At 43.1% G+C, this 72,089-nt stretch overlaps 2 protein-coding genes across 2 annotated transcripts; one reads left to right on the top strand and one right to left on the bottom strand.

The window, feature by feature from the left end:
- Nucleotides 1-15,638: 15,638 nt before the first annotated feature.
- Nucleotides 15,639-20,115, bottom strand: LOC121983344 (CBS domain-containing protein CBSCBSPB5-like). The gene is made up of 14 exons (XM_042536278.1): nt 19,847-20,115; nt 19,540-19,708; nt 19,324-19,456; nt 19,069-19,239; nt 18,833-18,917; nt 18,640-18,753; nt 18,472-18,538; nt 18,076-18,181; nt 17,886-17,944; nt 16,777-16,886; nt 16,577-16,707; nt 16,412-16,497; nt 16,230-16,319; nt 15,639-16,116 (listed from the first exon to the last, which is right to left on the bottom strand). The coding sequence occupies exons 1-14, from the start codon at nt 19,981-19,983 to the stop codon at nt 15,952-15,954; spliced, it is 1,623 nt and encodes a 540-aa protein (XP_042392212.1). The 5' UTR covers nt 19,984-20,115; the 3' UTR covers nt 15,639-15,951.
- A 21,020-nt stretch (nt 20,116-41,135) lies between these two features.
- LOC121980119 (translation initiation factor IF-2-like) lies at nt 41,136-41,981 on the top strand. Its single transcript, XM_042532085.1, has one exon. The coding sequence runs from the start codon at nt 41,136-41,138 to the stop codon at nt 41,979-41,981; it is 846 nt and encodes a 281-aa protein (XP_042388019.1).
- Nucleotides 41,982-72,089: the final 30,108 nt, after the last annotated feature.

Raw genomic sequence — 72,089 nt, 5'->3', positions numbered from 1 at the left:
TCTTAGTACTCGGGCAACTTGACACTCAGAGTACTCAGCTGACTTGTCACTCGATGATTCAACACTTAGTCGACTTGGTAGTCAGGCGGCGACGTATCTTCTCTACTGCACTCGTCCTCCGACTCGGACTCAAAAAGCATCAAAGAAGCAGCATAGTGACTTCCACTCGGACAAACTCCGAAATCGCTCAGAGCAACTCCTCTGAACCATGAGCCTACCTAATAGTTTGAGATTATCTGTTCATATTACTTAACAGGTAAAACCGATTTTGATTCTACAATTTTAAAATCAGATTTTTTTTTTCCCATATCTCCTGCGACAAGAATGTCTAACATTGGGCAAAAGGCGATAACGCTCGCCCCCAGCGCCCCCGTGGACCTTGCCCAAGGCTATCACGAGGGGGGTTATGTTGGTTGCTACTCGGAAAGCCTAGAGGTTCCACTGTACAAAAATTTTGTACAAATGTCTGAACCTTTTCCTAGCTACCATGTGTTCTTTTAAATTAAATTTTGGATCGCCTGCGGAACTTAACACGTTTGATCCAAAACTTAATCTAGTTGTTCTTTTAGGTTTTGACTTGGATCTCCTGCGGAACTTAACACGTTCGACCCAAGTCACCTTAAGTTATTAATTCCATTAAATATTAATTTCCATAATCGGTTCCCAGTACTGACGTGGCGAGGCACATGGCCTTCTTGGATATGGGAGCAACCACCACCGACTAGACAAAACCTTTTATAGAAAGCTAATATTTAATTTCCTAAAATAACTTTAGGTTAACCGAAAAGAACAATCAAATCACAAGGAAAAGAAAAACAAAAGAACACAGCATCGAAAAAACATATTCGAAATTCTAGAACGTAAGCCTCTTGTATTTGGTATTATTTCCATAAATAACTAGCATGATGCAGAAAGAAAAAATTACTAGTTATACCTTCTAAAAGACCTCTTGATCTTCTACCGTATTCCTCTTCTAACCTCGAACGTTGTGTGGGCAACGATCTTCCGAGATGAGAACCACCAAACACCTTCTTCTTCCTTCTAGGTTTCGGCCACCAAAATTCTCCAAGAGAAGTAGAGGTCCGGCCACCACCACCAAGCTCCAAGGGATGCAAGAAACAAAACCTCCTTTCTCTCTTTCTTCTCCTAGCTAGAACCGGCCACCATCAAGAGCTCCAAGAGAGGTTGCCGCCGGCCTTAAGAAGAAGAGAAGAGGAAGAAGCTAGGGCCGGCCACCAAGGAGGAAAAGAGAGGAGAAGAATAATAGAGTTGTTCACTATGAAGCCTTCTCTACCCCCTCTTTTATAATCCTTGGTCTTGGCAAATAAGGAAATTTAATTAAAAACTTCCTTAATTATTTTGCCATGAAAAAGAAAATTTTATTTAATTAAAAATAATTTCCTTTTTACAAATACAATGGCCGGCCACACCATTCCACAAATCAAGGAAATTTTAATTCACACAAGAATTAAAACTTCCTAATTTGCTTTCGAAAATTTATAAAAATTTCTCAAATAATTTTTCCCTTCATGGTGGTTAATAAAAAGGAAATTTTATAAATTAAAATATTTCTTTTAAACATGTGGATAAAAAGAAAGTTATCTCTAAAAATTAAAATCTCTTTTAATCTACAAATAAGGAAAGATATCAAATCTTTTCTTAATCTTTTGTAGAAACTTATAAAAGAGATGATTTACAAATAAGGAAAGTTTTTACCAAAAATTAAAACCATCCTTTTAATCTACAAATAAGGAAAGAGATTAATCTCTTCTCTTAATCTTTTGTAGAAAGTTATAAAAGGAAATTTTTAATTTTTTTAAACTCTCTTTTAAAATCATGATATCCACATAAGAAATAATTTTAATAAAAAACCTTTTTAATATTCTAGTAGCCGGCCACCTAAGCTTGGGACCCAAGCTTTGGCCGGCCACTTACATGGCTCATCCACTTGGACTTGGCCGGCCCTAGCTTGGGTTCCAAGCTAGCTTGGCCGGCCCCATTGGATGGGTAAGAAGGTGGGTATGCGGTGGGTATAAATCTCTATATACTAGAGGCTACGATAGGGACCGAGAGGAGGAATTGGTTTTGGTCTCCCGATGAAATTAAGCATCCCGTGTTCGCCTCGAACACACAACTTAATTTCATCAATAATAATTCATTCCACTAAAGAACTATTATTGAACTACCGCACCAATCCCAAATTACATTTTTGGGCTCCTTCTTATTATGAGTGTGTTAGTCTCCCTGTGTTTAAGATAACAAATGTCCATTAATTAAGTGAGTTACTGACAACTCATTTAATTAATATCTTAGTCCAAGAGTAGTACCACTCAACCTTATCGTCATGTCGGACTAAGTCCACCTGCAGGGTTTAACATGACAATCCTTATGAGCTCCTCTTGAGGACATTCTCAACCTAGATCACTAGGACACAGTTTCCTTCTATAATCAACAATACACACTATAAGTGATATCATTTCCCAACTTATCGGGCTTATTGATTCATCGAACTAAATCTCACCCATTGATAAATTAAAGAAATAAATATCAAATATATGTGCTTATTATTATATTAGGATTAAGAGCACACACTTCCATAATAACCGAGGTCTTTGTTTCTTTATAAAATCAGTATAAAAGAAACGACCTCAAATGGTCCTACTCAATACACTCTAAGTGTACTAGTGTAATTATACAGTCAAGATAAACTGATACCTAATTACACTACGACCTTCTAATGGTTTGTTCCTTTCCATTTTGGTCGTGAGCTACTGTTTATAATTTATAAGGTACTGATAACATGATCTTTTGTGTGTGACACCACACACCATGTTATCTACAATATAAATTAATTGAACAACTACATTTATCATAAATGTAGACATTTGACCAATGTGATTCTTATTACTAGATAAATGTTTATACCAAAAGCTAGGCTTTTAGTATACACCCTAACAGGTTAATCACGGTAACCGAAGGGATTAAGGGCGTAGTGGGCTGAGGGACATGGGGATAAGGGATTTACGCCCTTGCTGCCGCCGCGATTCGAACCCACGTTCTCATTGGGCAAACTTCTATGCCCCAACCACTTCGGATAACCCCGTGGGGCGAGAAGAATATCTAACATGATCTTCTGCGTAAGGGTCACATAAGACAAATCCCACTAGTGTCTATGGAAGATATATTGTTGTTTTTGTGTCTCCCATTACTGCTGCAGGGAACTAACTTAGTGAATCATTTTTACCTCCTGTGAATAACAAACGTTGTTTTATTTGGGGTAGCTTTCTATAAAACAATTAGTAACCCATTTTTGGAGCTCAGTTCTGGAATCATAATTATTTGTTTTCCTTTCTACCATTCTACTCATCCTGCATGATTTGTAGCACTGACTATAAATGTCTTTCAGCTTGCTCAAGTGCTGCAATGCAAGCAAATAAGGAGTTTGTTTTTTTCAATTAAATTTATTTTTATGCATATTGGCTTCTTTGCTGCCCTGCCTCTGCAATGTGCATGCTTGGGTTTGCTCCCATAAAGGAAATTCATGAAGCTGGTATTTGTGTTTCTCTTGGAACAGATGGAGCACCATCCAACAATAGGATGAGCATTGGCATGCTTTGAGATCCTTGTATGTGAAGTAATTAACTATTAGTTTAAAGTTTAGCTATTACATAATCTGATAAAACTTGGAAATCTACCAGCACAATAATCGGTAACTTGTGTCTGAAATTTCATTTCCTAGATAGAAGTTTGAATAAAAGTCCGGTGAGCTTCAGAATTTGATTAAACTATTAACATGGCTCTGAAAATGTTTCTGACAACGCATGAAAAAAGCTAATGAGACCATTATTAGTCTTAATGTATTACCTCCTGTCATTCCCCATCAATAATGTGCTTAACCTTTTAGATAGACTTAACTAGGGTTGAGCCATAGCCACATTTGCCCACTAAGCTAAATAATAACAAAATGATTACATAAATACAAATACTTCATTGTTGACGACTTCACATGAGCTTAGTCTGTGCTTAAAAAATATGCATGTAACTTGAACAATGTCAGTAATTCTCATAAGATTGTGATAGAAACCTTTTTCTTTACCTTTTCCTGTAATAATGTTTAACTGCAATATTTGGTGGATGTATTACACTCTCCATTCAGTTGATGAGATGTATCTAGCTTCACTCGTAAACAAAGGAAGAGAAGCTTGTACTAATGGGACAACCAGCCCAACTGTTGTGCCTGCAATAACAGTATTAAAGATGGCCACAATAGATGGTGTAAAATTAGTGCCATGGGACAATGAGATTGGTTCAATTGATAAACACAGTCGTTGCTAATAAACTCAGCGATCAGAAGACGCAATTTATTACTCAGATTTGAATTATCATCCCTCACAATTATTTTATAATTCCTTTATTGTATTGATTAATTTATCAGCTAGCAGTGTATTTGACTGCTGACCAAGGGAAAATCCTGCGGCGTCTTCCACGCATACTTAAACTTGACGGGTGCCCCCTGTGTGAGCGGCCGGCCGCCGAGAACGCTGCAATTATCGCCGTTGCCTATGGGTCTGATGACGCTGGGATCGACCGGCTCGACGCTGCTGATGCCAAAGCACCGGACGACTACCTTCGACTGCGGGCACGAGCAGCTGTTGCTAACGGTCACCTCGAACTCTGTCTGCCCCTCGACCGACGCCCCCGTCCTCCTCTGCGTCACAACGATATTCGATAGCCCACATGTGGCCGCCTCCACCCCTACAGTCAGTGATCGGTTAACAAACACAACAAGAGTAGTCTAGAGATGAATAAGACATGGCAATTCTTATAGTTAATCTTTTCTTGAAAGTTAAAGAAAATATAAAGCTTATTGATCCTAGAGATGAATATGTACCTTCATGGATGAAGCAAACGAGAAGAAGAAGAGAGAGGAAGGATTTCAAATTGTTGGATGCCATTGAATTGAATTGAATTGCTCTTGGATGTATAGTTTTTGTGAAGGCGACCGTTTAATTTATAGCGGATAACAAATTATGAATTTTAGGAAGGGAATAATTTTTTAAATTTTCTTTTATGATGAAATAATAAATGCATGTGGATTTAGAAAACCTATTTAGGTATTTTTTTTTTAATTATTGTTTTTGATTTGTTTGGGAAAATGAAGCATGAGACAATAAGTTTTAATTTATTTCCTAGTTCATACTTTTCACTGCCTTTTTAATAATATCAATTCGTTCAACTTACTGAATCCTTTTTCTACATATTACCAATTTATTCAAGATTCTAAAGAATCATGGACTAGAGTTTGGAAATCTTGATTGCCAAAAATAAAAATACTTCTATGAGTTTGGTAACTATGGGTATGAGTTTAATAATAAAATGGAATGAAAATAAAAATAAAATTTATAAATATGAAAATTATTTTTAAATTGTCATTTCTAAACTCATAATTTAAATATTATCTTTTACTATCATTTCATTCCTTCGTCCTCAAACTCATCACAAACACCCCCTTAATATCTAAATTAAAAGTTTCCTAAAGGTATAGATATTGGTAAATAAATAATTTATATTGTCTAAAAATAATAATTTGTTAGTATATTATATAAATATTTTCCAAGAATTAAAAAATGGAGAAGATTATTCAAATTTTGACCGTTGTAGGTGGGATAATCTTATTTGAAATTATAACAAAATGTTTTTCTAACATTTTGAGTTTATAATATTAGTCATATTCAAATGCTCATATAAGGCATTAATTATTAATGATTTAAAATATTAGCAAAACTATTTATAATGATTTATTTTTATAATTAGTTATTGATCTCAAAATGTCATAAAATATTTTGTTATAATTTTAAATAAGATTATTCAACATACAATATCGTCAAAATTTGAATAATCTTCTCCAATTATTTATTTTTAAAAATTCTTAGAAAATATTTATATAATATACTAATAAATTATTGTTTTTAGACAATATAAAAACGATTTTTTTTTACGAATATCTATACTTTTAGGAAAATGTTAATTTAGATTTTAAGTTATGGCGTTCGTAGATATTTTTAAAAGTTGTTTGTTACATTAGCATTAGAGTAAAAAAACAAATTGGTAATAAAAAAAGAAAGAAACTAGTGACTTGGATGAATTGATTATTAAAAAGGGAAGTGAAAAAATATAATTATGAATTAGGAAGTAAATTAAAATTTATTTTTTCATGCTTCATTTTTTCCAACCAAATCAAAAATAATAATAAAATAATTTTAAAAACCTAAATAGTTTTGCTAAATCCAAATGCATTTATTATTTCATCATAAAAAAATTAAAAATTATTTCCTTCCTCTAATTCATAATTTCCTATAGTTAAAGTTAAAGAAAAACAATGATAGAGGAGAAGAACTTCCTAGGATTTTCATTATATCAATTATGTAAGTTACAATCTTTATTTATACATAAGGTTATGCTAATTAAGTATTTAGAAAATTATACTAAAATTAGAGAATAATTATGTATTTATGGAATCACAATCAAATATTAATGTTTGACTGATTTAGTGGAGCTGATGTGATTCTCCTAATCTGATTGCAATTGTAGTTGATCTTGGAGCATTGAATTATTACCTCTAACATGATTCTCTTGATCTGATTATTATTGTGATTGATATTGGAGCATTGAATTATTATGTTTATGTCTAACATCCCCCCTCAAACGAAACGAGGAGGCACACATCGTGAGCTTGTCCCAGAGAAGAGCAAATCGATGTGATGAGAGACCCTTTGTGAAGATATTAGCAATCTAGTCTTGGGTAGAAATATAATGTATCTGAAGTAGCTTGCGAGTGACTCGTTCACGAACAAAGTGAAAGTCAATCTCAATATGTTTGGTTCGTGCGTGAAACATCGGATTAGCAGTTAAGAATGTCGCACTAATATTGTCACACCAAAGGATCAGTGGGTCTGGTAAAGGAACTCGGAGTTCTGTTAAGGGCTTGGCATGGTCGATTTGAGCCCGAGATAGAAGATCTGCTATATACTTGGATTGACAGAGAAAAAGCCTTTAAGGTGTGCAAGTAGCTTCAATGCCGAGGAAATAGGGAAGTTGGCCTAGGTTTTTCAGAGCAAACCTCTCACACAGTTGAGCAAGCGTAGCAGAGATATGAGAGGAGGAATTTCCAGTGAATATAATATCATCAACATAAACCAACAAATAGAAAATTATCTGAGTTGAGTGATAAAGGAATAGTGACTAGTGAGGTGTCAGACCTGGTTCCTTAAAACCCAAGGAGAGGAGAGATTCTCGTAGTGTGGCATGTCATTCCCGAGGAGCTTGTTTGAGACCATAGATAGCCTTGCGAAGTTTACATACATGATTAGGAAAGTCGGGATGTGTGAAGTCAGGTGGTTGAGACATATAAACCTCCTCACGAAGAGTCTCATGGAGAAATGTATTACTAACATCAAGTTGATGGATGGGCCAACCTTGAGTGACAATAAGAGTAAGAACTGTATGTAATGTGGTGGGTTTAATGATAGAACTAAAAGTCTCAACATAGTCTGTAAGTATCCCGAGTAATTTTGATATGGTCAACCAAGTTCAGTTAAATTCTGTTGTGTTTAATCCTTGTGTCTAAGTGTGCAGGAGCTTAGGAACACAAGAAGTCGAACAAAAGATGTAGCTAGCGAGAAGGATGGCACGGGAAAGGAGCTGATGGGTTCGGTGCATCTGAGGGACGATGTGCTGTGGAAGAGTACCCCGATGGATGAGAAGGACGTACGCGACGTTCAAGGGATGAGAAATCGGGGAGGAAGTCTGCTCGAGGAGAAGGTCAGAAAATGCGTTCGGGTGAGCCTTATTCCGGATGGTTGAAATCACCCAAGCGAGTGGAGCAGCGGAAGAGCTAAAGGAGAAGTTTGAAGCTCGGTAGCAATTGCTGAAGGCGCCCTTGCGCCTTTCGGGAGGAAGGCACCTTTAAGGGTTAAGGGCGCAGTCGAGCCTCTATGAAAGGCGCCTTCAACCCCCTTGAAGGCGCCTTCAAATAGTGACCGTTTGCAAAGATAAACTTTATCTTTGTACAGATAGGATTTGCTAAACTGGAGACGCCTTCCACCATATTGAAGACGTCTTCCAGCCTCGGCTAAGTTTTTCCAGGGGCTATAAAAAAATCCCCGGACCTAGGAAAAATACAACAATTGAATTACAAGTCTTGTATTTACTTCCTAGTCATTCTGTGAGCTGTAAATATCTGTAAGAGGCTACTCCGTCTTCAACAAAGAAGTTTTTCTAGTGGAGTCTTCTTTAACGCCTTAGATTAACAACCACCTAGATTATAACCAAGTAAATAGATTGTCCTCTTACTTTTTGTTGAGTTTTATTATTCTGTTTAGTATACTTGTGCAACTAATTAGAGTTGAAAGAACGAGAAAGGTTCGCTTTGTTTTTAACAGACAATTCATCCCCCTCTTGTCAGCCCTGCTGTACCAACATAGTCAATACCAGGTTGTTGGTGAAAACCTTTGGCAACAAGACGAGTTTTGTGATGCTCGATGGTGCCATCAGATCGACACTTGAGTTTGAAAATCCACTTGCAACCAACAATATTCTGAGTAGATGTACAGGGAACAAGTGACCAAGTGCCATTCTGAATGAGGGCATTGAATTCAGAAGTCATGGCATCCCGCTAAGCAGGATCTTTGTTGGCGATGGTAAAGCAGGTTGGTTCATAATACTCCATAGTGGCAATATGTGCAACAACTTTTGATTTGGCACGAATAACCATAGGATGCAAGGAGCAAGCCGGTGCTTTGAGATATCCTTTGGTAGATGCAGTAGATGGAGGTGTAGGGGATGGAGAGTCAATAGTATCTGAACTGGAGTTAGGTGAAGTAGCCAAAAGATCAAAAGGTGGAGGCGAAGAGTCCTCTGGAGCAGTAGAAGACCAAATAGAGACTTCTGAAGGAAGCAATGCAGTCGATGCTGATGGCATAGAGTTAGAGGGCATCGAGGATTGGGATGCAACAAATGGAAACGAGGTCTCATCAAAGTGAACATGGCAAGAGATAAAAATTAGAACTGTAGGTGGATAAAGACACCAATATCCTTTGTAAGTATCACTACATCTAAGGAATACACACTTGACATACCGGAAATTTAGTTTATGACGATTGTAAGGCCGAGTCAAAGGATAGCTAGCACAACCAAAGGTGTGAAGAAAACCATAGTCAGGAGGTCGATGGAATAAGACCTCAAAAGGCGACCGACGATGCAACGTAGGAGTTGGGAGTCGATTGATTAGATAAGCTGCAGTGAGAAATGCCTCATCCCAGTAGTAGAGTGGCATAGTCGCATGAGCAAGTAAGATGAGACTCATTTCTGTAATACGTCTGATCTTACGTTCAACGACTTCCATTTTGTTTACACGTGTAAGGGCACGAGAGACGATGATAAATTTTGTGTAAGTGGATGACAGTAGTAAGATTGCGATATTCATCACCCCAGTCAAATTGAATGACTTTAATTTTCTTGTCAAATTGGTTCTCAACAAATGTTTTAAATTTTATAAATACCAATAAGATATTAGATTTTTACTTGAGAGGATAAATCCAAGTATAACGGCTATAATCATCCACAAAAGGCACAAAATAACGACATCCATTAGAGGAGAAAATCGGTGATGGACCCAAACATCTGAATGTATTAATTCTAAAGGACTTATTGCTCGAGATTGCGAATTTGGAAATGGTTGTTTGTGAGCTTTCCCATGTTGACAAGCATCACAAAAAGAAACTGTCTTATTTCATGAGATAGATAACTGGAAAGTAGAGATAACAGAAGATACTACTGTTGAAGACGGATATCCAAGTCAGGTGCCATGTAGTAATTGGGAGTACTCTCCGAGAAAAGTAGCTTGTTTGGTGTTGAATTCCTCAGATCGATTTAGCTGATATAAGCCCCCATCAAGTGTTTCGTGAAGAAGTTCCTTCTTCGTGACCCGGTCCTTAACAACACAGAATGTCGGATAAAATTCAAAGAAGACGTTATTATCGATTGTAAAGTGAGCAACACTTAATAGATTTTTAGTTATAGTAGGCACATGCAATATATTACGCAAGTGTAGTGACCTGTTGTACTCTTAACAACAGAATGACCAATATTTGAGATTGGGAGATTATTATCGTTTCCGACCATAATTTTCTCTGTACCTTGGTATGGAGAGTGTAGATGGAGATTGTCCATATCAGTAGAAAGGTGATCAGTAGCACCCGAATTTGGATACCATGCAGGATCAACAATAGTAGATGGTGCAACAACCATTGCAATCGGGTTGTTATTGGAGTCGTAATTGTGATCAAATCGACGTTGGCAGGAGACAACGGAATGCCCTATACCATTACAAATTTGGCACGAGAGATTAGATCGACAATTAGCTGCAATATGACCAAACATCCCACATAATTGGTATTTGGGTCGTCGATTTCCGTTGTGTCTTCCTTTATTATTCTAGCCACTGCGAGAATGAGATGTTGGGTTGACGGGCCTTGATGGGCCATAATATGAAGAGGGTCTGCTTGGTCTATATGAAAAAGGCCCACTTCTAGAAGCATCAGCGCTGGATGGTCCTCCTATCGAAGAGAAACTCTGGACAATTCCAAAAGTTGAAGAAGAAGTCCTACCAAGGCTAGAAAAGGGATGACGACGCATGCGGCCAGAGGTGTCTATCACAATGTTGCCCGTTGGTGTCGAATTGAAGTCCATCTGGTGGAGTTCCTCAAAACGGTATTCATGAGTTAACAGAAGCCCAATAAGATCATCAATACCCACCATATCTGACCTCATTGAGATCAACCCAATTAAATTTTTGTACTCAGGGCCCAAGCCACCGAAAATATAGAGGATGAGGTCTGCTTCGGGAACTTTTTGACCTGCAACCGCAAGGTTATCTGATATCGACTTCATATGTTGCAAGTAATCGGTGATGGAAGTTTCTCCTTTTCTAGCAGTTTGAAGTTGCATACGGAGCTGCATCACTCGTGCCTTCGATTGGGAGGAGAACATTTTCTCTAAGGAGAGCCAAAGACTCCGTGATGAGGTGCACGAAACCCCGACAACCTGTGCCAAGATGGTTTCAAAAATAGTGGAGAGAAGCCAACTAAGGAGACGCTGATCTTGTTGCTCCCAGATGAGATGATTAAGGTTGGAAGCACTGATAGAATCTCCATTTTCATTGGTAGAAGAAACTATTTTAGGAGAGATTGTTGCATCTTCACTTGCATATTGAAATAATTCATGCCCTTTTAACACGGGCAAAACTTGAGACCTCCAAAGTATATAGTTTCTTTGATTGAGTTTGATTGACACTGGATGTGCATGTTGGAACCCCAAGGTTGTTTTGGTGTGATCAACAAGTTAAGTTAGGTCCTGCGTTGTTTCTAACCTTGTGTCTAAGTGTGCAGGAGCTTAGGAGCACAGGTACTCGAGCGGAAGACGCAGCTAGCGAGAAGGATGGCACGCTATGCGTCCGAGGGACGAGGTGCTGCGGAAGAGTACACCGGCGGACGAGAAGGAAGTGCGCGCGGTGGTTCCGAGGTACGAAAGCTGGAGCGAAAGATTGCTCGGGGAGCAAGAGACGCAGCTAGCGCGAAGGTCGGCACGGGGTGCGACCGAGGGACGAAGTCTGCGGATGAGTACGCTGGTGGACGAGAAGGGACACGCGGCAATTCCGAGGGACGAGAAGCCGGAGGGAAGCACGCTCGAGAAGACCGGAAGATGGGTTCGGGTGAGCCCTATTCCGGATGTCAGAGATCACCCAAGCAAGCGGAGCCGGAGCAGAAAGACCCGGACCAGAGGCGAGCTGAACCGGAGAAGAGAGCACGGACCAAAAGTCAACTGGGTTGACTTTTGGCTCCGGGGCGCCCGGAACTGTCCGGGGCGCCCGGAGCTGTCCGGGGCGCCCGGAACCATCCGGGGCGCCCGGAATTGACTTTTCAACAGGATCGAGTTTTGACTCGATCCGACCGTTGGGGGATAAAATTTATCCCCCCCAGGGCGCCTGGAACCCTTCCAGGTGCCCAGACCAAGACTATAAATATAGCCTTGGTCCAGAAGCTTAAACAGAACTCACTGATTGTAAATCCAGTGCTTGCACACTCTCTTTTAGTCTAAGCTTCTGTTTTCTGCACTTCAACGCTGTACGAGGCTTCTCCGCCAGAAGGAGTTTTATTGAGCTTAATCCTCCTTGGATTAACAACCACATCGGTTGTAACCAAGTAAATCTTTTGTGCCTCGCTTTTTCTTTATGCTTTTAATTTACTGCTTAGTTTATTTATGCAAGTGTTAGCCTAAAGAGTTCGAGGAAGGGTTGTCTGTTCTTAATTGACAGGTTATTTACCAACCCCCCCTTCTAGCCGGCCCAACGGTCCTACAAGTGGTATCAGAGCCAAGTACGCCTCAGAAGGACTAACCGCCGTCTGAAGCAACAAAACGATGGCCGAAGCTAGCGAATATCCACCAGCATTCAAGGGGGAGTTTTCTTCATGGAAGAAACAAATGGAGGTATACCTTAATTCTGATGTTGGTATTTCTTTCATATTAAAATCTGGCTATGAAGCACCAAAGACAACGAATGGAGAAGAACTCGATCTACGCCTCTGGAACAAGAAGCAATGCGACGAGTTTGTGGCAAACGGGCGAGCTGAATTCCATCTTCTAACTGTAATACGAAAAGAAGATCTCGACAGAGTCGGAGAGTACAAAAATGCAAAAGAACTTTGGGAAAAGTTCTTGAAGATCTACGAAGAATCAGCCAATGTCGAGGATGAATCCAACACCGATTCAACGCCAGAACAGTCCGAGAATGAGGAAACTGTCGAGATAGTCGATCTCCATCCCGAGGACACAGAAAGCTCATCCCAAGTGAGCATCAATGAAGGGGGAAAGATATTGGAAGAAAGCAACTCAACAGGAGGAGAATCAACGACCGACGAGGTAAGTAAGGTATGGTCTCTACCTTCTGAACAACCGGTTAATTCAATAGAAAAATTGCCTGAAGATTTTTGTGATTTAAAAATTGAATTACCGAAAAAGTTTTTTGAATTAGAAAATCAATTGTCAAATTTGTCTTGCAAATTAGAAATATTATCAAAAGAAATTTGTAAATTTAAAAATATTTTGACAAAAGAATTATGCAAATTAGAAGAATTTTTCGAATTACAAATTTCTCTCTCGAAAGAATTTTACGATTTAGAAATTGAGTCACCGAAAAGGTGTTTCGGATTAAGAAATCTGTTAATAAATTCCTGTAAATTAGAATTTTTGTTGTTAAAAAATTCTTGCAAATTACAAAATATTCTTTCGAACGAATTTTGCACATTGCCGAAAAAAATTTTTATATTGTCGAAAATTTTTATCAAGTTAGAATCTATGCTATCGAAATATTTTTGTGAACTTGAAATTCAAAAAATAATAGAAATTAACATGATACAAATTGTTGCATGTTTAATATTTTTTGCTTTAAATCTGAAAAAGTGTGACTTAAGAATTTCTGATAAATTAAAATGGAAATTTAAACCTTCTGATTAAAGCATAAAATATATAAATAAATAAATGCATAGAAAATTTCTATTTATGTTATTAATTCTCTGAAATTTTCTTGCATAAAGTTTTATGTTTAGAAACTTCTTAATCTTGATGTCGAATGACTTAGAAATTTGTCTTGACTTAGAAATATTTCCCTGAAAATTATTGAAATATAGTTTCAAAAATTTTTTTTGTCAACCCTTAGATTTCGTTTGTACCCCATTTTTATTGTGATCAAAGGGGGAGAAGGGAAAGTATAAGTCTAGGGGGAGGTAGAAAACATTGAAAATTAAAATTTGGAATGTTTGAAATTTAATTTTTTCTATCATGTTGCATGTTATTGCAATAAACTGTTTAATTTCATATCTATTGTTGACCCTAGCTTAACTTGGGTTGATCACACCAAAAAGAGGGAGATTGTTGGAACCCCAAGGTTGTTTTGGTGTGATCAACAAGTTAAGTTAGGTCTCGCGTGTTTCTAACCTTGTGTCTAAGTGTGCAGGAGCTTAGGAGCACAGGTACTCGAGCGGAAGACGCAGTTAGCGAGAAGGACGACACACAGTGCGTCCGAGGGACGAGGTGTTACGGAAGAGTACACCGACGGACGAGAAGGAAGCTGCAGTGGTTCCGAGGTACGAAAGTCGGAGCGGAAGATTGCTCGGGGAGCAAGAGACGCAGCGCGAAGGTCGGCACGGGGTGCGACCGAGGGACGAAGTCTGCGGATGAGTACGCTGGTGGACGAGAAGGGACACGCGGTAATTCCGAGGGACGAGAAGCCGGAGGGAAGCACGCTCGAGAAGACCGGAAGATGGGTTCGGGTGAGCCCTATTCCGGATGTCAGAGATCACCCAAGCAAGCGGAGCCGGAGCAGAAAGACCCGGACCAGAGGCGAGCTGAACTGGAGAAGATAGCACGGACCAAAAGTCAACAGGTTGACTTTTGGCTCCGGGGTGCCCAAAACTGTCTGGGGCGCCCGGAGCCGGCCGGGGCGCCCGGAATTGACTTTTCAACAGGATCGAGTTTTGACTCGATCCGACCGTTGGGGGATAAAATTTATCCCCCCCAGGGCGCCCGGAACCCTTCCAGGCGCCCAGACCAAGACTATAAATATAGCCTTGGTCCAGAAGCTTAAACAGAACTCACTGATTGTAAATCCAGTGCTTGCACACTCTCTTTTAGTCTAAGCTTCTGTTTTCTGCACTTCAACGCTGTACGAGACTTCTCCGCCAGAAGGAGTTTTATTGAGCTTAATCCTCCTTGGATTAACAACCACATCGGTTGTAACCAAGTAAATCTTTTGTGCCTCGCTTTTTCTTTATGCTTTTAATTTACTGCTTAGTTTATTTATGCAAGTGTTAGCCTAAAGAGTTCGAGGAAGGGTTGTCTGTTCTTAATTGACAGGTTATTTACCAACCCCCCCTTCTAGCCGGCCCAACGGTCCTACAGTGCAAACGAATAGATCGATGTAGTCGAAACTAGGGGAAGATGCGTCATATCAGCTTCTGGGGGTTTTCCCTTTACAGTACTCTGATACCAAGTTAAAGTTAAAGAAAAACAATGATTGTGGAGAAGAACTTCGTAGAATTTTTACTATATCAATTGTGTAGGTTACAACATCTATTTATACACAAGGCTATGCTAATTGAATATCTAGGAAACTCGGCTAAAATTAGATAATAATAACATATTTATGGAATCACAATCAAATATTAATGCTTGACTAATTTTATGGAGCTGATGTGATTCTCCTTATTTCATTGTAATTATTGTTGATCTTGGAGTATTAAATTCGTGATCTGATTATGATTGATCTTTTGAGCATTGAATTATTATGTTTATGCCTAACACCTATCCACTGAAAATTAAGCGTACGGTTGCCTTCACCCGAAAAAAAAAAAACAAGTCGACACAGTTAATAGTAAGTTCATTATCATTGCTTCATCCATGAAGGTAAACCCTAAACTCTAAACTCGTCTTATTCAATTCAATAAATTCTACATTTTCTTTCATTTCCACCAAGCAGGAACAAAGTCGACACAGTTAATAGTAAGCTCATTATCATTGCCAAAGATGATGCCCACTTTGTAAAAAATGACAGTGGATAGACATTACAAGAGATTAACAGATACCTAACAACACAGATAATATCCTCCAATTTACCATGATAAAGATGGCATGTACAAGGATTGAACTTACGTACAGAGCGTGTGAGATGATTCGACCACACACTCAGCATCCTAGTCCATGTTTTTGCTTAGTTTGGTGGATTCCACACCGGAAAGGCGGAAAGTGTCAAACATGCATCGAAGAGCAAGAATCTGTTGTTTGTCCTCTTGCATGAGTCTTCTTTCTAGATGAAACATTTTAGAAGATAGAATTTGACTAGGAGAATCTCTTTACATAGACCATGACACCAAGGCCAGCTATAAGTGCAACTGCAGCAGCCATGTTGTATGCTGTTATCCATGAATCGATGCTTGCCATATCCGTACTTAGTCCGTCCTTCCAACCATGCGAGCCCGTGTAGTCCAGGTATAATCTCAATCCCTGCGCAAAGTACAGGAAACATTATTGAATGTAGCGAAGAGACTTACAAAGTCAGAATATGATCTCTAATTTGTATTTGAAGGAAGAATCTGCTAGTTAGCAATTAGTCATGCCTTCCAACCAGCAACCCTGGCATGATCAACAGCTGCAATCAGATCACCATCACACGCAAGGACGACCTTATCACCATCCTCATCTTCATACTGAAGATTTAATGTTTGCAAGAAAGGAATCAAGTTAACCAAACTGTAGCACAGAGATTGTGTCCATGGCAGGCTAAGCATTGTGGGAATACCAGAATCTGTGGTAGTTGATTCCTGTCGATGACACCTCCTACCCTTTGGAGGATGGAAGTGATGAGGTATGCCAAACTCCTCGTTTCTGAAGTGGGCAGATAGTTTACCGAATCTTTATTTATCCGAAAATAAACATGACAAAAGCTAAAGGGACAGTTAAGTACCACAATGGAACCTATGGATTCTGCCCCCCTTATCCTGGAGCTTAAAAGAAAAGGTGTCTGGTAAATTTGAAGAAGGGAATGAGTAAGTCACTGTTTCTGTCCCCTCAGATGCCATTTTCACAGACCCTTCACTGAAGCACAAGTTGGTAATGAGATTTTAAAGATAATAGCATTTACCAACTTAAAATATAGCTGCTTACCTCCTTGTCTCATCATCTTCCTCTAGAGATCCAGTGGTCAGTGCAGAATCCCAAAACTTCTGCATCAATGAACTCATAGCTTCATTTCCTACACCACCATTGCTTTCAAACTGGTTGATGATGAACCAAAGGATTCCAAGATTAAATCAGTGAATTAATGAAGGCACAAGAATATAGCATGAAATGACACACAAATGATGGAAGTTAACATGATACTTTTGATCATGACAAAGGAAACTTAGTTTGATATAAATACTAGAGAACTCAAGCTCAAATGCTTTGTTGTTGATAATCAACAAGGAGATTCATGAATCTTTCTGAAATTGAATGCATCACAGATTCATATTTCCAGAATAATCAGTTACTTTTTGGGTAATATATAGATACACACCCTCAACGTGGATCTATGTTAAAATTTAGCAATGTAACTAAGCCAAGAGTATCATCAGTAAATCAATAAGGTCATTATACAGCAATCCCTGTGGTTACAGATTGCTCCGAGCTTGATGCCAACAATTAGTAAGGAAACCTTATCAATGAAAAAACTTTTGCTTAACTGCAAGATGAATTCCTCTTGCATACAACTGCCTGATTTCCTTTTCTACAAAACAGGGCAAACTAAAGTATTCTCAGTTTTTCCCCCCTAAATTTCCCTAAAAACATTATCTCTTGATACTTAAGCATGCACTAGAAGCTTTATTTATGAAAGTAAAACTAAGGGGTGGAGCTTCTACCTTTTGGCGTGTCCTCTTTCATTATGACCCCTTAGGCCAACATCACTGGAGATGAGAGACTGACTTGATACCATATCGAAGCCCAAAGGGAAACAATCCAACTCAACAATGCCAAGGGACGTCAGATAAGGGACTTTTTGATATTTAACCATGATACAATAAACGGTGACAAAAGTTTACTACTAACTCATGCACATCCACAGAGAGGTCTCATAAACTTATTAGGTCTAGTGCTTTCAGGTGCATTTAGTAAAACAATGCATAAGGTTTACAAGTAGAGAATTTATCTGTACTTCTATGTGTTGAGGTAGTCAATGAATGAAATTTCATAAGAAACAACCATCCACTTGGTGAAAATTTAAAGTTCTAACTTACCGTGGCTAAGGCTGCATGCGTGATATGAAGTACATCCAAGACTGACACAATTTTACCACCTGCAATGGATGTTCTTTGATGAAGAAATAACTATTGAAAGGAAACACCACATATATATGAAAGACTAAGTTTCAAAAGGATCTTTAGCCATTGTGTAGGAGGAAAAATACTAAAAAATGAAAAATCTTACTTTTGTCTGTAAGTGGAAGATGCAAAAATTTTCCAGCTCTCAATGTCTGAAGAGCATCAAGGATCGATGCATCAATGGTTCGGCAATCAGGATTGGGAGTCATGGCCTAAAGATGAAAATCATACACATCAGGCACATTGTATATTTTCTAGCTCAATTGCCAGCATAAGGCTTACAGGTAAATATCCATACTCTGATAACAAGCATTATAAATTTTGTCAATGTAGTAGTAATACATGATGAACCTTTTGATCTAATCAACAATCTATTATACAAATATTCCACAATACAACTGTTGATCCAATCAACTATCTGTCACTGAGTTCTACAGATGACATCGATGAAAGTAACATGAAACTTTTATTGACAATGAAAATAACCACAGGAGAAACATACCCTCTCCACAGATGTAGTGTCTGGTTGAAGATTTTTCGCGACAACACGCATCAAAATATCTCTTGAACTGATCAGTAAACAACATCAAAAAGGAAGGAAAAGGAACTCTCAGCAAAGCTATGCAGGTAAGTATTCAAGAAAAGTGAAGATTTTAAGTTAAAGATTTACGTCAGTATTCCAAGTAGCTTATTCCCTGAAGTTATGATTGCTGAGCTTGAATGATATTCGAGCATTTTCTTAGTCGCAGCTAAAACTGACTCAGCTGGTGAGACTGTGACAACCCTGTCATACAAATTTGATAATCATGAAGCGTTGTCCCTAAATACTGATAGACTTTATTCCAAAGGAAGAAATTACCTACTTTGGATATGAGTTGCTTGGGATAACTGTGGCCAAGGATGGTTGATATACCCTCTGACGAAGAGCTTCAAGGAATGAATTAGCCCCTGGTAAGAGTGAAATCGAATTGATTCAAAGTCAATAACCCCCTTGAGCATCCAATCCAATTTAAGATACAATTGTTTTCGTGAAAAAGTTGGGAGAAAAACATAAGTTTTTCATGAAGCATTTGTTTTCTTTATATCAGTTAAGAGAGACCAGAAATAGATGTTCCCCAGTTTTTCTCCACTCCTTCAACAGCTAATTGAATAGCTTTTCCTTTCTCGGCGATCCTCTCCACTCGTGCTATGGCATTGTATAAACACTTTGTGATGTCAAGCAAAGCAATAACTTCACCATTCTCCACAACAGGCAGATGTCTGAATTTACCTGAAGGTATAAGAAAAAAAGAAAGAAGTAAATTTACAGCTATTGTGAACATGGCAAAGCCACATATTTAATGCCGACACAAACCAAGGACCATCTTCTGCAATGCTTCCTCTGCGAGTGTATCAGAAAGAACAAAAATAGGGTTCCTTGTCATCGCTTTTGAAACAGGTGTATCCTGAGGTGACAACTCACAAGCAACGACTCTCATTGCTACATCCTTCAATTCAAAGAACAATGGTCAGCAAGTTAATCTTCAAAAAGTGGCTTCATTTTCAATCCGGGAGAGATTCGTATACCAACCCTATCCGTAAGGATTCCACAAAGCAACGCATTCGAGTCAGTGAGCAGCACAGCGTCAACCCTCTGTGCAGCCATACGACGGCAAGCCTCCAAAACAGTCGTGCTATCAGGCATCGTCAGTGCTTTGGATAGCCGAAGCCTCTTCACAGTCCTCTCACTGCTCAGAGTTCTGATCAAGGATCCAAGTAGCAACCCCATCAAAATTGACAGCACGACTAATCTTTAAAATCCGAAGGGTAGCAAAAAAAAAAAAAAAAAGGTTTTGGGGACAAAATGTTAAAGAGTTTATGAGAAATGAGAAGCGTACGAGGGCGAGGAAGTGGAGAGAGAACGAGAAACTGATCCCTTCCGGATGTAGTCGGGGCTGGCCATCTCCGGCTGCCTCTTCCTCGCCGGCGAGGAACCGAGTGACGAGGACCTCCTGGAGCGGGCTAGGGCTTCCATCTCCACCCCGCCTGGAATCCCCAGCAAGCAGCGGCAAAACCAGTCGAGATGTGGAGAAGGTGAGAGAGGGAAAAGGGGCAAGCTGCTGCTGTGGCTGCGGCATGATCGTGACTCTTTTCTATTCTTCTCTCTTCTTCTCTTCTCCCCGTTTCAAACGGAACGCAACTTTTTCAGGCCGCAAATCTTCTTCTTTATATAGAAAACGCTACAAGGACGACACACCTCACACCTTCCCTCTCTTTTCTCTTCTTTCGGAAAAAAAAATATCTTTTTTCTTACAATATTTCAAAAGGCACCCTTATTATGATTATTATTATTATTATTATTATTATTTATTTTACCCATAAAGCTTCTTTTCAATTTTGTTTTATCAAAAGAACACCCTTTAAAATGATCAAGTTACCCCTTAGCTGCGTTTGGTTCAGGTAACGATGATAACTTTGGTTAATTCATTTTAGATTATATTATATAATCTTGTTTGATTTAGATAATGATCGATTCCTGAGTTATACTGTATAACCGTCACGTTACGAAACGTCAATAAGTAGGTAATGTATTTCAGAATCATATTATCATCAAATTCTAAGATTTTGTTGATTCCTCGATTAATTAGAATAAGTCACCGGCAAAAAGGTCGCCCAACACGATTAGCAAGGAGGGTGAGCAGCTGCCGGTCATGAAACACGATCTGCGAACAGGGGCAGAGGCAACGCCAACGTCTCGCGTGGATGGAGGCGACCGACAGACGTCGGTTGCTCGTAAGACGCTGGCAACAACGCTGCAGGCACCCATGAGGAACAACGAACGAGGGCAAAGGCGATGCCGGTATCTCGTGTGGATGGATGTGACTAGCAGGTGCCAGCTACTCATGAGACGCTAGCGACGCTGACTGCTCCTGTCAACAACACTCGATTGTCAGCTACTTCGGCGACAGCGGGCCTTGCGAAGAACTAGCATCGGCGTCTTGCATGGAAGGAGAAGGATGGGGAGCCGGCGTCTCGCGCGGATTGAGGCGACGTTAGCATCTCGCGTGTATTCGGTCGCCAAACTCCAACGACAGCACTTGCTCGCTCGAAGAAGGAAGAGAGCGGCACATAAGCTTGTAATTAAAACTTAGGTTTTAATTTTTGAAACTCAGATTAAATTTTCAATCAATTTTCAATTTAATTAGGGTAGTCAATCAGACTTTTCTAGTTTAACTGATTTATCATATTAAAATATTTAAAAAAATCTTAAATTTTTTGAAAAAATCAAATAAATTTTATATATTCATATATATTTATTTCCTTAGTAATTATGAATTATATTATTATTATTTAAATAAATATTCAACTAGGTTTTGTATTACCTGGGGTTGAATCAAATAATATTAAATTATATTTTATTCTCTATAACATAATTATATGATTACCTAGGGATCATAAGGTTATGTATGACTCAACATTATTATCTCTCTTTGATCTCGATAATAAAAATTAATTATTTTGCCTGAGTAATGGTGTAATAATTAGGCTCTTCAAGTGATTAACGAAACATCTAAAGATTAAATCATAGTTACAAGACACCGTAGGGATTTTTCTCAAATGGGATGACAACTCTAAGAACATTGGTTGTTTGGATGAGTCTCTGTAAGTGCTTCCCAATCTATTTTGATGGACTGTATAAAATTTTTGTGAGCCGAGGCTGGTCATCTCTAGGATTTGTCAATTCGAAGAGTTGTTGGATATTTGATTATAAAAAATATTATTATCTCTCGCCACACGCATTAAATCCTAAATCAATTGGGCGCATGATAACTTTTACAATTTATAGTTGCTATCATGCATACTTAACCTATTCAAAAATATTCACTTTATAATAGTTGATCCTGCGGTAAGAATGGGGGACCCATAGATGGGGTCCCGTCCGAGCGGAACCAGAGATTACCCAGCCAAAGGTTTGGGTTTCCGACGCCAAAGCAGAACCGGAGCCAAGTGGCCGAGCGGAGGTGTCCGCTCGGCCGTGGACAGAATGGCCGAGCGGAGGTGTCTGCTCGGCCGGAATCGTGGCGAGGGAATAGTGGTTAGTCGAGCGGCCTATTCGCTCGGCTCGGGATATGATATGTCAGCAAAGACATGATGATTAGACTGTACGCAAGATGACACTATTAAAGGCCCCACCATCACGTCACAGACAGGTTGATACAGTAGCAGTATGGTCTTATGGATGCCCTTCTGACAGACCCACACCTAAGCATGGTCGAAAGCAGGTGATCGCTTCGATTGGTGTGTCCAGGCTTCTTCGAGAGGTCTATATAAGACCTCCATTTCTTCAACCGAAGGTACACAGGTCTCCATTTTCTCAGCCGCTTTCTTATTCCTTCGCCTGACTTGAGCGTCGGAGGGCCGTCGCCGGGACACCCCCCCGGCTCGGTTTTGTTGCAGGTTCGCCGGAGCACTCGAGGATCCAGCAGGGAGCGCCACATCCCCAGCGTCCATTGACCCAGGTTCAGACAGGATCAATTTGGCGCCGTCTATGGGAACGCGCCTGTATCCGAGCGGAATAGATGGACGAAGCTGGACGACCTCACCGTGACGCTCTCCCAGGAGAAACTCGACGCTCTAATTGAGGCAAGTGCAGCTAGGCTCGTGGAGCAACAGAAACAGAAGGCTCAAGCTGAGCAGATATCTGAGCGGCCCAGGAGGAACGACCGGAGAAGCATTAGAAATGGGGGCAAAATAAGGGTCCGACCAGCACTCAAGTGGGAGTAACTCCTGCCCCGATATCGGTCCGACGAGGAAGCCATGATGAGTTTCGACAAGTATATATATTCTTCATCACTCCACGGGTATTCGGGAGTCGAGAAATTGGGTCAGAGCCCTCTCTGGTCGGCAGGTCAGTTCTTCAGTTATCCTCTTTCCGTTGTAAGATTTATTATAGTTCCTCGAGCTAAAAGCCCGGTGCCGCTCGGCCGGGAGTATAAACCGAGCCAAGAGCTCGATGGGAAGCCCGTGCCGCTCGGCCGGGAGTATATTAGCCGAGCCCCGAGCTCGATGGGAAGCCCGTGCCGTTCGGCCGGGAGGTTTATATCCGAGCCACAGGCTCGAAGACGAAGGCCCCCGAGCCGTTCGGCCGGGAGGTTGATATACGAGCCAGCCAGAGGCTCGAAGACGAAGGCCCCCGAGCCGTTCGGCCGGGAGGTTTATATCCGAGCCACAGGCTCGAAGTCGAAGGCCCTGTACCGTTCGGACGGAGGTATATTAGCCGAGCCAAATGCTCGAGGATCGAAGGCCCCGAGCCGTTCGGCCGGAGGTAAATTATTCGAGCAAAATGCTCAAGGACGAAGGCCCAAGCCGTTCGGCCGGGCGTGCGATATCCTTGCATCGGCATAAAAAACCGAAGGCCCCGTGCTGATCGGCCGGAGGTAAATTATCGGAGCCAAGCGCTCGACGACAAAGGCCCCGAGCTGCTCAGCCGGAGGTATATTGTATGAGCCAAAGGCTCAATTCTGAAGACCCTGTGCCGTTCGGCCAGGTAAACATTGTCCAAATTAGGCTTAAAAGTCCGATGAGTCCCGTCATTAAAGATCGAGAGCCGCGCAGACCGGCTATAAATATCCGCGCCGTCGAGCTCCGACGTTAAATATCGAGAGACGAGCCGGCGTCTATAAACGTCCGAGCGGAAGGCCGACGAGTCCTGTCGTTAAAGATCGAGAGTCGCGCCGACCGGCTATAAATATCCGCGCCGTCGAGCTCCGACGTTAAATATCGAGAGACGAGCCGGCATCTATAAACGTCCGAGCGGAAGGCCAACGAGTCCTGTCGTTAAAGATCGAGAGCCGCGCCGACCGGCTATAAATATCCGGGCCGTCGAGCTCCGACGTTAAATATCGAGAGACGAGCCGGCGTCTATAAACGTCCGAGCGGAAGGCCGACGAGTCCCGTCGTTAAAGATCGAGAGCCGCGCCGACCGGCTATAAATATCCGCGCCGACGAGCTCCGTCGTTAAAGATCGAGAGCCGCGCCGACCGGCTATAAATATCCGCGCCGACGAGCTCCGTCGTTAAAGATCGAGAGCCGCGCCGACCGACTATAAATATCCGCGCCGACGAGCTCCGTCGTTAAAGATCGAGAGCCGCGCCGACCGGCTATAAATATCCGCGCCGACGAGCCCCGTCGTTAAAGATCGAGAGCCGCGCCGACCGGCTATAAATAACCGCGCCGACGAGCCCCGTCGTTAAAAATCGAGAGCCGCGCCGACGAGCCCCGTCGTTAAAAATCGAGAGCCGCGCCGACCGGCTATAAATAACCGCGCCGTCGAGCACCAACGTTAAATATCGAGAGACGAGCCGGCGTCTATAAACGTCCGAGCGGAAGGCCGATGAGTCCCGTCGTTAAAGATCGAGAGCCGCACCGACCGGCTATAAATATCCGCGCCGTCGAGCTCCGACGTTAAATATCGAGAGACGAGCCGGCGTCTATAAATCCCCGAGCAGAAGGCCGACGAGCTCCGTCGTTAAAGATCGAGAGTCGCGCCGATCGGCTATAACGTGCGGGAAGCAAAGTGGTGTAATATGGCGCTAATTCTTTGTATATTCTCAGTTAGCCTATATCCTCATAGCGTCAGAAGCAAAAGTGATAAAAAAAGAGGGCAAAAAGCTTCGCCGAACGGAAGAATCAAAATTAGCCTGAAAGGCCGTCTAGCCCAGACGTTAAACCGTAGAGCCGCGCCGATCGGCTATAAATATCCGCGCCGACGAGCTCCGTCGTTAAAGATCGAGAGCCGCGCCGATCGGCTATAAATATCCGCGCCGACGAGCTCCGTCGTTAAAGATCGAGAGCCGCGCCGATCGGCTATAAATATCCGCGCCGACGAGCTCCGTCGTTAAAGATCGAGAGCCGCGCCGATCTGCTATAAATATCCGCGCCGACGCTCTATCAGAGAATAAGAAACCGCGGAAACCACAAGTATTAAAACATTTAGGCCCGCTCGGGCGTTGGTCCTTCGATACTTGGCGTTTGACTTCACACAGGCTAGATACGTGCAGAGCGAGTAGGCCCTCCCGATCGGATCTTGATTAATGGGTTAAGCTGATCGGCCGCGTGATGGAGAACACTTAGAGCATGACTAACTCTAAGAATGAACGTTAAGCAAACAGAAGAATGTTATGGATAAGGATCAGGAAGACGCAAGCAAAGACATAATTGCATTAAAGGGAAAGCATGTCGAACGACAAGTACAAAAAGTTGCGCTGGGCGTTAGAAACGCAAAAGCAAGATATAGACGAGGAACACTCTTCACTCGGGGTCTTCGAAGTTGAAGAAACCGTCCGGAATGTCGTCTATCATGGCCGCCAGATCGGGGGGCGGGAATGTGCATTCCCGCAGGAAGGTGGCCACCCTTCTTCAAGTACGCCATGGTGACCTTGACCGCCTCGGCGAAAGTTAAGGAGACGTTGACACCGAATTTTGAGCCGAACCGCTCCGAGCGGAGGTATTCTTGGCGCGCTGCTGCTAGGCGACTCGGCTCTCTCTCCTTATATTTTCTGAGCGCCGCCCGTGAGGCAATTAGCGAGTCCTGGAGAACTTTCTGGTCCACCTCCGCTTTAGTGCGTTCAGCGGACCGCCCATCCCGTTTGGCAGCTAGTTGGACTTCTAGCTTCTTAGATTGCTGATCTAGGGCTCGGACTTCAACTTTCATCTTGTCCAGATCAGCAATCGTCCGCTTCTTCCGGCTACTGGCGCGCTTCAAGTCTCCGTCGCGCTTCTTCACCAAGCCTTCAAGTCGGGCCACCTCTGTAGCCAGGTCGGCGGCCTTCTTCTGTTCGGCCTCAAGGGCTTATTTCCCCCGCTCGGCCGATGGACCCCCCGAGACTTGGAGTTTTTCCATGAGATCCTCCAGCTCGGCTAGCCGATGGCTAGTGGCGATTTGCTCGGCCCAATGCTGTAAGGGAAATAATAAAATCAGGAACCAAACAGTAGCAGGGCACAAGAAGAAAAATGAACCTACCTGAGTGACCTGCTGCATGTGGTTATCGCCGAGCTGCTTGGGCGTCATGAGGGCCACCCGAATCTGGGCGTCCTCGAAAAGTTTGGCGAGCGGACCCGTCAAGGTTATTTCATGAACGGGGCTGGATGGCCGATCGGCAGACAATAAATATTCCTCCGATGGGAATCGAAGGGTAGTCTTGATGGTCGGGTGGCCAACCGGCGCTTCGGTCACCTGGCCCGAGGACTCCCTATGGTTGATGTTTCGCCCAACCTCGTAAGCGACGACGAGTCCGTGGAGGAGAGCCAGGGGCTGTGGGCGAGGCCACTGGGGTCCCGATCTGCGACGGCGTGCGATCTGAGCCGACCTCGATCGGCGCTGTGGTTCGCCCTCTTGGGTCGGCGGAAGGTGGGGTCTCTTCGACGCTTCCGCCGAACTTCCCGACCTCCCAACTCGGCTGGAGCAGAGGAAATAGGATCCGCCTCAACCTCCGTTGAAGCGGATTGGGTAACTTATTTCGTGGGCGATCGCCCCCTCTCCTCGCCGGGCGGTCAGGATAAGACCCGCTCGGAGTTCTTTTGGTAGCCGCCAATCTCCACGGCCTTCAATTTCAGATGATCGGTAGCCTTGAGCGCCACATGACTTCAGTCGCAGTAGAAATTAAAATCAATTAGACAAAAAGGCGAAGGGAGTAAAGAATCCTTACCCATGCGGTAGGGGAGATTGGCCCAAACGGAGATAATCCAAAATATACAACACCCCTTGAGAAGCAACTGGTCGATCTGACCGGACAAGCAATTTGCCGCATGAAGGTAGGCCTGATTGCTTCGAATTTGCCGAGCTCCTACTGGCTCAAGACAATGTCCGCCATTTGGTTTGGAATGTCGCTCGGAAGTCGTATATAGAAGAAGAATTCCTTCCAGTGCTTGTTGGAGGTCGGCATGTTCTCAAAAAATTTAAAGCCTATTCTACTTTGGAAAATAAAAGTACCCAACTCAGATTGTTTGGGATAGAAGAAGTAGTGGAATATTTTGGGGTCAAGTGAGATACTGTGCAGCCTAAAGAGGATGACCATCCCGCTCAGCAACCTAAAGGAATTCGGCACAAGTTGGCCGAGCGGGATGCGGAAATAATTACAAACTTCCAAAATAAATGGATGGGTAGGAAATCTAAGGCCGCCCTGGAATTGGTCTAGAAAAAAAAAATGGTACCGATCGGAGGGTTATGAGGCCGATCGGTCGGGCCGGCTACAACTATTTCATGGTCGTCAGGGATCCCGTAGGTCCTAACAACACGCCGGGCGCGCTCCTCATCGAACCTACTCTCCATACTCATATACCACGGACCGTGAGCCTGGGCAGCGGGTTCGGAAGAGCTCGCCATCTCGAAGAGACAAAAGGACAGCAAGAAATCGGAGGAATGGGAACGAAAGAGAGGCAAAATGAGTAAGGAAGACCTAGTAAGCGAAGAAAGAAGGCTCACTGAGAAGGAGACGGGCGGAAGAGATCACCGGTGAGATGGTAGTGTTAAAGTGTATACTAAAAGCCTAGCTTTTGGTATAAATATTTATCTAGAAATAAGAATCACATTGGTCAAATGTCTACATTTATGATAAATGTAGTTGCTCAATTAATTTATATTGTAGATAACATGGTGTGTGGTGTCACACACAGAAGATCATGTTATTGGTTCCTTATAAATTATAAACAGTAGCTCACGACCAAGATGGAAAGGAGCAAACCATTGGAAGGTCGTAGTGTAATTAGGTATTAGTTTATCTTAACTATATAATTACACTAGTACACTTAGAGTGTATTGAGTAGGACCATTTGAGGTCGTTCCTTTTATACTGACTTTATGAAGGAACAAAGACCTCAGTTATTATGGAAGTGTGTGCTCTTAATCCTAATATAATAACAAGCACATATATTTGATATTTATTTCTTTAATTTATCAATGGGTGAGATTTAGTTCGATGAATCAATAAGCCCGATAAGTTGGGAAATGATATCACTTATAGTGTGTGTTGTTGATTATAGAAGGAAACTGTGTCCTAGTAATCTAGGTTGAGAATGTCCCCAAGAGGAGCTCATAAGGATTGTCATGTTAAACCCTGCAGGTGGACTTAGTCCGACATGATGAAGAAGTTGAGTGGTACTACTCTTGGAGCTAGATATTAATTAAGTGAGTTGTCAGTAACTTACTTAATTAGTGGGCATTTGTTATCTTAAACACAGGGAGACTAACACACTCATAATAAGAAGGAGCCCAAAATGTAATTTGGGATTGGTGCGGTAGTTCAATAATAATTCTCTAGTGGAATGAATTATTATTGATAAAATTAAGTTGTGTGTTCGGGGCGAACATGGGATGCTTAATTTTATCGGGAGACCAAAACCAATTTCTCCTCTCGGTCCCTATCGTAGCCTCTTAATTATAGAGTACTATACCCACTTATACCCACCTTCTTACCCATCCTATAGGGGGTCGGCCAAGCTAGCTTGGAGACCAAGCTAGGGTCGGCCATGTTTTGGTTCATGGGTGAATTCATGTGGCCGGCCCTAGCTTGAACTCAAGCTTAGGTGGCCGACCCTATTAAAATAAAAAGGAATTTTATTTTTTAAAATTTTCTTATGTGGATAACATGATTTAAAAGAGAGTTTAAAAATTTAAATCTTTCCTTTTATAAGATTCTACAAAAGATTAAGAGAAGAGTTAAATCTCTTTCCTTATTTGTAGATTAAAAGGTTGATTTTAATTTTGGTAAAAACTTTCCTTTTAATCATGCTCATGATTTAAAAGAGAGTTTAAAAATTAAATATCTCTTTTATAAAGCTTCTACAAAGATTAAGAAAAGATTAGATATCTTTCCTTATTTGTAGATTGGAAGAGATTTTATTTTTTAAAGATAACTTTCTTTTTAATCCACATGTTTAAAAGAAATATTTTAATTTATAAAATTTCCTTTTTATTGACCATCATGAAGGGAAAAATTATTAGAGAAATTTTTTATAAAATTTCTGGAAACAAATTAGGAAAGTTTTAATTCTTGATTGAATTAAAATTCCTTTGCTTGGTTTAAAGTGGCCGGCCACATTGATGATGAGAAAAAAATTATTTTTTATTAAATAAATTTTCCTTATCAATGGCAAAAGAATTAAGGAAATTTTTATTTAAATTTCCTTATTTGCCAAGGCCAAGGATTATAAAAGAGAGGGTAGAGGTGCCTTCATAGAGAACAACTCTATTATTTTTTCTCTCTCTTTTTCCTCCTTGGTGTGGCCGGTCATCATCTCCTCTTTTCTTCTCTTTTGATGGCCGAACCTCATCCTTCTTGTGGAGACTCATATGGTGGCCGGATCAAGTTTAGAGAAGAAGAAGAAGAAGGAGAGAAAGAAAGCTTTGTTTCTAGCATCCCTTGGAGCATGGTGGTGGTGGCCGAACCTCTTCATCCTAGAAGAAGTTTTGATGACCGAAACTTGCAAGGAAGAAGAAGGTGCTTGGTGGTTCTCATCTCGGAAGATCGTTGCCCACACAACGTCCGAGGTTAGAAGAGGAATACGATAGAAGATCAAGAGGTCTTTCTAAAAGGTATAACTAGTATTTTTCCTTTCCGCATCATACTAGTTATTTTTGGAAATAATACCAAATACAAGAGGCATACGATTTTAGTGTTTCGAATTTGTTTTCGATATAGTGTTCTTTTGTTTTTCTTTTTCTTGTGATTTGATTGTTCTTTTCGGTTAACCTAAAGTTATTTTAGGAAATTAAATATTAGCTTTCTATAAAAGGTTTTGTCTAGTCGGTGGTGGTTGCTCCCATATCCAAGAATGCCATGTGCCTCGCCACGTCAGTACTGGGAACCAATTATGGAAATTAATATTTAATGGAATTAATAACTTAAGGTGACTTGGGTTGAACGTGTTAAGTTCTGCAGGAGATCCAAGTCAAAACCTAAAAGAACAAATAGATTAAGTTTTGGATCAAACGTGTTAAGTTCCGCAGGCGATCCAAAATTTAATTTAAAAGAACACATGGTAGCTAGGAAAATGTTCAGACCTTTGTACAAAATTTTTGTACAGTGGAACCTCTAGGTTTTCCGAGTAGCAACCAACAATTGGTATCAGAGCTAGGGTTTTGCCTCTGTGTATTTGGTATTAGTTTAATTATGCACATGTCATACATAATTTAGGCAGGTTAATAGTAGGATGTGCTAACTTTGTGGATGCTGGATCCAACTATTATGGCTTTTAGTTATTATGTGTGTGATTGGACCCTTGGACATGTCAAGGGCATTTATCTGTGTGTGCATGATTGTATTAAAATACAGCAGGAGCTGTATTTAGTTTTATTAGGATTTTATTTTTTATCTAGATACATGTACATTCCTTTTATGGAATATAGGATCAAAAATGTAAAATTCTATTTATGTCGCGGATCGAATCTTGCAAAGCGTGGAACCTTCTAAGGACCAGAGGCGTAGCGGAACTAGGAGCAAGATGGATGCGACAGCTAGACCCGGTGGCGTTGGCCAAATATGGCAGCAGCTTGGGATGACAACACACGGAGGACAACCAGAGATAAAAGCCATAATAGTTAAAAATTAGATTTTTCTATTTATCGCTTTTATATTGTGTTGTGTGTGCATGTTAGTTTACAAGTTTGGTAGGCTAGCATAGTTAAAATTCCTCATTTATAAATAACTAAGTGGGAGAGGGATTTTTAAGTAAATCCCATGGTCTCCATTACTGGTTTGTAAGTGATGCAAACAAGCTTGCGCGTTGGCTCTGAGTGCCTTCCTCCATAACGGATGAGCTTGTTTGTGGATCACTAGAACATACTTCCATTTTTGGATGACTATAGGAAGTTAATTAAGAGCACGTGATCTTCCCCAACGGAAGGGGCATAATCTTATTAATGGACTTAGTGTCAAGTAATGGTATACACTTAGACACATCTAATAGTATCCTCTCCATCGGAGTCACTGCTATTATTTGTGTGACCAAATGAAACCAACTATTAATTTGTCATAAAACTAGGTTGACAAGATAATAAAATTAAAGGGTTAAAACCCCTCTTACAAATGATTGATTTTGTATACGTCCACACTAACGTGGCATACAAAATTAACGGTGTTTGAGATAATTTTATTTGTCATAAAGTTACGTTGACAAGATAGTTAATGGGTAAAACCCTCCTCTTACAAATGTTGATTTTGTATACGTCCACACTAACGTGGCATGCAAAATTCACGGTGTTTTGAGGTGTTGGTAAATTTAAATAGTATTGTTAGAGGAATCAATATTATTTTAAATTTAGAGTCTTGACCAAATATTTGATTAAAGATAGACCAACTATTAATTTTATTCGTCATAAAGTAAGGTTGACGAGATAATAAAATTAAATGATAAAATTTCCTTTTTGAATTTGTATACGTGGCATACAAAATTCATGAGGATTTTTAAGGAGTTGGTCTTAACTAAATATTTTTGTGATTCTTAGGATGATGGTCAATCCCTAGCTGATATACTTTAGGATAGACTTAGTGGTCCCAATAATAATTGATTGGAAATAGGATTTGGACATTAAGGTAGACTGTCCTCTTAGAACTAAGAACAATTTAGGTGTATTTAATTCATTAGTTGAAACATGTCTAGTGGTGTTATCTACCAGAACCTGGAGTGTAGATACAGATGCCATTAATCATGTCTGCAATTCATTGCAGGGTTCCAGGAAACTCGACAACTAAATGAAAATAAAAGCACCGTCCACATGGGCATTACTGCAAAAAAAGAAATAGCAGCTGTTGCAGTGGGAGAGGTTTATTCTCTAAAAGGAATAAAATATGGATTATTAGAAATTTTCTTTACATACTAAGTTTAGAAAGAACCTGATTTCAGTTTCTAAACTATTATAGAATAGATATTGTGTCTATTTTGATAACAAAGTTGTTATCAAGAAAAATAGGGAAGTTGTCTATTCTGGTATGTTGGTTGAAAATTTATAATCCAATAACTCCCACGATGCAACAAATAGAAATTAGTAACACATCTTCTAACTTTAAGAGAAAGCAACCTTCGGAAATGAACCAATTATATCTTTGGCATCTAAAGCTAGGTTATATTAACTTAAGTAGGATTCATTGGTAGCTGATGAACTTTTGGGTTCATTAGCAGTGGAAATCTTTCCAACCTACGAGTCTTACTTGGAAGGAAAAATAACCAAGAAGCTTTTAAGTCTAAGGGGTATGGAGTCAAAGATATATTGGAATTGGTTCATTCTGATTTGTGTGATCCTATGAGCATCCAGGCAAGAGGTTGTTTCAAATATTTCATCTATTTTATAGATAACTATTTGAGATACGGATATATTTACTTGATGTGCCGCAAGTCTAAGTGCTTTGAGTACGAGGCTGATGTGGAGAAACGACAAAGTAAAAGTATCAAGACACTACGGTAAGATCGTAGTGGCAAGTACCTCTTGGGAGAATTTAGGAGTCATTTATCAGAAGTAGGGATTCAATCCAAACTAACTGCACCTGGTACACTCCAACAGAATGGTGTAGGAAAAGGAAGGTATAGGACTCTTATGGAAATAAGTAGATTGATGAGTTATTAAGAATATTATCAAAATCATTTTAAGGATATACTCTGGAAACGGAAGTGAATATAGTACATTCTAAAGTCAGAACTCTCTACTCATATAGAACTGCTGAATAGGCGGAAGCCTATTTCGAAGCATATTCGGATTCGGGTAGTCCAGCACATATGCAGAAGAGAGACAATGATAAGTTGGACAGGAATTCACTTGTTTGTGGGTTATCCTAGTAAAATGAAAGTAGGTTTATAGTCTTAAAAATCAGAAGGTCATTGTTAGCATCAATGACCGATTTTTAGAAAAGGACTATGTAATAAACCATGTGCCCATAAGAAAATTTGTTCTTAAGGAAATAATAAAAGGCATGTCTAATCTAGTACCAACTGTACAAGATGAGATACCACAAGGAAACTGCAACACGTATCACAAATAATACACAATTGCAGAAAGTGCCTTGTCGTAGTGGGAGGGTTGTTAGGCAACCTAAAAAGATTCATGTTTTGGGAGAGTTTTTGGACTCGATCCCTGGAGGACATGAACCTGATCTCCGGACATATGACGAAACACTCCAAGATAAAGATGCAACATCTTGGCAAAGAGTAATGAATAACAGAATTAGAATATATGTATTCTAATAAAATCTGGAAGCTTGTAGAACCACCAAATGGTATAAAAGCCTTTGGGTGTAAAAAGGTCTATAATAGGAAAAGAGGGATAGAAAGGAAGGTAGTAACTTTCAAAGTAAGGCTTGATGAAAAAGGAAACTTTTTCACTGGTAGTCATGCTTAAGTCTATCCGGATTCTTTTATCTATTTAGCAAGTGGATGTCAAGACAGCATTCTTTAATGGAAGTCTTGAAGAAAGCATCCATATAAAGTAATCAGAAGGATTCATTGCAAAGGGCTAAGAGCATCTTGTGTGCAAGCTCAATCAGTCTATGGATTGAGGCAAAGCTTCAAGGTCTTGGAACATCCGGTTTATCAAAAGTAATCCAAACCTATGGATTTATTTAGTAACCGGATATGTCTTGTGTATATAAAAGGTGTGATGGAAACGTGGTGGTATTTCTTGTACTATACGTAGATAACATTTTTGGTAGTTGGAAACAATATCAAAATGTTGTCAGAAGTAAGGGTATGGTTATCCAAACAATTCGATATAAAGGACTTGGGAGAATGTATATATTCTTGAGATCAAAGTAATAAGGGATCGCAAGAAAAGAATATTTTACTTATCTCAAGCTTTATACATCGAAAAAAAATCCTTGCTCGTTTTAAACATGCAAAACTCCAAGAAAGGTTTCTTACCTTTTTAGCATGGAGTAACTTTATCTAAAGAGATGTCTCCGTAGACATCAAAGGAGATAAAGGAAATAAAGGCAGTTCTTTATGCTTTGGCCGTCGGAAGCCTAATGTATGCTATGCACGAGATCAGAAATCTGTTTTGCCAAGGGCATAGTTAGCAGATATCAAATTAACCCTAGACAAGGACATTGGACTGCAGTAAAACATATATTAAAGTACCTTAGAGGCGCTAGAGATTATATGCTAGCTTACAAGGCAGTTAATTTGGTCCCTGTGGGTTACACGGATTTTGACTTCCAATTGGATAGGGACAATAATAAGTCGACCTCGGGGTTTTGTGTTTACTTTAGGAGGAAAAGTCATAACTATGGAAGAGTGATAAGCATAGGTGTTTTTCTGGACTCCACCATAGAAGCTGAGTATATGGCAAGCCTCTGAGGTAGCCATAAAAGCTGAATGACTTAATTACCTCAAGATAGACTTAGATATGATTTCTAGTTTGTCCAAATATTATTACAATTTATTGTAATAATGATGGTGCAGTAACAAACTCGAAGAAACCATGAGTCTATAAGGCAAGTAAACACAATAGAGCGCAAGTACTACCCAATACGAGAAATTGTATAACGAGGAGAAGTTGTTGCCGCCTAGATTGCATCATATGATAACCTAAGGTTCTTAAGGCAAGAGCTTTTTGAAAGGTATGGGAATCAGATGTATGGCAGCAGATATGACAACTTAGTCTTTTAGTATAAGTGGGAGATTGTTAGAGTGTATACTAAAAGCCTAGCTTTTGGTATAAATATTTATCTAGAAATAAGAATCACATTGGTCAAATGTCTACATTTATGATAAATGTAGTTGCTCAATTAATTTATATTGTAGATAACATGGTGTGTGGTGTCACACACAGAAGATCATGTTATTGGTTCCTTATAAATTATAAACAGTAGCTCACGACCAAGATGGAAAGGAGCAAACCATTGGAAGGTCGTAGTGTAATTAGGTATTAGTTTATCTTAACTATATAATTACACTAGTACACTTAGAGTGTATTGAGTAGGACCATTTGAGGTCGTTCCTTTTATACTGACTTTATGAAGGAACAAAGATCTCAGTTATTATGGAAGTGTGTGCTCTTAATCCTAATATAATAACAAGCACATATATTTGATATTTATTTCTTTAATTTATCAATGGGTGAGATTTAGTTCGATGAATCAATAAGCCCGATAAGTTGGGAAATGATATCACTTATAGTGTGTGTTGTTAATTATAGAAGGAAACTGTGTCCTAGTAATCTAGGTTGAGAATGTCCCCAAGAGGAGCTCATAAGGATTGTCATGTTAAACCCTACAGGTGGACTTAGTCCGACATGATGATGAAGTTGAGTGGTACTACTCTTGGAGCTAGATATTAATTAAGTGAGTTGTCAGTAACTTACTTAATTAGTGGGCATTTGTTATCTTAAACACAGGAAGACTAACACACTCATAATAAGAAGGAGCCCAAAATGTAATTTGGGATTGGTGCGGTAGTTCAATAATAATTCTCTAGTGGAATGAATTATTATTGATAAAATTAAGTTGTGTGTTCGGGGCGAACACGGGATGCTTAATTTTATCGGGAGACCAAAACCAATTCCTCCTCTCGGTCCCTATCGTAGCCTCTTAATTATAGAGTACTATACCCACTTATACCCACCTTCTTACCCATCCTATAGAGGGTCGGCCAAGCTAGCTTGGAGACCAAGCTAGGGCCGGCCATGTTTTGGTTCATGGGTGAATTCATGTGGCCGGCCCTAGCTTGAACTCAAGCTTAGGTGGCCGGCCCTATTAAAATAAAAAGGAATTTTATTTTTTAAAATTTTCTTATGTGGATAACATGATTTAAAAGAGAGTTTAAAATTTTAAATCTTTCCTTTTATAAGATTCTACAAAAGATTAAGAGAAGAGTTAAATCTCTTTCCTTATTTGTAGATTAAAAGGTTGATTTTAATTTTGGTAAAAACTTTCCTTTTAATCATGTTCATGATTTAAAAGAGAGTTTAAAAATTAAATATCTCTTTTATAAAGCTTCTACAAAGATTAAGAAAAGATTAGATATCTTTCCTTATTTGTAGATTGGAAGAGATTTTATTTTTTAAAGATAACTTTCTTTTTAATCCACATGTTTAAAAGAAATATTTTAATTTATAAAATTTCCTTTTTATTGACCATCATGAAGGGAAAAATTATTAGAGAAATTTTTTATAAAATTTCCGGAAACAAATTAGGAAAGTTTTAATTCTTGATTGAATTAAAATTCCTTTGCTTGGTTTAAAGTGGCCGGCCGCATTGATGATGAGAAAAAAATTATTTTTTATTAAATAAATTTTCCTTATCAATGGCAAAAGAATTAAGGAAATTTTTATTTAAATTTCCTTATTTGCCAAGGCCAAGGATTATAAAAGAGAGGGTAGAGGTGCCTTCATGGAGAACAACTCTATTATTTTCCTCTCTCTTTTTCCTCCTTGGTGTGGCCGGCCATCCTCTCCTCTTTTCTTCTCTTTTGATGGCCGAACCTCATCCTTCTTGGGGAGACTCATATAGTGGCCGGATCAAGTTTAGAGAAGAAGAAGAAGAAGAAGAGAAAGAAAGCTTTGTTTCTAGCATCCCTTGGAGCATGGTGGTGGTGGCCGAACCTCTTCATCCTAGAAGAAGTTTTGATGGCCGAAACTTGCAAGGAAGAAGAAGGTGCTTGGTGGTTCTCATCTCGGAAGATCGTTGCCCACACAACGTCCGAGGTTAGAAGAGTAATACGATAGAAGATCAAGAGGTATTTCTAAAAGGTATAACTAGTATTTTTCCTTTCCGCATCATACTAGTTATTTTTGGAAATAATACCAAATACAAGAAGCATACGATTTTAGTGTTTCGAATTTGTTTTCGATATAGTGTTCTTTTGTTTTGCTTTTCCTTGTGATTTGATTGTTCTTTTCGGTTAACCTAAAGTTATTTTAGGAAATTAAATATTAGCTTTCTGTAAAAGGTTTTGTCTAGTCGGTGGTGGTTGCTCCCATATCCAAGAAGGCCATGTGCCTCGCCACGTCAGTACTGGGAACCAATTATGGAAATTAATATTTAATGGAATTAATAACTTAAGGTGACTTGGGTTGAACGTGTTAAGTTTTGCAGGAGATCCAAGTCAAAACCTAAAAGAACAAATAGATTAAGTTTTGGATCAAACGTGTTAAGTTCCGCAGGCGATCCAAAATTTAATTTAAAAGAACACATGGTAGCTAGGAAAATGTTCAGACATTTGTACAAAATTTTTATACAGTGGAACCTCTAGGTTTTCCGAGTAGCAACCAACAGGTAGCCGCCGAGAAACAGGAACTGGATCGCCGGAGGCCGTAGCAGTAGAAGAGTTAGAAGGACAAAGCACAAGCAAAGGTGCGGCAGAGGAGGACTGAGGCTTTATACGGCCGAAGTCGATCGGCCTCCACCGTCGGATGTAGGGCACAAGAGACGAGCTCATCATCTAGCCGTTCATTTCAAAACAAAGGGCGTCCCATCGTACGGAACGTCACCGCCAATAGAGACGAGCCACGTGGCGCTCTGTCACCGAGCACAATTAATGCGCCCATACCGCGCATGCTTCGGCTTAATGAAAAAGATTGGCACGATTTTCAAGAGGATTTAGACAAGAAAACAGCCACGTTGGGCGCCAAGGCATATAAAGCGAAGAGCCGAGCGGCTAAATTTGGCATGAGGGCCTAGCGGCTCACGGGATGTCAGCAGCATCGATAAGGCGACGACCGCCCGCTCGGACACATAGTCCAGTCAGTCGGACTCACTGCCTCCTTCGACTAGACTTGAAGGGGAGGCAAGTGATCCTGCGGTAAGAATGGGGGACCCACAGATGGGTCCCGTCCGAGCGGAACCAGAGATTACCCAGTCAAAGGTTTGGGTTTCCGACGCCAAAGCAGAACCGGAGCCAAGTGGCCGAGCGGAGGTGTCCGCTCGGCCGTGGACAGAATGGCCGAGTGGAGGTGTCCGCTCGGCCGGAATCGTGGCGAGGGAATAGTGGTTAGCCGAGCGGCCTATTCGCTCGGCTCGGGATATGATATGTCAGCAAAGGCATGATGATTAGACTGTACGCAAGATGGCACTATTAAAGGCCCCACCATCACGTCACGGACAGGTTGATACAGTAGCAGTATGGTCTTATGGATGCCCTTCTGACAGGCCCACACCTAGGCATGGTCGAAAGCAGGTGATCGCTTCGATTGGTGTGCCCAGACTCCTTCGAGAGGTCTATATAAGGCCTCCATTTCTTCAACCGAAGGTACACAGGTCTCCATTTTCTCAGCCGCTTTCTTATTCCTTCGCCTGACTTGAGCGTCGGAGGACCGTCGCCGGGACCCCCCCCCCCCCCCCGGCTCGGTTTTGTTGCAGGTTCGCCGGAGCACTCGAGGATCCAGCAGGGAGCGCCACATCCCCAGCGTCCATTGACCCAGGTTCGGACAGGATCAATAGTTATAGTATGTAACTATTACAACAAAAAGTTTACCTATTTATCTATCATTCACATTATAACAATTACAGTTCATAATTACTACAACACAAATTTAACTTTCTCACTTAACATTTACACTAAGCTATAAATTCATAATTGTTATAATATTCACCTGACATTCAAATTATAGCAATTATAATTTCACACCTTCCCTCTCTTTACCTTTTATTTTTTGAAAAAATATTTTTTTCTACAATAATCAAAAGGAGCTATTATTATTATTATTATTATTATTATTATTATTATTATTATTATTATTATTATTATTATTGAGCTCATTTTCAATTTTAATATAGTTACCTTCAAATATATTATTCAATATTATTATATCTCGTTATACATATTAAATCCTAAATCGTTTGAATAGTTGTTACAATTTTACAACTACTATAATATATACTACCTATTTAAAAAAATATATATTATAGTAACTATAATTCATAAATATTACAATAATACGAATTGTTACCATATGAATTTTATTATCATATAAATTCTATTTGTTTACTTATCATTCATATTGTAACAATTACGATTTATAATATACTCATCCTCAGCGCCCCCGTCAACTCGTCTCAAGGTCAACACCAAGAAGATAAATCACAGGTGATTATTAGTATTTGGAATAATGACTACTACATAAGAAAGATATTTATCTTAATTTTATTGAGATCAAATCTCAAATTTCAGAATGATAATATTTTACGAATGATAATATTTTACGTGTTAATCAGTATATCGTCCTAAGAGAATGATTTACTATAACTATGTTACTATGTCTGATGAAAGCTGAGGCAACTTTGTGTTGGGTTCAGAGCGCAGCGGAAGACATATATTGATCATGGATCTTTTCGTGGTACATATAGTTTTGCACAAAAGTAATATAAAAACATACCTCGAGTCCTCGATAGGTGTAAATGATATCACAGACAGATAGACAGATAAGAGCCCCACGTGTGACTCCTCTAGCGGTATCCATGCGCACTAGATCACGAACTTGATACGATCCGTTAGGTGCTAGCCACTTGGATCGACAAAGTTTTGGAAGCACTACTGATCTCTTCCGGTGGAGGACGAAGTTGACGAAGGAGAAATGGAGGGAATGAAATCCTTACCTTGAAATTTTCCGAGGATGGCTATTTATAGCTTCCAAGGAATACAAAGAGTTAAGCTTTCAATTAATTCATCATTTATGATCTTCCTTAATAAGGAAGATGAAGAGTTATAGGCTCCATAAATTCTTCATTTATGATCTTCATTATGATGACTCTTCAAATTCTCCATTAATTATCATTATGATGACTATTCGAATTCTCCATTAATCATCATGATTATGGCTATTCGAATTCTCTCTTCTTTGTATCAAATAAATCCATATTTGATCTCAATCTCGACTAGCTTCCGATACCATTGTTCATGTCTACGTGCTATGTGTGCGACCCTCTAGGTTTTATACACGAAGGCAGTGTAAATCCATACACAGACTAAGGTAACCGTCTAGCAACAGTTTTTAGCCACCCAACGTGATAAAATTAATATCAGTCATAAACTGTAAACCACTATGAACCGATTACTGTGTAATTCAATCTCTTCATCTAAAGCCTACATCCCAATTTATTCGATACATTATGCATCATTACTAAATTAATTGTTTTACTTGATTTCCAAGATATAATAGACTCCTCTTGAATGATAAATCATTCCTCCCATGGCCATGAATTTTGAGTCACTAATATCTCTATCAAGCGGCCAGGATGTTAACTCCTAATCCAAGAGAGCGATGAATCCTCTATTGACTCAACACTATTCTCTCTACGCTTTGTCATACACCCAACTACCGTATTAATCATAATCCGATTAAAGACTGATTTTAACGACGTCAAAGCACATAACTCCACGCATAGAATAAATGAAGGTCTCAAGTCAAAAGATCAGTTACACTCGTTCATAAAAGGAAAGACCAATGATGCTTAATATGTGGTCTCCTTTTAAGCGGGTCGTGTCCAGTGTACCTCTAAACTCAAGGCACCCCCGAGTACAACTTGGATATCCATCCCTCCGGTCTATCTCGACCTAGTCATACTCAGCGTTGATCTAGATATCCATGTCCCCTCTAGATATCTATCTGATCAAGGACTATTTTCAGATTAATATACCCATTAATCTGTGGGACTTTATCATTAATCATATACGTACAGAAAAGTAAATAATTAATGATAAATTCTTACCTTTATTAAATAATTATCAACAAAATACATAAGGAGTGTCTTGGCACATAAGTGCACACACTAACACTTTGTTACTTTTAGTGTAGACTACTGAGATGAGTCTTAAAAAATGCAAACACACCATATTAAAAAAAAATAAAGACTCTAAGTTGATTTTTGACCCTTTTTTTCTCCTCACTATCATTTTCTTTAAAACTTATCTAATAACACAAAAAATATATATATTCTACGCTTATGGTCTAATTAAAGAATATAATATCGAGTCCTAATTTATTCATCACAACAAGAAAACAATATTAATTATATTTTTATAATATATAATTTAAGAATAAATAATTCGACTTGATTGGTCAGTAAAGTTCTCCATAAAAAATAATAAAAAATTCGTATTTAAAATATATATAAAAAACGGTGTCCTTGTATTTTAAATCTTTTCCCAACCAAATCCATTAATCCCCTCTCTCTCTCCTCTCTCTCTCTCTCTCTCTCAATCCAGATGGAAGGAAGCCCGAGGAGAATCGGCAGCGCCTCCGCCTCCTCTCCGGAGTTTGAGTTCTGGGCGGTAGCCGACCCGCCGCCGCCGCTTCTCACTGCTGACGAGCTCTTTGCTGACGGGGTTCTCCTCCCTCTCCACCACCTCTCCCTTCGCCCTCACCTCGACTCCGAAACCGACGCCCCGCGTGGTCGTCCCAAATCGAAGCCTGAGCCGGATCCGGCCTCCCCCCTTCCTCGGCCGCCTCCCACCGCCGAGCTCACGACCTCCATCTCCTGCTCCCCGACCACGGGGTCGAAGCGGTGGAAGGACATTTTCCGCGTCGGGGAGAAGAAGCCGGCCGAGGAGAAGGAGCGGCGCAAAGATCGGAAGGGCGGAGACGGGGGCGCCGTCGCCGAGCTTAACATCAACATCTGGCCCTTCTCGCGGAGTCGATCCGCCGGGAGCGCCGTCCGGCCGCCGGCGTCGGCCTCCGGCCGCAGGGCGAGCAGCGCCCCTTGCTCGAGGAGCAACTCCCGGGGGGAGTCGTCGAAGCACCACAACGCCTCGGCGGCGCCGGGCGGAAGGAGGTGGGCCGCGAGCCCGGGCCGGCCCGGAGGCGTCCTGGTGGGCCGGGCCAGCCCGGTTTGGCAGATCCGGCGGCCCGAGCACAGGGAGAGAGATAAGATCACCGCCGGTGGCAGGAAAGCGAACGCCGGGGCCGGGGCGCGGATGCTGAACACGGGCATCGGGTACCGCGGTGGGCAACGGAACTGCGGGGGTGACGATAAGGATGGGGTGACCGCGCGTGAGCGAACCGGCAGAGGCCTTTTTAGCCTCATGGCTCTCTTCTCCAAGAAGATGCACTAATGGCGTAAATAATAACCAAATTTAAGATGGTTTTTTCGCAAATGGCACTTCTTTGATGGCTTTATATATATATATATATATATATATATATATTAAAATCTCGTTTAAAGTGCTATTGATTGCTGTTAAGCACATTTAGTCCTTTTGTTTTGTAAATTAATATTTGAAATTGCAACTAGTGCATAGATCGGTGATCTTCTGTAGTAAAAGGTGGTTATTTATCTTAGTTAATTCTCGGATTATGTAAAAGAAGATAAATCCTGAAACGTAGGAGGAGTTGCATAGATGAGTGTTCTTGAAGATTAGTTTGATGAGGAGGTCCTTGTCTTTAGCTATTTAATTCCTGAATTCTGATGGCTACGTTTGGGATAGCAATATTACTTTGCTCCAATAGCAATCAATTGATTAATATTTATAGTTAAGTTGCAAAAACAAAATTAAAACATCCATTTGCACAAAATTCTTAAATAATTTTTTTACCCTATTATATATTCTATGATATTATTTCTTATTTACTTTAATGCTCAAATATAAATACATATTGTATTCTTACATATTTGTTGTTAGAAATAGCTTGACTAACAGACAAAAAAGATATTTTTTTTTATGTTAATTATGAAAACGATGCAATTTACTATATAACCTATCTAATTTTAAAAACTACTCAAAAAAACTAATTAGTTTTTTTATTGACTAAAATACCACGAAATTGTGATGGCTCTTGGTTGGCGGCTAAGTGATCACGATTGATCATGAAAATTGAGGCCAGACAATCACGGTTGCAACTTCGTGGCCAAGCGGTCACGATTGCAATGGCCAGTTGCTATCTCTTGGCCTTGACTTTATAGCTAATGATAAGTGATTAGACTAGATTGTCGCAGTTTCGATTTAAACTCTTGCTCATCGATACAAGTCTATCATTTAATTACCAACTCAGTATGTCATGGGACAACCACTGACTGACTCAAATTTTTGCTCATTGATATAAATTTATCATTTAAGTACCAACTCAATTACGCCGTGAGAATAATCACTATTTGATCATTATGGCAAAGGTGAATACGTTCGCCTCCAGTGCTCCCATCAATCCGTCTCAGAGTTAACACGGAAGAGATAAATCACGGACAGCTACTAACCTTTGGAATAGTGACTAGTACATAAGGGAGACATTTATCTCAGTTTTACCAAGATTCAAACTCCTGACCTCATTGAGACAACATCTCATGCGCTAGTCACTAGACACATCCGAGGAGAATAATCACTATCTAATCATGGTGGCACAATCGGTCGCTATCTCGTGACGATAATTTTGTGGGACTTGGCTTTGATTGCATGGTGGGCATGAGCTCCCCTATGAGTTTGCTATCTCGAATGCTTGTGGTCTAAAATTTTAGCAATAAGAATTCTCTTAAGTTTTTTTTTCATGATTTTTGATTCACCACCCCAATGGCCCTATAGTCAGCTCCAAGGGTATTGATCCAGATATAGTTTAGGGCATGAGAGGAATTAAGGAGAGGGAAGGGGCATTTTTGTCCTTTCAAGGGTTAATTCCTTTAGGATTTTAGTGCTTAAAGCACGGTTCATAGAGAGGAAAAAAATGGAGGCCGCCGCCAACGAAGGAGCGTTTTCTCCCTCTCGCACCCTTCGCCGGCGCTGACAAAGCCGCCGGCGCTCCCCTCCTCCTCTCTTATAACTCCTTTTCTCTTCTCCGCAGCGTTGCCACTAGGGAGGTCTGGTTCCGCCGCCGCCACTTGGGGAAGAAGAAAGAGCTTCTTCTTGGTCCATCGTCATCAACACTAAAGAGATCCGCCGGCGACGAGCGTCCTCGGGCCACCTCCTCCTTTCTCTCTCAACATCGGTGCCTCTCGCCGCTACTGCCGGCGCATCACGAGGCTCCGCCGCTGTCGAGCCGTGGCTCCACACCACCGCGACCTAACCGCCAGCATCGTCTGCTCCTTCTTCACCGGCGCCAGTCATTGGCCACCACCTCCTCTTCCTTTCTTCGCGCAAGCAGCATTCCGCCGCTAAGCACCACGGTGAGTTCTCCAGGCCTCCACCTCTAGCGACAGGCACCGTCGCTTCCGGCCAACGCCACCTCCAACTGCAACCGGCCTCCCCCACCGTCACTGCCGCTTCCGGAGGCTACCACAGCCGTCGCCAGCGTCTCCAGTAGCCACCGCTAGCGTCTCTAGTAGCCACCGACACCTCCGCCACCGCCGTCGACACTTCTAGTGATCGTTGCCGGCGACTACAGCGGGTATCGCCTCCAGGCAGCCGCCTGCCGTCGCTCTCTAGGCGGTTGCCTACCATCGCTCTTCCGGCAGCCGCCCGCCGTCGCTCTCCCGGCAGCCGCCCGCCGTCGCTCTCCCGGCAGCCGCCCCCCGTCGCTCTCCCGGCAGCCGCCCCCAGTCGCTCTCCCGATAGCTGCCCGCCGTCGCTCCCCAGGCAAGCGCCCGCCGTCGCTCTCCAAGCAGCCGCCCGTCGTCGCTCTCAGGCAGCCGTCTGCCGTTGCTCTCCGGGCAGCTATCCGCCGCCACCATCGGTGCAACCGTCCGCCGTCACCCTCCGGACAGCTGCAGTCTGAAGTGCTCAAGTTTGTTTACCCCGACCTTCGGGTCGAGATGATGTTCGGCCTGCGAGCTGATGTGGTTCCGACCATCGAGCCGCTGTATTTTACTCTTCGTATCGCTATTATGATTGTGGGTTGTTGTTATCCGGCTTGCGTGTCGTATTATCGGGTCTGTGTGTCGTGCACCGACCTACGAGCCGTTATCGTACTCGACCTACGTGTTGTCTTTCTGGAGCCCTGTCGCACTGGATTCCAGGGCATCGCTCTTAGATCCGGCTCCCCAGCTAGGTCACATCCATCTACTCATCCGGGCCAAGACAACTGGATCAGCATCGCGATCAGCTCACCGACCCATCCGAGGGCGCCCCCCGGGGTCAGGGTATGTTCTCGTACTTCTTATTCGTGCATTTATTTCTCTATTGTTATCAGGTTGCTCATATGTTCGCGGAACCCACCTCGAGCATCAAGGTACCAGGGATCGGGGTAACCCGGTTGCTGGTTGCTGGTGTTGTTGACCAAAAGACTTCGGACGACTTGGTCAATGCGAAAGACAGCTCACCACCAGGTCATGGGGTGCGGTCAACTTTCCAGACACGTCATTCCGGTAGGTTCGTCTTCTCCACTTCCCGATAGGATCAGATATTAAACGAGGTAAATTCAGATGCATGGACAGTGTAGGGTGAATTTCAAATCTTAAGTTTCTACGAAATTAGACCTTTAATTATTACATCAAAAATATAATGTGTTCATGTCCGAACTTCTGTAGGCATAAGTGTGTGTGTTTTTTTTTTCAAAATACTTTAGTAGTTTATCCATACTAAAAATAAAAAGGGAAAAAATGATTTGATTTCTTATAAGTACACTCAATATATTAGTTGGCTATGTACTCGTATTTTAATTATTAAAAATTATTTTTTTTAAAAAAAATACAACATCATTGTTTTTATTGCTCAAGAGACCATGAAAAATTACCAATGAAATCACAATTTTAAAAAGGAAATGATGTTATTTTATAAAGACACTAAAAGAGAGAGAAATATAATAAAATTTATAAAAAGGCCAATTTTTTATTGCATTTTTTTTTAAATATTTTTAGTGACTATTTGTTATTGGTTTAAAATGTATTATTCATCTACTCAATCATTAATATTTTTTTAATAAAATAAGATGAGGAGTTACTTAAATTCAATCTCATGGTTTTCTACATTATGTATGGAACTTGTTTGTGTTTGGTAATTTTTTTTTGAGTTTTACCTTAAATTGAAGATATCTTCAATCCTATAAATTTATGATGATTTTCATACATTTTAGAAATATGATACTTCGATTATATTTTTAATCATTTTTTATTATATTTTTAACCATTTTCTCTTTAACATTCGACTAATCGAGATTACTCCTCTCTTTTAAGACCTTTTCACCATCTAAAGTTTGCACCCTCGGTATTTTCGTTAAACATCCGACCACCCTTGATTTATTTAGATTTTCATTTCACTCCCAAGGATCCCCAAGGATTTTTTGCTAAGTCATCCTTGATCTGTTTGAATTTTTCACCACCTAATGTTCAATTCTCCCAAGATTTTCGCCAAGCATCCGATTACCCCTAGAATTTTGCCAAGGCATGCAGTCATCCTTAATATACTTGGACTTTTCACCTCCTAGTGCTCACTTATGAGGATTTTTGCCAAACATACGATCACTCCCAAGATTTTAGCCAAGGCAACGGGGTGCCCTTGACTTGGTTGGACTTTTCACTACCTAGGGTTCACTCTCCCAGAATTTTCGTCAAGCATACGAACACCTCCAGGATTTCCATCAAGCTATCCGGTCACCCTTTACATTCTTGAACTTTTCACCCCCTAGAGTTTACTGATCCAGGATTTCCATCAAGCATTTGACCTCCTTTAGACTTTTCGCTTAGAGTTTATTTCTCTGGGAGTCCCCAGCTCCTTCATTTAAGGTCATTTATTTCACTCAGTTCGATCTAGATCATAACTCAGATACTATTTATTATGATCAAAAGAATTTATATATCTTTATAATAGTATGATATTGTCTATTTTAAATATAAACTCTTATAGATTTATTTATGGACTCCATCAAAAATATCTCATACCATTATAGATATCTTTTATTTATAAATTCATGATTTTTTTTCATTAAAAAGTACTTTTAATGTAAAATTTTAATTATATTTCCAATGCTAAAAGTATGACAAGAGTCATTGTGCTTAGATAGATATGCTACTAAAGAATGGGGGTGAAAGACAAGGAAAACATGCACATGTGCATGCTTACGAGACGAAGCAAGCTAAGGTACAGCAAAGAGGAAGGCGACAACTGAGCTGCCTCATGTTCATCCTCATTCATAGAAAGCGATACGACCTTCCTTATCCCATCAAATTAGATGGCCACCTCAAGTCGTATCGTCGTATAGTCTATTGTATATTTATTAGAGGATGCCCTAAAAGCTTCTAGCTAGCTACTTAATATTATCCAATGACACGAATGGCGTATACATTCTTTCGTCTATATATATATATATATATGTCTTTTTCTTGTGTGAATATTAAAATTGATTCGTAGGCAAACAAACAATGCTTGATTTTTTTTTTGAAAAAAAATCTAGTGGATAATACAATCTGTGTTCATGCAAGTAGTTGCCTAGCTAGCCTCAAGTGAACAACTCATCTCTTTCATTTATAATGATTATATCGATCGGATTATATAAAAATAAAACACATAAAAGAAAAAATTATACAGATAAATCAAGCAATAATATCTTTCAATTCTCATATATTCATTGTATCGCCTCTCGAATTATTTAAACATATGATATAATTAGACGACCATATATGAACGTATCGCCTCATGAATATTATTCGCCTCGTCCTCCTCTAGCGTTCACCTCTCAATCACGATCTCACCACGCACCATGGGAGCCAACATATTCTTAAGCACCCATGCAGCTAGCGCAGGGTGTTTATGCAGTCTCGCACGCATTTACTGCTCAATTCATCAGCGCATTGCAAATTATCTTCTCCGTAGAATAATAAATTTGGGATATTAAATTATTAGGTTGTCTGTTATGAGATATCTTCGCAATACCATCATATATGACTTTGTTCTTAGTTTCCCGTATCCTTTTAAACACTTCTTTCAAACAAAAGACCACAATTATTTTTATAGCTCAAACCTCCCGACAAGCATCCGATTACTCTGACCTACTACGGAGCCTTCCCATAAGTATGCGGTTACCTTGACTTATTTCGGACATACCCTCAACTTCATTCAAGGCAGAGCCGGTCTTAATTGTCTAAAGGCTCTGGGCGAAACTATTAATAATACATCAATTCTATCATTTCATCAATCTAAATAATAATTATTTTAATCTATAAAAATTTATTTATTGAAATGTGATAAGAAAACTTTTAGCTCTAAGATGGTCTTTTATAATAAGATAGGTGCTCCTTTTTTAATTACGTATAAATTTCTATCATTCTAACACATTTTTATCAAGAATAAAAATTTTATTTATAATCAATTTATTCATAATACAAGAGGTATTTACAACATACAATCACTTGAATTCTTAGCAAAAGAACATTGATAGAAAAGAAAAATTTATAATTAATTTTTATCAATCTCAATTTAAATCATTTACTTTTTTTCTTCTTCAGTCAGAGAAGAAAAAAAAACAAGGATAGTCTAACATATCTGCGTCACCAATTCCTTCATAACATTGGTTTCAAGTTCCAACTTCCAACTTCAACTAATCAATTAAAACAACTCATGGATTCAAATGTAAACAAATAATAACATGATGTAAATGAAACACGAAAGAATAAAAGCTACTTAAAACTTTCTTAAGTCAAAAGAATTTTATTATTCCAACCCAATATTAATGTATATACCTGCTACATATGATATCCTACAAAAGGATAAGTGCCACCAAATGGTACTTATTTACCATAAAATCAAATTTGAGTTGCACGATCTCAATATGGTATTGAAATAAGTGAATAAACTAATCATATATCTTCTGCTTAAATAGATTAAAGGCTTGTGATCTAATACAATCAAGCAAAATATTTGGTTTCAAAATTAAGAAAACCACCACACAAGATGATATTAACGACATCACAAAGGTCTAACGAACATAAGAGTAAAGAATTACAGTATTGATCCAAAAGTAATGATGTTTAGATGAGGTAACAACCCGTAATAAGTAAATAAAATTGTTACCATAGCAAATTAATTCCTAGAAATGAGCATGACAGTATTATGTTGACATGAAGTTTTGTTATGAAAATTAGTAAAATCGGACAATTCACACCTGAAACAATAAAGATCAAATGCAAACAAGGTCAAAAGGCTTGCATGATACATATGCGACCACTCCACATTGTGTCCTTCATCAAATATTTACTAGCTTACAGGTGAGAATAGTTGGAGTTGGTTGAAAATTATGAGATGAATCTACATACCACAGCTTTTGAATTTAGTTCCACATCACATCTCTTTCTCTTTTTATATATTTATCTAAATGAACTTACTGCACACTTTTCCCTCAAATATGATTCAAAACAATAAGGTTCTAAAAAATACTAAACCTAGAGTGAAATTATCAATTTTCTTCAAATTACATATATTAACTATGTAGCAATAACAGTAGGAATCACAGGATTTGAAGTGCTATCAAGTTAATACCATGCAAACAAAGGTCTCGAACAATCTACTAGAATACAAATTTTTTAAATTTGAAAATACTCAGATGTCAGATCCCATATCAAAATAAGCAATTGGAAAGGAACAATGCAACCAAATCCCTAATCTGGAGCAACAATAAAAGAAACGGTGAAAAAGAATAGTAAAAATTGATGCAATAACTGGATTAGTATGGCGAAAATCGATTGCTTAAAGTGATAGTGACCAATCGAAAGAAAGGGCCGATTAAGACCTAAAAATGAATGGCACAGAAACTGTCAATTTGTGGAGAAACGAAACATGATTAACAAAAAAAATAAAAAGCATGAGATTTTATTGGCAACAACAAGGGGGCTTCATCGCAGAGAGGGAGGGTTGGGCACAGTGCGGAAAATCAACAACGGAAGAGAGCCTCGTCTCACCGATGTAGGGCACCTTTGAGAGAGGGTTCATAGTTGTCGCGACGAGGGAGGGAAGGCATAGCGAGGGAGGGCTTCCGCGAGGGCGAGAGAGATGGGGCTTCGTTGCTTCGGCCTTCGGTGAGGGGCGAGGGGAGGACTTCAGCGAAGAGAACAGTGCTTCGGTGAAAGCTTCGGCGAAAAGAGAAAAAGTAGATTTTAGAAAAAAAAATTATATAATAATAATAATAATCCCCAAGTATTTTTGGGCCCTGGGCAGGTGCCCCAGTAGCCCTGGATCAGGGCCGGCTCTGATTCAAGGTCACCCCACATGACATCTGATACAGACCATGACTCTGATACCATTTGCTGAGATCGAAGGATATTCATATATTTTTACAATGACATGATATTGTTCATTTTTGGTCTATGCCCTCATGACTTTACTTTTCGGCTCTCCCCAAAAGGTCTCATGCCAATGGATATATCTCACATCCTTTATATATATATATATAGATATATATATGCCGTAATTTTGACCGATCGATTCACCACCTTGTCGTTGATTATATATATATATATATATATATATATATATATATATATATATATATATATATATAATTTTGACCAATCGATTCACCATCTTATCATCGAAAAAATTGATCACATATCTAGAAAGCACTCTATTTAAGATATCCATTAGTATCACTTTTACGAGGAAATATTATGACTTGGAAGTTAAGTATTAATATTAAAAATAAAATATATACTAATAAACTGATGAACTAAATGATAGAACATGAAGTGAGGACGCTAAATTAAAATTAGATCGGGTTCAAACTAAAAAAGTCTCATGCGAATGAATATATCTCACATCCTTTATATATATATATATATATATATATATATATATATATATATATATATATATATATAATTTTGACCAATCAATTCACCATCTTATCATCGAAAAAATTGATCACATATCTAGAAAGCACTCTATTTAAGATATCTAGAAAGCACTCTATTTAAGATATCCATTAGTATCACTTTTACGAGGAAATATTATGACTTGGAGTTAAGTATTAATATTAAAAATAAAATATATACTAATAAACCGATGAACTAAATGATAGAACATGAAGTGAGGACGCTAAATTAAAATTAGATCGGGTTCAAACTAAATCCACCGAGTAGGTGCAGAAATAAGAATTATGTTGGTTCAAATTATAATTCATTTAGAGTTGATTTGGTCAAATTATGATCAAATCAAGTTTAAGATTTGATCCGGCGGTAAGAACAGGGGACCCCCGTTCTGAGAGTCAACGCCACGTGAAAGTCAAAGGGCAGGTGGCCGACCGGAGAAGGGTGGGTCGACCGCCCGGCCGGCCGACCGGTGTCTAACTGATAGCAAAAGGCGCCCTGGCAGGAAGTTGGGCCCCGACGCTCGTTGAACAGGATGGTAAGGCCGAGCGGATGGCAAGCTCGGCCGAAGACATAAGGTAGCATACTGCTGACAGTCTCCACAAAGCGCATTACCAAGAGTCTCCCAAGTAGACCGCTATATGTGTCCGGCCGGACGCCCGGTCGGGAGTAAGGGGAAAAGGACAAGGGACATCTTTTTCTGACAGCGGGCATGTTCTACGTGCAGGCCATACTCAGAATCCTACGATAGAAGGATCCGCTGTCCCATCAGAGACGTGCCCAAACTGTAGCAGTATGGTGTCAGGTAAGCTCCTCTGACAAGCCCACACTACGGTATGGGGAAGGACACGTGTACACCTCGATGTGTGTGCACTCGCTTCTCCACAGCCCTATATAAAGGCCCTCACTCTTCGCCGGAGGTATGCATTCTACGATTCTTGGAGCCACTTTCTTGTTGAGCTTTGCCTGACTTGAGCGTTGGAGGGTCGTCGCCGGGAACCCCTCCCCGGCCCGACTTCTGTGCAGGTTCGCCGGAGGTCCGGGCAGATAGTCAGCAGATCTACGTCAGCTGCTTGGAGAGCGCCACGTGCCTAGCGTCCGTTGATTCAACTTTCGGGCAGGATCAATTTGGCGCCGTCTGTGGGAAACGCTCCTGCATCCGATCGGAAGCAATGGACGAAGCTGGACGACAGCACTCGGTGATGCTCTCCACGGAGGAACTCGACGCTTTGATCGAGACAAGAGCCACCAAGCTTATGGAACAGAGACAAAAGTCACAAGATGAGCGGGCAGAGCAGCAAGCAACATCAGCATCAGGCGGCCGAGCGGAAGCACCTCAGGCCACCGTTGCATTCCATCGGGCCCTATTCCGTACTCTTGAAGCCACAACAACTAATCGAGATCGGGGATCTTCTTCGGATGAAATGCCAAGACGAGATAACAAAAAGGGAAAGCCCCCCGAGCGGACGCATCGCCCGAGCGGACGCATCGCCCTAGCGGATCAACCGCCAATTTTCAGAGGCTATTCTACGAGACCCTCTGCCCAAGCACTATGTGCCTCCGACGATCGGTGAATACAATGGAACCACCGACCCGGATGATCATTTAGGTAAGTTTGATAACACGACAACCCTGCATCAATACACAGATGGGGTGAAGTGTCGGGTTTTCCTCACCACCCTCTCTGGATCGGCTCAACGGTGGTTTCGGAGGTTGCCGGATGGATCTATCACAAGCTTCAAAGACTTCCGTACGACCTTCCTCCACCACTTCGCCAGCAGTCGGCGCTACCAGAAGACGAGTGTCAGCCTATTCGCCATCAAACAAGAGCCCAGGGAATTGCTCCGAGCCTATATCCAGCGGTTCAACCAGGTGGCCATGGACATTCCAACAGCCACCTCGGAGACCATGATGAATGCCTTCACACAAGGCCTCGTGGATGGGGATTTCTTCCGATCGCTCATTCGGAATGTAACGACCCGACCCTTTGGCCTCTTGGGCAACCCTTGTGGCGGCCCAACTGGCGGCCCTTATGTCGTCGGCCCATTTGGCGACCTCTCATGTCGTCGACCGACGACCCTTTGGCTGTGCCGTTACTCACTAGGACTTTCCACCCCTGGCAGTGGATTTTTGCCTCCCCCAGGATTCGAACTCTAAACCTCCAGGCTTAAGTATTAGAGTTTATGAATCCTGGTAACCAAGTGAGATTTTTTTATTGTAACGACTCGGCCCTCTTGGCTCATTTGGCGGCCCATTTGGCGACCCTCGGGTCGTCGACCGTCGACCCTTATGTCGTCGGCCCATTTGGCGACCTCTAATGTCGTCGACCGACGACCCTTAACCAAGTGAGATCATCTCACTTGGTTACCAGGATTCATAAACTCTAATACTTAAGCCTGGAGGTTTAGAGTTCGAATCCTGGGGGAGGCAAAAATCCACTGCCAGGGGTGGAAAGTCCTAGTGAGTAACGACACGGCCAAGGGTCGTCGGTCGATGACATGAGAGGTCGCCAAATGGGCCGACGACATAAGGGCCGACGGTCGATGACCCGAGGGTCGCCAAATGGGCCAAGAGGGCCGGGTCGTTACAATAAAAGGCGCCTTTTTATTGTAACGACTCGTCCCTCTTGGCCCATTTGGCGGCCCCGTGGTGGCGACCTCTCATGTCATCGACCGATGACCTTGCCGTCGTACTCACTAGGACTTTCCACACAGTCGATGGTTTTGCCTCCTCGATTGAACTCTAAACCTCCGAAAGTAGAGTTTATGAATCTAACAAGTGAGATTCTTCACCGTGATTCATAAACTCTACTACTTAAGCCTGGAGGTTTAGAGTTCGAATCCTGAGGGAGGCAAAAATCCACTGACCAGGGGTGGAAAGTCCTAGTGAGTAACGGCACGGCCAAGGGTCATCGGTCGATGACATGAGAGGTCGCCAAATGGGCCGACGACATAAGGGCCGACGGTCGACGACCCGAGGGTCGCCAAATGGGCCGCCAAATGGGCCAAGAGGGCCGGGTCGTTACACGGAAACCACCTCGAGACTACGACCATATGCTGCACCGGGCCAACGAATACATCAACGTGGAGGAAACCCAAGTGTCACGAAGAAAGGAAATCCCGACTGAGAGGGCTCCTCCTGCCGAGCGGAAGCCTCACATTGCTCATCAGCCGCCCAGGGGACCGCGGGCCGAGGCAATTCGTTCTCATCATCCAAGATCTCATGTCCAAGAAGTAGCAGACGAACGGCCCAAGCAAAAGAAGAAATGGACTCCTATGTTTTGCTCATTCCACTAGACGGACACGCACAACACCAGAGATTGTCGGAGGCTTCCCTTGATCGCCCATCCCGTTCCTCGGAGTATCGGCCGCTGATCGCCATCGTCCGATAGGTGACAGAGAACTCACGGAGCCGATTGGACTATATCTGATCGCCGACAAAGATAAACTCCCGAGCGACAGCATACTCCAAGGCGTGAAGACAATCCTCGAATGTCTAGGGAGCGGCTTAGACCGTCCGCTCGGGAAGAAGAGAATAGAAACAACTCTTCCCGAGGCAAAATCAACATCATAGCTGGTGGTCCGACCGGAGGAGATTCCAACCGAGCAAGGAAGGCGAGCGTCCGGCAGCTCCAAATCCTTGCGGTCGGCTGCAGCCAGGAACGGGCGAGCGGACCCGAAATTAGTTTCGGGCCCAGGGACTTGGAAGGGGTTGAAGTTCCCCACGACGATGCTCTTCTCATCAAAGCGGTAATAGCCAATTACACTATTCACCGCATTTTTATTGACACAGGAAGCTCGGTCAATATCATATTCAAAAAGGCATTCGATCAACTGCAAATTGATCGAGCCGAGTTGCTGCCCATGACAACCCCCCTTTACGGGTTTACGGGCAACGAAGTTCAGCCGGTCGGACAAATCCGATTGACTATTTCGCAGGGAGAGGAGCCGCTCAGAAGGACGCGTACTGCAAACTTCGTCGTGGTGGACTCTCCGTCAGCATACAACGTCATATTGGGACGACCAGCTCTCAGTGAATTTCGAGCGGCTGTCTCCACCTTCCACCAGAAGATCAAGTTCCCCGTCGAGGACAAAGTGGGAGAAGTACGAGGAGATCAACTAGCAGCTCGGCGATGTTACGTCGAGATGGTCCGAGCAGAAGCCAATGCCGCTCGGAAGACGCCCCGGATCGAGGTGAACGCTATCACTGAAAAGCCATCCTCTTTGATTTATGAAGAAAAAGAGGAAGTGCAAATTCACCCGACCCGATCGGAGGCCACGACATTCATCGCGTCCGATCTAGAGGCGAGCGAGAAGGAGGAAGTGATCCAATGCCTCCAGAGAAACCATGATGTCTTCGTCTGGTCGACGCATGAGCTGCCCGGAATTTCACCAAGTATAGCGCAGCATGAGCTCCATGTCCGACCGGATGCTCGGCCAGTGAAGCAGAGAAAGAGGGATTTCAGCGCCGAACAGAATGCCATCATCCGAGCGGAGGTGGAGAAACTCCTGGAGGCCGGCCACATACGCGAGGTCCAGTTCCCGAGCTGGTTGGCGAATGTGGTGCTTGTCTCCAAGCCCGGCAACAAGTGGAGAGTGTGCATCGATTTCCGGGACCTTAACAAGGCGTGCCCAAAGGATTTTTATCCCCTGTCCCGGATCGATCAACTGGTGGACTCTACGGCCGGCTGCGAGTTGATATGCATGCTCGACGCTTATCAGGGATATCATCAAGTGTCGCTCGCCAGGGAAGATAAAGAAAAAGTCAGCTTCGTTACAGCCGATGGCACCTACTGCTATAATGTAATGCCGTTCGGATTGAAGAACGCGGGAGCCACTTATCAATGCTTGATGAACAAAGTGTTCAAGGAGTAGATCGGGCGAAATCTGGAAGTATATGTGGATGACATTCTTATCAAGTCCGTCCGAGCGGCCGACCTCTTTAAAGATATGGAGGAAACTTTCCGAACGCTGTGGAAATATGGCGTTAAGTTAAACCCTCAGAAGTGCCTGTTCGGAGCAAAAGGAGGGCGTTTCTTGGGTTACATAGTGACCGAACGGGGCATTGAAGCAAATCCCAGCAAAGTGAAAGCCTTACAAGATATGCCGCCCCCAAGAAATCTGAGGGAAGTGCAGCGCTTGACCGGTCGGATAACTGCCCTGTCCAGATTTATCTCCAAGACTGCCGATCGGAGCCTGCCTTTTTTCAAAATCTTGCGCAAAGCCACCAAGTTTCACTGGGACGAAGAATGCGATCGGGCGTTCGAAGATCTGAAGACATATTTGAATTCTCTTCCGGTACTAGCCAAGCCAGCTGCGGGTGAGCCACTTTGTATCTACTTATCTTCAACCGAGCAAGCCGTCGGTTCGACACTAGTAAGGGCGAGCGGAGAAGAGCTTGTATATTTTCTGAGCTATATTTTAAAAGATGCTGAATCTCGCTACACTGGGCTCGAGAAACTGGCTTTCGCTTTGGTCCTCGCCGCTCGGCGCCTCCGTCCCTATTTCTTGGCTCATACTGTCATCGTCCGGACGAACAACCCATTGGGAAGAGTGTTGTTGAATCCAGAAGCGTCCGGGCGGCTCATCAAATGGACAACGGAGTTGAGCGAATTTGATATTCAATACCAGCCCCGTTCGGCGATAAAGGCACAGTCCTTGGCAGATTTCGTCACCGAAGTACAAAGGCCAGAACCCAAAGCCATGTGGAAAATATTCGTGGATGGATCGTCCACTCGGCTCGGAAGTGGGATTGGCGTATTATTACTCTCTCCTCAAGAAGAAAAGATGCACTTGTCCGTCCGGCTAGATTATCGAGTTACAAATAACGAAGCGGAGTATGAGGCTCTTATAGCCGGCTTACAGGCTGCCCGGCATGTAGGGGCCGGACGGGTGACGCTACATTCAGACTCCCAATTGGCCGCTCAACAACTCTCAGGCTCTTTTGAAATCAACAACGCTCGGCTCAAGCTTTACGCTCAAGCCTTCGAGAAACTCAAGGCCGACTTCAGAGAGGTTATTATCCAGAAGATACCCCGAGTGGAGAACCAAGCGGCCGATGAGTTAGCCAAACTCGCAAGCTCAATAACGCTGGTCGCCATCCAACAGCCAGTTGAACAAGTATTTTTGGTGGCGCACGTCGACCGGATGGAGGGCCTCTCGTTCCCGAGCGACTGGCGGACACCCATCATGGAGTTTCTCCGCTCGGGTGCTACACCGTCCGATCGGGATGAGGCCCAGCTACTAAGGAGGAGAGCCGGTCGGTTCACGCTCATTGGAGACCAACTATACAAGAAGGCTTTCTCTCGCCCACTGTTGAAATACGTGAGCTCGGAAGACGCGGCGTACATCCTCCAAGAAGTGCATCAGGGATCCTGCGGAGGGCATCCGGGCGAACGATCGCTGGCTAAGGAAATCCTGCTGGCCGGATACTTCTGGCCAACTTTACAAGCAGACGTCGCTCGGACTGTCGTGACATGCCTTTCTTGCCAAAGGTATCATAATTTCTCTCACCGACTGGCGGAAGAAATGAAGGTAGCTACTGTGTCTTGTCCGTTTGACCAATGGGGAATGAATATTGTGGGTCCATTTCCTATGGCGACCGGACAACGGAAATTTTTATTGGTGGCGGTTGATTATTTTTCCAAGTGGGTGGAGGCCGAGCCGCTAGCCAAGATCACCGAGCAGATGGTCAAGAAATTTATCTGGCAACATATCATCTGTCGGTTCGGCATCCCCCGTCGACTTGTTTCAGACAACGGTCGGCAATTCACGAGAAAGTTGCTCGAAGATTGGTACAGAAGCTATGGCATCGAGCAACACTTCACGTCCGTGGTGTATCCTCAAAGAAATGGTCAAGCCGAAGTAGCCAATCGGGAAATTCTTCGTATTCTGCGCGCTCGGCTTGACCATTTGGGAGGAAGCTGGGTGGATGAAGTGCCTGGCGTCTTATGGGCCATCCGCACGACCCCAAAGGAAGGAACAGGCGTCACGCCTTTCCATCTGGTGTACGGCGGCGAAGCGGTGATTCCTGTCGAAGTCGGCGTCGAGTCCGTCCGGATCCAGAATTATAATGATGGCAACGCCGAGCGAAGGAACATGGAGCTGGATTTGGTCGACGAGGAGCGAGCCAAGGCGTCCGTCCGACTGATGGCGTACCGACAAAGAATGAAGCAGAATTACAACCGGCGCGTGATCCCTAGAGCATTCCAAGTTGGTGACCTTGTCTGGAAGAAAGTAAAGCCGGTCGGCGAGGTCGGCAAACTGGAAGCTCCCTGGGCAGGCCCCTTCAAAATCATCGAAAAGCTACGCTCGGGCGCTTATTATCTGGAAGATAAAGATGGGCGGCAGCTGGATCGACCGTGGAGCGCGAATCATCTCCAGCCGTACCGAGCTGGGTAAGAGGTGTGCTGATGTAATTTTGCATACGTTTTGATCGCCTATGTACTTGTAATGCAGGCAACAAAAATGATAAAAAGGATGACAAATAGCTTCGCCGAACGGCGGTGTTCAAGTTAGCCTTAAAGGCCGTCAAGCTCCGACGTTAAAAATCGAGAGACGAGCCGGCGTCTATAAACCCTCCGAGCGGAAGATCGTCGAGCTCCGACGTTAAAAATCGAGAGACGAGCCGGCGTCTATAAACCCTCCGAGCGGAAGATCGTCGAGCTCCGACGTTAAAAATCGAGAGACGAGCCGGCGTCTATAAACCCTCCGAGCAGAAGATCGTCGAGCTCCGACATTAAAAATTGAGAGACGAGCCGACGTCTATAAACCCTCCGAGCGGAAGATCATCGAGCTCCGACGTTAAAAATCGAAAGACGAGCCGGCGTCTATAAACCCTCCGAGCGGAAGATCGTCGAGCTCCGACGTTAAAAATCGAGAGACGAGCCGACGTCTATAAACCCTCCGAGCGGAAGACCGTCGAGCTCCAACGTTAAAAATCGAGAGACGAGCCGGCGTCTATAAACCCTCCGAGCAGAAGATTGTCGAGCTCCGACGTTAAAAATTGAGAGACGAGCCGGCGTCTATAAACCCTCCGAGCGGAAGACCGTCGAGCTCCGATGTTAAAAATCGAGAGACGAGCCGGCGTCTATAAACCCTCCGAGCGGAAGACCGTCGAGCTCCGACGTTAAAAATCGAGAGACGAGCCGATGTCTATAAACCCTCTGAGCGGAAGACCGTCGAGCTCCGACGTTAAAAATCGAGAGACGAGCCAGCGTCTATAAACCCTCCGAGCGGATGAGGCCAATAAAAAGGACTGCAAGTGTCCAAGAAACTCGCCGTCAATATCGTTCGACCGTTTCTACGTTCCGCTCGGCTTAGAACCCAAAAGTACTTCATCGACATATAGCGAGCGATCTCTGCTATCAAAGCGGAATATTACCTATTTAGCCGAGCGGAAGGGTCACGCCAAATACTTTGTAAAAATCCCTTTCGGATGCTAGAGGTGTGATAATAGATGGGCGGACAACACATATATTAGCTAGCCAAAGGGGCAAAGTACGCGAAAGGAAAGCATTGCATTAAAAATAAAACTTTAAGCCGAGTGGCTTAAGTACAAAAAAGGATCATTTTTGGCCTAGCGGCCTAATTACATATAAAAGCGTCTACTCAATATAATTGTAAAGGTCCTTGGGAATGTTGTTCAGGAGCGCCACTTGATCTGCAGCCGGGATGGCGAAGGACTTGGGAAGTTGCCCCTTGGACTTCAAATATGCGGTGGTAGCGGTCATGGCGAGGTCAAAGGCAGTGTACATCCGCTCGCAAACCTTCTCTGAAAATTCGGGCGAGCAGATGTAATTCTGTCTCAGGGCGGTGACCCGGCTCGGCTCGGTCTCTTGGTACTCTTTGAAGGCCAATTGAGACGCGTCGAGGGACTCCTGCAGAGTTTTCAGCTCTTCTATATGCTTCAGTGCGTCAGCCGAGTAGCCTGCTTTCTCGCCATCGAGCTGGTCCATCAGCCCCTTTACTTTCTGCTCTAGGCCCCGAGCCTCCACATTCTTTTTCTCCAAATCGGAGATGGCCGTGTTTTTACGAGTAGTGGCCAGGGTTATTTTTGTGTCGAGCGATTTGACCTGTCGCTCGGACTCGGCATGGGCCTGATCGGCCGACTTCTTCTGCTCGGCCGCCAACAAATCTTGATCTTTCTTTAGCTCCTTTTGCAGCTCGGCATACGAAGGGCCTTGAGAGCCGGACGGACCGCTAGCCGCCTTCAGTTGTCTTAATTCCTCGTCCACCATCGCCAGGCGGTTGGAGATCGCTATCTCCTCCACCCATCTCTGGCGATAAAAAATTAGAAGTTGTTCGTGGCCGAGCGGAGATAATGCATACCAAACTTCGAAGAAAACGAACTTACCCCCGTGGCCTCCTGCATGTGGCTATTGGCCAAATTTCGGAGGGGGATCAGCGCGACACGCGCCCGAGCGTCGGCCCACATCTCAGCTAGGGGCCCCTTCAAGGTGATGGTGTGCTCGGGCGCGATTGGGCGGTCGACCTCTGGCAGCAGCTCTTCAGTCAGGAGATGAAGAGTGACCCGTACAGTGCGGCCATGATCGGGGGTCGTCCGACCGGGGGTCGTCCGACCGGCGGTCGGAAGAGGATCAGAGGCCGGCGCCGAAAACTGAGATCGGATGGTTGAACGTTGGACTGGTTGACGAGCGGGCAGAAGGGTGTTGACCGGAATAGCCTCAATAGGGGCTACCAGCTCGTCCCATTCAGAGGGCGTCCGGTCAGACGAAATAGCTTCGACCTCTGGAGCCTTGCCGCGAGCACGTGTAGTAGCTCGGGCGGACGGTTGAACGGCAGACGTAGCCGATCGAAGTGGAGTCTCCACTCGGCGCCTCTTCGAGCCGGGTTGTCCCTCTTCCTGAGCGGAACCTTCTTCTTGGACAGTTGGTCCTCCGCTGGGGGTGGCTCCGCTTGCCACATTCTGCTGAGAGGCCTGAGCGGATGACTCTTCATGAGTCCCGCTCTCTCCTTCATGTGAGCCGACCGGCTGGATGCCGAGCGCCTCCATATCCTTTGCTGCCGCGGCTTCGAGCGCTGCCGCCTTTTTCTTCAAAATGTAGGCCATTACCGACTCCATGACGATGTCCGCTACAAAGGAAAGAAGAGAAATCAGTTAGCAATCAAAGCATATGCCCAAGTTAAATTCTTACCAAAGCTGCTCGGAAGGGGAGTCCGTATGGGACTCAGGCCGAAGATGTACATCACTCCTTCGTGAAGAAGCTTATTGATGTCAAGTCGCAGACCGGCTAGCATAGTTGCAGCATGGAGGTAGTCCGATCGGGTCTTGAACTTCTTCAGCTCAGGAGTGGGTAGGTCGACCTGTCACTTGGTCCGGAAATTGGCCTGATCGGGCATACGAATATAGAAAAAATACTCCTTCCAATGTTTATTAGAAGAAGGCAGTTTATTAAAGAAGACTAGGCCGGGCCGAGCTTGGAACATGAAGGTGCCCGGCTCGGACTGCTTGGGGTAATAGAAATAATAAAAAACCTCCGGTCGGAGGGGGATGTTGTGGATTTTGAACAAAATGACAACACTACAAAGAAGGCGAAAGGTGTTGGGTACTAGACTGCCGAGCGGAACACCAAAAAAGTTACAAACATCTATAATGAAGGGATGTATAGGGAAACACAGATCGGCAGTAAATTGGTCACGGAAGACACAGAAAGCTCCGCGCGGCGGCCTGTGTGGCCGAGCGGAAGGACATGCTAAAAGAAGTTCAAAATCATCGGGGATTTCAAAATTATCGGTTAGAATATCAAAGTCACGCTGGTCGAATCGTGACTGCATGGTAGTGTACCATGGGTCGAGGGACTGGTCTTCAGGATGAGAAGAACTAGTCATGGTCCGAGCAGAAGAAATCGAAAAGGCAAAAAGGCAGGAGAAAGACGACAGCAAGCGAAAAGAGTACCCTGAGAGCGAAAACTGGGGAAAGAAATGTAAAGAAAGCACCGGAAACAAGAAAGAAGAGAGGAGAACCTTACGAGAAAAAGGAGGATCGAAGGAAGAACACCGGGGATTGACGGAAGCAGGAGAACACGATCGCCGGAGCTCTAGAACGCAAGGGATAATCAGGAGCACGCGAAAGAAGGAGTGAGGCGATGGAGGAGAAAACGAAGATTTTATAGGGTGGAGGCCGGGCGGCCTCCACCGTTGGATCCAGCTCACGGGAATCAAAGCGTGCATCGCACCGTCCATTTCAAACCGCTTCGATCCCATCAAAGCACCACGCCACCGCCGTCGTATGATGACGACAGTGCGCCACGTGGCATTCAGTCATTCGAAGCGTTTAATGAGAGCATGCTCAACCTTAATGTCGAAGATTGGCGCAGAGTACGAGGAGGTTCAAGGAATGTTGCTGTTGACTAACCTTAAAGGACATCCCTGCGGTAGGCTGAGCGGAGGATAATGGCACGAAGGCGCCGCCCGGCTTGACTCGCAGTCCAGTCAGTCGGACTAATCGCCTCCTTCGACTAGACTTGAAGGGGAGGCAAGTGATCCGGCGGTAAGAACAGGGGACCCTCGTTTTGGGAGTCAACGCCACGTGGAAGTCAAAGGGCAGGTGGCCGACCGGAGAAGGGTGGGTCGACCGCCCGGCCGGCCGACCGGTGTTTAACTGATAGCAAAAGGCGCCCTGGCAGGAAGTTGGGCCCCGGCGCTCGTTGAACAGGATGGTAAGGCCGAGCGGATGGCAAGCTCGGCCGAAGACATAAGGTAACATACTGCTGACAGTCTCCACAAAGCGCATTACCAAGAGTCTCCCAAGTAGACCGCTATATGTGTTCGGCCGGACGCCCGGTCGGGAGTAAGGGGAAAAGGACAAGGGACATCTTTTTCTGACAGCGGGCATGTTCTACGTGCAGGCCATACTCAGAATCCTACGACAGAAGGATCCGCTGTCCCATCAGAGACGTGCCCAAACTGTAGCAGTATGGTGTCAGGTAAGCTCCTCTGACAAGCCCACACTACGGTATGGGAAAGGGCACGTGTACACCTCGGTGTGTGTGCACTCGCTTCTCCACGGCCCTATATAAAGGCCCTCACTCTTCGCCGGAGGTATGCATTCTACGATTCTTGGAGCCACTTTCTTGTTGAGCTTTGCCTGACTTGAGCGTCGGAGGGTCGGCGGCGGGAACCCCTCCCCGGCCCGACTTCTGTGCAGGTTCGCCGGAGGTCCGGGCAGATAGTCAGCAGATCTACGTCAGCCGCTTGGAGAGTGCCACGTGCCTAGCGTCCGTTGATTCAGCTTTCGGAGAGGATCAAGATTTAAACGGATTCGATTGGTTTAAAATAAATTAGAGTATTTTTAAGGAAACTTTTTCTTCCCTCTTTTTTTCTCCCTAAGCATGCGGGCAGCTCTCGCTGTGCTTATGCCACTATCATGCCTTCGCCTATCCCTCTCTTTTAATTTTCCCAACTTCGTCTTTTCCTCATTTCCTTCTTCGCATTCCTTCTCCTAACGGTCATAAACCTATAATTTTTTCTTCTTCTCTTCTCAAGTAGAAAAGTTCTCTTTCTTCTCCTTTCTCTTCTCTAACAAGTAAGAAACGCAACATCAACTGCTAGCCTCTTCCAGAAACAAAAGTAGCTCTCGTATTTTCTTCCTCTTCTCGTGTATTCTAGGATTTTGTTAGCACCGGAAGAATAGTTTTGTTATGCCTTCCCTTGTTCTTTTTGTGTCGTTGTTGAGTTCACCGAAGCTAGAAGAGGTTGCTAATGAAGAAGTAAAGCTCTCCTCTTTTGCTTCTTCCTCCCTATCTTCTCTTCTATGTTTTTCTCAAAACTAATGATCTTGCATTTGTTTTTTTAGCAAGCAACCAATACAAGCAACTCTTTTTCTCCTTTGTCCAACCACAACAACAAAAGAAGTTGTTCTTTTTCATGTTTTATTAATTTTAGAAGAGTTGTAAAGTATAAACTTTATTTTATTAGATTTCTAATTAAGATAGTTATTTAGATGAGAATGGAGGTCTCATATATAGAAATATTAAATGATATGGACAGACTTTGATGGAAAAGTAGTAATTAGGAGGGTGAGGAGAGGCAATTTCGGGATTCCACTGTTAGGGCATTAAGGGAGGCGGAGAGGGTTCGTGTAGATGGGGTTTTTTTGGGGGTCCGTTCGTGCTCTGGCGCCGCCTACATCGAACATAGAAGGGAGTTTTCCTCCCTCTCATGCCTCTCGCCGGCGCCGAAGCCGGCCGCCGGACTCCACCTCTTTTCTCCCTCTCCTCCTTGCGACGCTACCGCTGAACCTACTCACCGCCGCTCCTCTTCCGTATCTCCTCTCCTTCCCCAGCGTGACGTCGCCGTCGCTGAGACCGTCTACGACCCTTCTCCTCCTTGCAATGCCGCCGTCGGATGGTTCACCACCTTCTGCTCTCCTCCTTCGACATCGATGTTGCCTTCCCTTCGCCCTCTTTACAACATCGCCGGCGCGACCACCGCTTTCTCCCCCGTCGCCAAGCGTCACCGCCGACTCTTCGCTCGAGAACACCGCTGCCTCTTCTTCCTTCTCCATGCGGACGTTGCTAAGGTCGCTACGGTCATCGCGCAGTCGCTGTTTTGGCAGATGCCTCCTTCTCCACCTCAATCCACCATAGCCTTGCATGAGACGCCATTTGCGCTACCTCTGTCTGCCAGCCAGCGCCACTGCTCCAACCAGCCAACCCTCCCTACGTCAAGCCAGCCTTCGATTAGAATTGCGAGCAGCCTCCATCGTCGAGCTGGCCACTATTACTGTTGTCACTGATTTGAGCATCTTCCGGTCCCGTCGTGTTCCGGCCTTCGTGTCGTTATCTCGTTCCAGCTTCATATGTTGTGGTGCTTCGGTCTTCGTGCATTGGTTATTGTTTAGTGTCACTGATTTAGCCATATTCCACTCTTGTTGTTTTCCCGGTCTGCGTGCCAGTGCTTTATCTCGGCCTACGTGCCGAAGTCATGTTCCGACCTACGGGCTAATTTCGTGTCCCGGCCTGCGTGTCAATCTCGTTTCCCGGTCTGTGTGCTGATTTCATGTCCCAACCTGCGTGCCGATCTCGTGTCCCGGCCTGCATGCCGTTAGTACCTCCCGGCCTGAGTGCCGTTGTCTTATCCCAGTCTGCACGTTGTATTCCGATGTCGTGCTACGTTCGGCTCCTCACTGTTAGATCCAGCTTGATCAGAGTCATCTACCCTTTCGGGTCGCGACAACTCGAGCCACGTCCCATCCGAGGGCGCCCCCTGGGCCAGGGTACGTTCTCTGTTCATATTCTATGCATATTTCATTATTTTATGGCTTAATCTTGTACTCATATATTCGTTGGATCTGCCTCGAGGATCGGGGTACCGGGGGCAGGGTCAACCCAGTCACTGGCTGCAGGTAGCGTTGACCAGAGGACTTCTGAATACTTGGTCAACACAGAAGCTATTTCAGCACACCCCCTCCGGGACGTCACAACTTCGTCAACATTCCGCCCACCTCGCTTGGCGGTCCGTCTGACTCAGATTCCGGACAAGATCAATTTGGCGCAGTCTGTGGGAACATCCTTCACCTGTTCTGGAACATGAAGATGGACGGCGTTGGGTAGTTCTCTGCTATTATCACTATCCCAGAGGATTTCGACGCATATATTATATTCTATCCTCACTCCACCGGTATTCGAGAGTCGAGGGATCGAGTGGAGCTTCAGCTGGCTGACAGGTTAATTTTTCCGTTATGTTTTTTCCCTGACTCCACGGGTATTCGGGAGTTAAGGGACAGAGATAAATCCTTAGCCGGTTGGCACGACTTCCCGATCAGGTACGCTACAAGCTCTGCTCCCTTTTTACGATTATAGGAACTGATATAGCTCCCTGATAAGAGAGAAAATCCTAGTTCCTTGGTCAAAGACTAGGGCCTTTGATTTTTGATCGGACACTAGGGGCCCAGCTCCCCGTACATACACTTGGGACACAACTCCCCGCTCATACACTTGGGACATAGCTCCCCGCTCATGCACTAGGGACACAGCTCCCCGATCATTGACTCGCAGTACGACTTCTCGATCAGGATCTAAGGGTCTCGCTCTTTGATTATAGGCTAGGGGCCTTACTCTCTAATCAAGGACCAGGGGCCTAGCTCCCCGATCAGGTGTATTATAGGCTCTGCACCCTTCGCCATGAGGCTTTGTATCCTCTTACTACTACCGACTCTGCACTATAGGCTCTGCATCCTCTTACTACTACCGGTTCTGCACTTTAGGCTCTGCACCCTTCGCCATGAGGCTCTGCATCCTCTTACTACTACCGGCTCTGCACTATAGGCTCTGCACCCTTCGCCATGAGGTTCTGCATCCTCTTACTACTACAGGCTCTGCACCTTTACCATGAGACTCTGCATCCTCTTATTGCTACAGGCTCTGCACCCTTCATCAGGAGGCTCTGCATCCTCTTACTACTATAGGCGCTTCACTCTATTATTATTATATGCTCTGCATCCTTCACCTGTTTTGTAGTCTCTTACATCTACAGGTGCTGCTACCTGCATCCACAGTGCTCTGCTTCCTTCTATGGTTATGGACTCTATTCCCTTATATCGGCTTCACGCTTTTTATCCTCCCCCTTCGCTCCACGGGTATTCGGGAGTTGAGGGACCGAGATAGATCCTCAGTCGGCTGACACCACTCCGCGATCAGGTATGATACGCGATCAGGTATGACAAAGGCTTTAATCCCTCATGTTGCTACAGGCTTCGCTTCTATGGGCTTCAAGGTTTATCCTCCCCCGTTCTGGGTCGAGATATCACCACTGGTCTCGGACCAGAGTTTCACCATCAGTCTCAGATCGGAGCATTGCTAATGATCTCTCAGTCGGGCGGTCAGACCAATTCCCGGTCGGGCTTCCAGACCAATTCCCGATCGGGCCTCCAGATCAATTCCGGGTCAGGCCTTCAGATTGCTTTTCTGTCAGGCCTTAAGACTGTTTCCTAATCAGGTCTCCAGATCGAGTCCTGGTCAGATCTCCAGATCAATTCCGGGTCAGGCCTTCAGATTGCTTTTTTGTCAGGCCTTAAGATTGTTTCCTGATCAGGTCTCCAGATCGAGTCCTGGTCAGCTCTCCAGATCAATTTCGGGTCAGGCCTTCAGATTGCTTTTTTGTCAGGCCTTAAGATTGTTTCCCGATCAGGTCCCCAGATCAAATCCTGGTCAGATCTCCAGGTCAATTCTGGGTCAGGCCTTCAGATTGCTTTTTTGTTAGGCCTTAAGAATGTTTCTCGGTCAGGTCTCAGAATGTTTCCCGGTCAGGTCTCCAGATCAGGTTCTGGTCAGACCTTCAGATCAATTCTTGGCCAGGTCTCCAGATCAAGTGTTGGTCAGGCCTCCGGATTACCAACCTGTCGGGATTCCAGACTCTCGCCCCAGTGCGAGTTATAAGTGATCATAGCTCTCACGCCCAGCGACCTTCCAGGTCGGCTGTCCCAGACTCTCACCCCAGTGCGAGTTATAAGTGAGCACTGCTCTCACGCTCAACCCCCCAATGACCTTCCCGGTAGGGGTGAGCATTCGGTTTATTCGGTTAATTCGGTTAATTTGATATTAATTTTGTATAAATTCTTTTTATTGTTATTTTAAACAAATTTAGTTAATTCGGTGTTAATTGAAATAACTAATTCGGTTAATTCAGTTTTAGTAAAACTTTGATTTGATTCGGTCAGCAAACACTAAATCGGTTTTCGGTTAATTCGGTTAATTTATGGACCGAATTAACCGAATGCTCACCCCTACTTCCCGGTCCGTTGTCCCAGACTCTCACCTCAGTGCGAGTTATAAGTGAGCTATGCTCTCACGCCTCCAGACTCTCGCCCCTGTGCGAGTTATAAGTGAGCAAGGCTCTTACACCCAACGACCTTCCTGGTCAGTTGTCCTAGACTCTCGCCCCAGTGCGAGTTATAAGTGAGCAAGGCTCTCACGCCCAACGACCTTCTCGGACGGTTGTCCCAGACTCTCGTCCCAGTGCGAGTTATAAGTGAGCAAGACTCTCACGCCCAACGACCTTCCCGGTTGGTTGTCTCAGACTCTCGCTCCAGTGCAAGTTATAAGTGAGCAAAGCTCTCACGCCCAACGACCTTCCCGGTCGGTTGTGTAGGATCGAAAAGAATTTAGATATCTCCATAATAGCATGATATTGTCCACTTTGGGCCTAAGCCCTCATGGTTTTGTTCTTGGGCTCTCCCCAAAAGGCCTCATGCCAATGGAGATATCTTTTCTCTTATAAACCCATGATCTTTCCCATGTGTTTCCAATATGGGACTATGTTTGCAACCTTGCAATCCCAACAATCCCCCCCCTCAAACAAAGGATCATAGGCTTCCCACGTCCGATTCTCGACCCACCAGGTCTTCTTGCCCCTCGATCCACCCGACCTACTAGGACTTCCTGCCTGGTGTCTGGTCCTCTTGATCCGAACATAGGAGCCCCCACTTTCTTTGTTCGAGGTCAATATTGTACCCACATGGCTCAATCAGACCATAGCTCATGTACACAGTCGGCGATTAAACCTTCTGGCAGCCCGGGCTCTGATACCAATTGTAGGATTGAAAAGAATTTAGATATCTCCACAATAGCATGATATTGTCCACTTTGGGCCTAAGCCCTCATGGTTTTGCTCTTGGACTCTCCCCAAAAGGCCTCATGCCAATAGAGATATCTTTTCTCTTATAAACCCATGATCTTTCCCATGTGTTTCAAATATGGGACTATGTTTGCAACCTTGCAACCCCAACAGGTTGCCCCAGACTCTCGCCTCAGTGCGAGTTATAAGTGAGCAAGGCTCTCACGCCCAACGACCTTCCCGGTTGGTTGTCCCAGACTCTCGCCCCAGTGCGAGTTATAAGTTAGCAATGCTCTCACGCTCAACGACCTTCCCGGTCGGTTGTCCCAGACTCTCGCCCCAGTGCGAGTTATAAGTGAGCAAGGCTCTCACGCCCAACGACCTTCCCGGTTGGTTGTCCCAGACTCTCGCCCCAGTGCGAGTTATAAGTGAGCAAGGCTCTCACGCCCAACGACCTTCCCGGTCGGTTGTCCCAGACTCTCGCCCCAGTGCGAGTTATAAGTGAGCAAGGCTCTCACGCCCAACAACCTTCCTGGTTGGTTGTCTCAGACTCTCGCCCCAGTGCGAGTTATAAGTGAGCAAGGCTCTCACGCCCAACGACCTTCCCGGTCGGTTGTCCGAGACTCTCGCCCCAGTGCGAGTTATATGTGAGCAAGGCTCTCACGCCCAACAACCTTCCCGGTTGGTTGTCCCAGACACTCGCCCCAGTGCGAGTTATAAGTGAGCAAGGCTCTCACGCCCAACGACCTTCCCGGTCGGTTGTCCCAGACTCTCGCCTCAGTGCGAGTTATAAGTAAGCATGCTCTCACGTCGAACGACTTCTCGGTCGGCGCTCACCACTCCGTTCGCCGATCTGCCCGGCACCCATCATATTCGCTTTACTTGCCTCTCGGCCTGACACCCATCATATTCGCTTTACTCACCGCTCTACCCGGCACCCATCATATTCGCTTCACTCGCCGTTTTGCCCCGGCACTCAGCATTCGCGTTTCGCTCACTGCTGTCACTCGGTTGGCATTCATCGCCTCACTCGCCGCTTTGCCCCGGCACTCAGCATTCGCGTTTCTCTCACCGTTGTCAATCGGTCGGCATTCATTGCTTCACTCGCCGCTCTGCCCGGCACTCAGCATTCGCGTTTCGCTCACCGCTGTCGCTCGGTCGGCATTTACCGCTTCACTCGCAGCTCTGCTCGGCACTTATCATCTGTGCTTTGCTCGTCGCTGTTGCCCGATCGATGCTCACCGCTTCGCTCGCCGCTCTGCCCGACACTTATCATATTCGCTTCGCTCGTCGCTCTGTTCGACTCTCGGCATCCGCGTTTCGTTCACTACTATGGCTGGGTCAGCATCCACCGCTCACTTGTTGCTCTGCCCTTCACGTTTCGCTCATCGCTGTTGCTTGGTCGTTTGCTCGACCATTCACTGGTACCACTCGGCTACTCGTTTTAAGCCGGTCGCCCTATCGCTTAATGTTTTTCTCGATTACGCACTCGACATCGCCCGCTCGTTCTTATTCTGCTCGGTAGGCATTCTCTCTATTTTTGGGTCGACATTTTTCAATTGCCCAGTCATGATGTATTTTTGTTCGGTCACGCTCATGACTTTGCCCAACCATCATGCTCTTTATTTTCAGGTCATGATTTATTATAGCTTGGTCGACACTTTTTCGGCCGCGCTCATGACTTTGCTTGATCATCACTCTCTTTATTGTCAGGTCGCGATTTATTATCGCTCGGTCGGCACTTTTTCGATTGCGCTCATGACTTTGCTCGACCATCACTCTCTTTATCGTCAGGTCGCGATTTATTATCGCTCGGTCGACACTCGTTCGGTCACGATCATGGCTTGGCGTGTCGATCAGTTTCTTTATTGCTCGGTTGCGATTTATGGTCGCTCAGCCAGCACCTTCTCGGTCGCGTTCATGACTTTATTCGACCATCATTCTCTCTATTTGCCCGGTCGCGATTTATTGTCACTCAGTCAACATTTTCTCGGTTGCGCTCACGGCTTCGCTCGTCCATTATTCTCTCCATTGCCCGGTCGCGATTTATGGTCGCTTGGCCAGCACCTTCTCGGTCATGCTCACGACTTTATTCGGCCATCATTCTCTCTATTTGCCAAGTCGCAATTCATTATGGCGTTGGTTGCTACTCGGAAAACCTAGAGGTTCCACTGTACAAAAATTTTGTACAAAGGTCTGAACCTTTTCCTAGCTACCATGTGTTCTTTTAAATTAAATTTTGGATCGCCTGCGGAACTTAACACGTTTGATCTAAAACTTAATTTATTTGTTCTTTTAGGTTTAGACTTGGATCTCCTGTGGAACTTAACACGTTTGATCCAAATCACCTAAGTTATTAATTCCATTAAATATTAATTTCCATAATTGGTTCCCAGTACTGATATGGCGAGGCACATGACCTTCTTGGATATGGGAGCAACCACCACCGACTAGACAAAACTTTTTATGGAAAGCTAATATTTAATTTCCTAAAATAACTTTAGGTTAACCGAAAGGAACAATCAAATCACAAGGAAAAGAAATAAATATAAGAACACTACATCGAAAATAAATTCGAAATACTAGAATCGTAAGCCTCTTGTATTTGGTATTATTTCAAAAAATAACTAGTATGATGCGGAAAGGAAAAATTACTAGTTATACCTTCTAGAAAGACCTCTTGATCTTCTACCGTATTCCTCTTCTAACCTCGGACGTTGTGTGGGTAACGATCTTCCGAGATGAGAAACCACCAATGCACCTTCTTCTCCTCCTAGCTAGGTTCGGCCAAAACAAAAAAGCTTCACCAAGGATGAAGAAAAAAAACACCAACCAAGCTCCAAGGGATACAAGCTTTCTCTCCTTCTTCTTCTTCTTCTCGAAGTAGTATCCGGCCACCACAAGAGCTCCAAGCAAGAGGAAGGATTCGGCCACCACAAAGAGAAAGAGAGGGAGAGAGGTTGGCCGGCCACAACACCAAGGAAAAGAGGGAGAGAATAATAGAGGTTGTCACCCTTGAAGGCACCCTCACCCCTTCTTTTATATTCCTTGGCTTTGGTAAATTAGGAAATTTAATTACAATAAAATTTCCTTAATTTTCCTTGACATGAATTAATTGAGAAAAATAAAATAAAATTTCCCAATTAAACTTATAATGGCCGGCCACATCATAGAGAGACAAATTAGACAAGTTTCAATCAACAAATTAAAACTTCCTTATTTGTTTCCGGAAATTTTAAAAATAAAATTTCTCTTCAAAAATCCCTTCATGGTTGATAAAAAGAAATTTATATAATTTTAATTTTTTTAACATGTGAATAATTTTCAAAGATAAAATAAAATATCTTTCCAATGTACAAATAAGGAACGAGATCTAATCTCTTTCTTTAATCTTTTGTAGACCTTTTAAGAAAGATATTTTAATTTTAATTCTCTTTAATAAATTATATCTTCCACATAATAAGAAATTAAAATTAAAATTCTTTTTAATTTTATTATGGCCGGCCCCCTCTAGCTTGGGTTCAAGCTAGGGCCGGCCACCCATAAACCAAGCTTAGGTCGACCCTAGCTTGATTCCCAAGCTAGCTTGGCCGGCCCCCTTTAGGTGGGTATAGAAGGTGGGTATAGGTGAGTATAGTACTCTATAAATAAGAGTCTACGATAGGAACCGAGAGGAGGAATTGATTTTGGTCTCCCGATAAAATTAAGCATCCCGTGTTCGCCCCGAACACACAATTAATTTTATCAATAATAATTCATTCCACTAGAGAACTATTATTGAACTACCGCACCAATCCCAAATTACATTTTTGGGCTCCTTCTTATTATGAGTGTGTTAATCTCTCTGTGTTTAAGATGTCAAATGTCCACTAATTAAGTGAGTTACTGACAACTCATTTAATTAATATCTTTATCCAAGAATAGTACCACTC

This window comes from Zingiber officinale, chromosome 5A (assembly GCF_018446385.1).
Source record: "Zingiber officinale cultivar Zhangliang chromosome 5A, Zo_v1.1, whole genome shotgun sequence".
Lineage (NCBI taxonomy): Eukaryota > Viridiplantae > Streptophyta > Magnoliopsida > Zingiberales > Zingiberaceae > Zingiber > Zingiber officinale.
Note: the sequence above shows the minus strand (reverse complement) of the source record. Positions and strands in the feature narration are given on the sequence as shown.

Excerpts from the sequence above, each read along its gene's own strand:
- LOC121983344 (XM_042536278.1), bottom strand. The coding sequence starts at position 19,983 with ATGGAAGCCCTAGCCCGCTCCAGGAGGTCCTCGTCACTCGGTTCCTCG. Across the intron at positions 19,709-19,846 it reads CTCTCCACTTCCTCGCCCTC|AACTCTGAGCAGTGAGAGGA; the intron begins GTACGCTTCTCA and ends ATCCTTGATCAG. Across the intron at positions 18,918-19,068 it reads CTGGGGAACATCTATTTCTG|GGGCTAATTCATTCCTTGAA; the intron begins GTCTCTCTTAAC and ends CACTCTTACCAG.
- LOC121980119 (XM_042532085.1), top strand. The coding sequence starts at position 41,136 with ATGGAAGGAAGCCCGAGGAGAATCGGCAGCGCCTCCGCCTCCTCTCCG.